This window comes from Carya illinoinensis, chromosome 15, assembly GCF_018687715.1.
Source record: "Carya illinoinensis cultivar Pawnee chromosome 15, C.illinoinensisPawnee_v1, whole genome shotgun sequence".
NCBI lineage: Eukaryota > Viridiplantae > Streptophyta > Magnoliopsida > Fagales > Juglandaceae > Carya > Carya illinoinensis.
This window is the reverse complement of record NC_056766.1, coordinates 14,552,589-14,624,677: the sequence shown is the minus strand read 5'-3', so window position 1 is coordinate 14,624,677 and position 72,089 is coordinate 14,552,589. Positions and strand designations below refer to the sequence as shown.

At 34.8% G+C, this 72,089-nt stretch overlaps 2 protein-coding genes, 1 long non-coding RNA gene and 1 other non-coding gene across 8 annotated transcripts; 1 reads left to right on the top strand and 3 right to left on the bottom strand.

Moving 5' to 3' along the window:
• Positions 1 to 297: 297 nt before the first annotated feature.
• Positions 298 to 2,335, top strand: LOC122295843. Its single transcript, XR_006238292.1, has 2 exons — positions 298 to 672; positions 1,753 to 2,335. It is a non-coding gene; the product is annotated as an uncharacterized LOC122295843 (long non-coding RNA).
• Positions 2,336 to 10,348: 8,013 nt separating this feature from the next.
• On the bottom strand, positions 10,349 to 12,414 carry LOC122295554. Of its 2 annotated transcripts, XM_043104626.1 has the most exons (6): positions 11,972 to 12,414; positions 11,609 to 11,686; positions 11,322 to 11,421; positions 11,073 to 11,206; positions 10,684 to 10,931; positions 10,349 to 10,567 (listed from the first exon to the last, which is right to left on the bottom strand). In XM_043104626.1, exons 1-5 carry the CDS (start codon positions 12,332 to 12,334, stop codon positions 10,692 to 10,694), a joined length of 915 nt encoding a protein of 304 aa, XP_042960560.1. In that variant the 5' UTR covers positions 12,335 to 12,414; the 3' UTR covers positions 10,349 to 10,567; positions 10,684 to 10,691. The 2 variants fall into 2 exon arrangements, with proteins under 2 accessions (XP_042960560.1, XP_042960559.1); XM_043104625.1 differs by having other exon boundaries at positions 10,349 to 10,931.
• Positions 12,415 to 21,165: 8,751 nt separating this feature from the next.
• LOC122297638 lies at positions 21,166 to 25,851 on the bottom strand. 4 transcript variants are annotated; one of them, XM_043107750.1, is made up of 6 exons: positions 25,693 to 25,851; positions 25,507 to 25,567; positions 24,914 to 25,294; positions 23,151 to 23,491; positions 22,843 to 23,073; positions 21,166 to 21,675 (listed from the first exon to the last, which is right to left on the bottom strand). In XM_043107750.1, exons 1-5 carry the CDS (start codon positions 25,771 to 25,773, stop codon positions 22,855 to 22,857), a joined length of 1,083 nt encoding a protein of 360 aa, XP_042963684.1. In that variant the 5' UTR covers positions 25,774 to 25,851; the 3' UTR covers positions 21,166 to 21,675; positions 22,843 to 22,854. The 4 variants fall into 4 exon arrangements, with proteins under 4 accessions (XP_042963684.1, XP_042963685.1, XP_042963683.1 ...); XM_043107751.1 differs by having other exon boundaries at positions 21,166 to 21,666; XM_043107749.1 differs by lacking the exon at positions 21,166 to 21,675 and having other exon boundaries at positions 22,631 to 23,073.
• A 17,939-nt stretch (positions 25,852 to 43,790) lies between these two features.
• Positions 43,791 to 43,896, bottom strand: LOC122298015. Its single transcript, XR_006239073.1, has one exon. It is a non-coding gene; the product is annotated as a small nucleolar RNA R71 (small nucleolar RNA).
• Between the last annotated feature and the right edge of the window lie 28,193 nt (positions 43,897 to 72,089).

Genomic DNA, 72,089 nt, shown 5'->3' with positions numbered 1-72,089 from the left:
TTTAATCTGAACTCATCAACTTAAAGAATCTAAGTCTCGTTTTGTAAAATTATATTTGATCAAAACCTCTATAAATAGACACTTTCCAGATAAAGATTAAGTGGGCTAAAGATTAAAAAGTCTGCAATTTTTCTTTGCAAAATAATATGAATAATTTTGAAATCAAAACATAATAGAAAAATCAAAATTAAAATACATTTAGAGAATTTTCTTTTTTAAACATAAAAAAGGTCTCAACATTTTTGTCCAATATATCTAGTAAGGGTCTCTAAGGGTACTCCAATGGGTGTTGTAAAATACACTTACCTTCAAAATATAAAGAAGTTAGTGCAAAAGTGACATCTAATGGATCCTTCATTTCATCTTTATTTTAAACTTTACTGCAATAACTCCGTTACATATGGTGGAAACTATTAATTAGTAAACATTTTAAATTAATTTATTTCTCCTCAGTTGTTGATTTTCTCCATTTCTTCCAAAGTTCTTATTTTCATTTCAGGCCCTCTCTTTCATACCCACGATTTCCTTTGTGTTTGGCGCCAAAGAAAGAGCTATGGCAGAAGCCACCATCTTCCGCCGACTTCGCTAGTGGACTCCATAGCTGACCAAGGTCGTTCTTGTGCTCAAGCTCTCCTCTCTACGGTTAAGCATTCCTGGAAACCCACAACTGAGGTAAACATTGAGATATTTTTTCTTTGCTCCTCCGATTCAGAGTAATCTATGGGTCAAATGCATTGGCTTTCCCGAAAAGCTCTCTCTCTCTCTCTCTCTCCCCTCCAAAACCCATGAAAGCATTGGCTTTATTCTTCTTAGAATGTGGGTCTAGGAGTTTGCGTGAGTATATGGTTGTGGGATTTTACAACATCTAGAGAGAGTTTGCATCTAGAGATTTTTAGAGTTTAGGGAGAGTTTGCATCTAGGGAGAGATAGTTTGCATACAAAATCCATTGTGAATATTTTAGAGTTGTGAACATTTTAATTTGGTTACATACTGTGTAGTCCATCTGGGTCTTGGCTGAATGGGTCACAAGTATTGAGCAAAACTAATTTCCCCTTATGGGTTTTTGATAAAATGCTCGTCTTTCTCATTTGGGTTTCTCCAATTTAGTTAGGCTAATTTTCTGGTTTTTCTTGAGTTTTTATATTTCTAAGATATGTATAGCATTTGATTTATTCTATTAGTTTAAAACATTGTATCTCATGATTCTCAGAACAAACAACCCAATTAGAAACTGCCCTCAAATCCAAGTTTAGTTTGGCAATCCTCATTTTTGTGACCATGTCTATTCTACAATTGGATTGAAAGTGTTCGTGAATATATCAACTATTTCCATGCCGTGTATGAATATTGTGGAATTGCCTATATTTTAACATGATTGTAGAAGTGTCATATTGTTAATGCTCACACATGCATATGTAAAGTGTTTTTTTCCTTGGAGAATGATATGCTACTGTACCCTTTTTCCCCTTTTATGATAATGGAAGTGATTGGTTCAACTTTGGCATATACTACTCCCATATATTGATTATAGAACTGGTTCCACTTTGGCATTTTTTTTCTTTTTATCTAGTGGGATGAGACTCTAAGGTGATCATGAAGAACTCTCTCTTTTTAACTTTAGTTATAAATAATTATGTTCCTAACGCAACTAAGCAGTTTTTGTAGAAAGTATTGAACTATATTTTTCCTACCAAGGAAAGATTATATCAAAAAAATATAGTAAAAGAGCCTATTTGCTCAATTTGCTGTAGGAGAGAAGAAACCATACAACATGTTTTATGGTCTTGCCCAGCAGTAAGTGACGTGTGGGCAGAGAATAAAAGTAGACTTCAGAAGTGGAAGGGCTATGGAACTAGTGGTAGAATTGGATGCCAAGAATGTGTCGTTTGAAGGAGATGCCCAAAAAGTAATTAAATAAATATATGACAAGGAAGCTCCATGTGCATGAATGGGGCAGCTAGTTGAAGACATAATATACAAAGTATCTCGTAGACTAAACTGGACAATCGGATTTATCTCTCGAGAAGGAAACTGTGTGGCTCATGAGCTTGCAAAAAGGGCCTTGAGGATGGAAGGTGAATGCTGTTGGATTAGAGAGGGATCTGTAGATGTTTATCCTATTGCAAAAGAGAAAAGTTATAAATAATTATGTATTACCTTTGCTGCTGTGGCCTTTGTACTCTTTTATGATAGTGGAAGTGGTTGGTTCAACTTTGGCATATATTACTCCATTATTGATTAGAACTAGTTTTACTTTGGCATTTCTTTTCTTTAATTTTATCTGATGGAGACAAGACTCTAAAGTGATCATAAAGAACTCTCTTTGTTCACAAACTTTTTATTATGCAAATGAATAGAATGTATATAAAAGTAAGCATGTTTGAATGTTTCTTGCTATGCTATGGGCTGCTATGTTGGCGGGCGTGACTCCAATCGGTCTATATATATAAAAGTAAGCATATAACTCCAATCGGTTTGCATATAATTGTAGACGTGCAAGAACTCCATTATATATACTTTGAGAATATTTTTATTATATAATCTATTCTTTTTATTTTTTGAATTAATTTATATTTTGTTTTAGTTTATAAATTTAGATTAATTTAAAATAGGATGTAATTATATGACATTATATATGGGGAACTATTGCTAATATTAAAAGATTCGAGGATATAATTAGTAATTAGATAACATATTTTAATTGAATAAAAAACACTAAAACGTATAATATTTAAATGATATAAAAAAATAGATAAAATGATGAATGACATATTATAAAAGTCAGCATGTAAAATAGAAAAAGTAAATTTTAGTGATATATTTTAAAGGATATGATGAAGAATCTATTGGGAGTGCTCGCTCTACAACCTATTGAGCTGGCCCTAGAACCTAGTGACTACATCTGAATCGTTGGATAGTTAATTGATCATTGATGGTTTGAATGAAATTACTACAACTAAACATGACCCAAATTAAACAATTAGCATAAATAAGCCAATCTAACGATCGAGAATAATGATCTAATGGTCAGAATTATGTATAGGTTAAGAGAGACTCTTAATTTGGACCTGACGCGGTCCGGTACACATCTAATTTTTACACCTAACAATAGAATAAAATCACGCATGTTTCTTTCTTTGATATAATGGAGGTAAAGGAAAATGATAGTATGAATTTTAAATATGGCTAATAAATATATCTATTTATATATTTATTTTATTTATTTTTTAATAATTAAGAAATTGACTATTATTAAAAAAATTGGCTAATAACCCTCTACCAAGCCCATCTCTTCTAAGCTAAATCTCTAACTGTTTGTTTTCACAAACTATCTCAATTTAACTCTTTTTATCATTATAATTTTTTCAAAATTTTATATAAAATAAAATAAATAATTTAACTTTTTTAAATTTTAAAATAAAATTAAAATAAACATATTGATTTTTTTAAATTTTAAAATAAAAATAATATTAAAAAATATATTTTAATAATATTTTATTTAATTTTTAATTTAGATCTCAACTCGATGAAAACAACCGAAGCTCAAAGCTATCTCTTAGGTCAGCCCGTGGGTCGGTCTCCAAAGCATGCATAAACTCCAACAGAAATATTTATGCTGACCAAAATCTGTGAAACCAAGAAGATATATAAGAAGGAAAAGCTCGCAAGGGTTCGGCTTACCTCCAGACAAACCACATGTATACCTCCCCAATCTCTCTCTCTCTCTCTCTCTCTCTCCAAGTTTCTTTTTTATTATTTTTTATTTTTCATACATTCCCTATGATCTCTTCACAATCTACAGCTTTAACAAAAACTTGTTAACAAAAAGAAGGACATTAAGAAGAAGAAGAAGCGGAAAAACCAGAAGAGGCACTTTCTCGTTGCGACCTTCCACTCAAAGCCAACAAAGAAAATGAAGACAACAAAGCCCATGAAGACTCTTTCAACCACACCCCACGATCGCGCTCTGAGACGTTGGATTTCTTTTGAGTTCTTCGGCGACTTCAGTTCCAAGATATATGTCTAGCCAATGAAATCAAACAAATATTTTCCTCTGGCCTCCCATCAAATTTCCAAAATGTCAACCAAATTAACCAAAGAAAAGACAAACAAATAAAACTAAGTGACGAATATCAACTTGGTGAGAAAGCGATAGGGGGCTTGAGGACAAAGAGAGCGACGGAGGCGCAGAGAGAAAAAAGGGACGGTAAGGACAAAGAGAGGGAGCGATGGGCTTGAGAGAGGACAAGACTCGGGCAACGAGCTTGAGAGATTGGAAAAGATATTTTCCGCCATAATCGTCAGATTTTTGGTTTCTGGTTTGATTTCCTTAAGTGCATGGTGTAATTAAACAATAAAATATTTTCTAGTCTTCATTTATATCTTGGAGTCTATTTTGCCTTAATCTGGTGGTCTCAAACCAATTAATTTAGATTGGTCGGGTTGAAAATTTTCTTAAGAAAAGTTGTGTAATCATGCACGCACTTTGAAGTAATCTTTCTCTCAATCTTATTCCATTCATTTTCAAACAATCTTAATTCCAAAGTTTGCTAATGACATAAATGAAAAGTGTAGAATATTTTGTACTGCATGTGCGAATGAAAATAGTGAATAATAGTAATGTATGCTATCATCATGTGCCTGATCTTGATCATTAATTTTTGGATGGTTGAGGTTCAAACTCTAGAGTCTAAGGTTGTGTTTGAGTAGTGAGATAATTTTAGATATTCTGTGAATAGTAGTAAAAAAGTAATATAAAAGTAATAAAAAATTAATGATAAAATATTAAATAGTAATAAAAAGTAATGAAAAATGGGTGAAAAGTTATGATAACATAATGAATAGTAGTGAAGTATTCTTAGAGTACCCAAACTAGCCCTAAACCATGGATTGGATTGTTGGATGATAGTAAACTTGATCCAATATGACTTAACATGGTACACGTGCACCAACTAATCTAGATTGGTGGGAGCGAATATCATCTTAAGAAAACCATACAATCACACGTACACCTTGAAGCATATGATCTCTCAATCTCGTATATTCATTCATTTGAAATCATTACCTTTATTCATGATGTTAGGGAAAAACTAGAAGTAACCACCCGATGAATTTTCTTTTTGTCGAAAATAAAATATAATAGAAAATGAGACGACGAGGAGAGAAGGAAGAGAGAGAATTGAGAGCTACTTTGTTTTCCTGAATTGCTCTTGAATACATAACATATGTGTCTATTTATAAGTGAATGAGGCTAGAGAAAGAATGAAAATGCAATAAATCTATTATACCGATTGATTTACATAATAAACTAAATATAATAAAGAGTAAGTCATATTTTCGTATATACTAGAATATTATGAATATATTCTATAATAAGTATGGTAATATTCTAACACTTTTATATATAAATAACTTTTTTTATACAACGGGTGTATCATTGATGGTTTCGAATCCAAATTTTCTATTTAGAGAAGCGGATTGTATCAGGCTCTTGGCTATATATAAATAACTTCATTACAAAAGAATTATTAATATCAATATTAATGCTCAGAAGAAATAAAAAAACCAACAATACTCTGGACCATGGCGAACAAAAAAATTGTACAAATATATAATCCCAGCAAGTGCATTAATACGCACTGCATGCCATTAATTCTTCAATGCTAATTGTATTAAGTTAGTAAGCCACGTGTAGAAGCCACGTGTAGAAGAGGTTTAGTTAAGTTAGTGTTAAGTTAGTTAGTTTGTATATAAATAGACTTGAACAGATTGTAACAGAGACGTAATTCATTTTTCAATACATTTTGGAATACATTTTCTCTTCCTTGCATATTCTGATATGGTATCAGAAGATGAAAACTCTGCTTCCGCAAACCCTATTTTCTCAAATCCTAATCGTACCAGTTCCTTTGTTGAAGATTTCTCAAATCCTTATTTTCTCCATCATGGAGAAAGCCCTGGATCTGTTTTGGTTTCTCAACCTCTTAATGGTGAGAACTATTATACTTGGAGTAGGTCGATGGTAATGGCTCTCAATGCCAAGAACAAGACGGGTTTTATTGATGGAACCTTTTCTTGTCCTGCAAATCGATCTGATTCTCTTTATGTTCAATGGTTTAGATGCAACAATATGGTTCTTTCTTGGATTTTAAACTCTCTTACGCAAGAGATTGCTGCAAGTGTTATCAGTTCCTCTATTGCTGCAGAGGTCTGGAACAACTTAAAGACTAGGTTTACGCAAGGTAATGGCCCGAGTCTTTTTCAACTCAAGAAAGATCTTTCGTCCTTAATTCAAGATCAAAGTTCAGTTAGTTTGTATTACACAAAACTCAAAGCTTTATGGGATGAATTCTCCAATGTTAAGCCTATTCCCAGTTGTATTTGTCAACCAAGTTGTTCGTGTGGAGCTTTGAAGACAGTCATTGATCAACATAATAATGAATATGTTGTTCAATTTCTAATGGGCCTTAATGATTCTTTTACACACATTCGGGGTCAAATTCTCCTAATGGATCCAATTCCATCCATTGACAGAGTTCTATCTCTTACTCTTCAAGAAGAGAAACAAAGGAAAGTTGTTGGATCTTCAATCTTGTCTGAATCTGCTGCTTTGTTTAGCAAGAATGTGGCCCCTGCATCGACTTCCTCAACTAATGTCAAGAATTATCAAAAATCAAGATCACGATCAGTTTGCACTCATTGTGGTCTCATTGGACATACGGTTGATAGGTGCTATAAACTACATGGATATCCTCCAGGGTATCGACACAATGCAAAGCCAAGAACACCTTATGTTAATCAAGTTTCAGCATCTTCGAATGGCTTTGATGAAGCATCTAATGGTCCAAACTCCACTCCTCCATTCCCCTTTACTCAAGAACAATGTAATCAACTTCTCTCATTTCTTCAAAACTCCTCACAACAACCAACAGCAATGAATGCTGTAGCAAATCCATTGAGTCTATCAGGTATAGTTAACTCACCTGATAATGTTCTCAAAAAGTCAAATTCTTGGATAGTTGATAGTGGTGCTACTGATCATATGGTCAGTTCCCTTTCGCATTTTACTACAACTATCTCTGTTGCAAATACTTCAGTAAAATTGCCTAATGGTGTCTGTGTTCCAGTAACACACATTGGAACAGTCAAATTATCAGAATCATTGATTCTTGATAATGTTTTGTATGTACCTTCCTTTTCTTTTAACCTCATATCAGTCAAAAAGCTTACTGAAAATTCATGTTGTTTTGTTTTTCTTGCTGATTTCTGTTTCATACAGGACCAACACTCTTGGAAGACGATTGGAGTGGCTAAACAAGTGGCTGGGTTATATTTGTTTCAAACATCTGATATACATTCTGCTGCTAATTCTAGTAAAATTTCTGTTGTCAATTCTACTGTAAACAACTCTTCTTTTGATCTATGGCATTTTAGGTTGGGCCATCCTTCCTTAAAAAGGATCCAAATAATTCACAAATTGTTTCCTGATGTCACTACTTCTTCCACTTTTGACTGTAATACTTGTCCATTGGCAAAACATAAAAGATTGCCATTTAATACGAGTGATTCTATCAGTAATAAAATTTTCGATTTAATTCATGTTGACATTTGGGGTCCCTTTGCTGTTGAATCTATCACTGGTTTCAGATATTTCCTTTCAATTGTTGATGATTGCTCACGATGTACTTGGGTATATCTAATGAAAAATAAATCTGACACTCAATTCCTTCTTCAGTCATTCTTTAATCTCATTGAGACTCAATTTGGTATTCATATCAAAGTTATTAGAACTGATAGGGGAAATGAGTTTCATATGTCAGATTTCTATGCTTCTAAAGGGGTAATTCATCAACAAACTTGTAGAGCTACACCTCAACAAAATGGTGTAGTTGAGCGTAAACATCAACATTTACTCAATGTGGCACGATCCCTCAGATTTCATGCCAATTTACCTCTCAATTTCTGGAGTGAGTGCATTTTAACAGCAGCTCATTTGATCAATAGAACTCCATCACCTTTGTTGTCAAATAAAACACCATATGAAATTCTATTTTCTAAGCCACCAAATTACTCAAATCTTAGAGTATTTGGTTGTCTATGTTTTGCATCAACTCTATCTCATAATCGCTCAAAGTTTGCACCTAGAGCTCACCCTTGTGTGTTCATTGGATATCCATATGGAACAAAAGGGTATAAACTCTATGATTTAGAAACCAATGTTATCTTTTTGTCCAGAGATGTTATATTTCGAGAATCTGTTTTTCCATTCAAAACAGGTTATGATCTTCCTACAAAATCAATTGTTCTACCTATACCACAAACAGATAATGCAACTTTTGATTATCCTCAAACTCAGACTACTTCTCATTCAATTCCAGAAAATTCTGAGTCAGTTTCTGTTTCAATTCCAGTTTCTTCACCATCAAATCCTGAGATAATTCCCTCAACTAGAAAGTCTACTAGAATACATAAGCAGCCATCTTATCTTGCAGATTATCATTGCAGCTTAGCCAAAACTGCAGAAGCCACTTCATCATCTAACTCGAGTGAAGGTTCATCCTCAGGTATTCCATATCCACTTTCTTCTTTTATATCATATTCCAATCTGTCTACCTCACATAGAGCTTTCACACTTGCTATATCCTCACATAAAGAACCCAATTCATTTAGAGAAGCCATTAAACACAATCAGTGGTGTGATGCCATGGCTGCTGAAATCAAAGCTTTAGAAGATAATAAAACTTGGACACTTACTCATTTACCTCCTAACAAACATGCTATTGGATGTAAATGGGTTTATAAGGTGAAATACAACTCTAATGGATCTGTTGAAAGGTATAAAGCTCGATTAGTTGCTAAGGGCTATACACAGCAAGAGGGATTGGATTACATGGAGACTTTTTCACCAGTTGCAAAACTGGTTACTGTCAGGGTACTCTTAGCTATAGCCGCATCTAAAAACTGGTCATTGCACCAATTAGATGTCAACAATGCATTTTTGCATGGAGACTTAGAAGAAGAAGTTTATATGTCTCTTCCTCAAGGTTTTTATTGTAATCAAAATAGTGCTGCAGCCAAGGGGGAGTTCATGCCCACTGTCAAGTCAGACTATGCTAACCAGCTTGTATGCAAACTCAACAAATCTTTATATGGCCTAAAACAGGCATCAAGGCAGTGGTTTTCTAAGTTTTCCACTGCTCTGTTGAAACATGGTTTTATCCAATCCTCAGCTGATCCAACTTTGTTTACAACACAGAAAAACAGTTCATTCATTGCTCTGTTGGTGTATGTCGATGATATCATCATCGCCAGCAATGATGATTCAGCAGTAAGTGACTTAAAGATTTTTCTTCATTCTCAATTCAAGCTCAAAGATCTTGGAGCTTTGAAGTACTTTCTTGGTCTTGAAATTGCAAGATCAGCAAAAGGGATAGCTGTTTCACAGAGGAAGTATGCTTTAGAAATACTATCAGATTCAGGGTACCTAGCATCTAAACCTGCCTCATTTCCGATGGATCAAAATCTTAGACTCTCAAAAATAGAAGGAACACCTCTTGAAGATCCACTCTGTTACAGAAGATTAGTGGGTAGACTTGTTTATCTGACAATAACGAGACCAGATTTGTCATTTGCAGTTCAAATCTTAAGCCAGTATGTAGCAGCACCTACTGATGTTCATTTGGCAGCAGCTCATCGAGTGTTGAGATACATCAAACACAATCCTGGCCAAGGAATATTTTTCTCTTCATCAAGTGACTTGCAACTCAAGGTTTTTTGTGATGCAGACTGGGCTGCTTGTAGAGACACCAGGAAGTCAATCACCGGTTTTTGTATTTTCCTTGGACAATCACTTGTTTCATGGAAATCCAAGAAGCAGAACACGGTGTCTAGATCCACAGCAGAGGCTGAATATCGTGCGATGGCAACTACTACATGTGAAATAACGTGGCTGCAACACTTGCTCAAAGATCTGTCTATTTTCCAAACCAAACCAGCTTTGCTTTTTTGTGATAATGAGGCTGCTGTCCACATATCTGCCAACCCTGTTTTTCATGAACGAACTAAACATATTGACATAGATTGTCACATTGTTCGGGAAAAACTCTTGGCAGGAACCATGAAGACTTTGCATGTTTCATCCATTCATCAATTAGCAGATATACTAACTAAGCCTCTCGGTTTTAATTCTTTTTCTAGTATTCTTTCCAAGATGGGTGTCATTGACATTTACACTCCATCTTGAGGGGGAGTATTAAGTTAGTAAGCCACGTGTAGAAGCCACGTGTAGAAGAGGTTTAGTTAAGTTAGTGTTAAGTTAGTTAGTTTGTATATAAATAGACTTGAACAGATTGTAACAGAGACGTAATTCATTTTTCAATACATTTTGGAATACATTTTCTCTTCCTTGCATATTCTGATAAATTGATCGAAACTAATTAAATTTCTATATATAGAGAGAGCTTAGAGGCTCTTCTTCTTCTTCTTCTTCTTCTTCTTCTTCTACTTCTACTTCTTCTTCTTCCTCCATCCTCTGTGCGTATTCCAACGTCTCTTAACATAACTGATCTGAACCATCCATATGTATTTATAAATATATATATACATTTCATGATAATGAAAGAATATTATGTGATTAACCATAAATATCGCCTGAGGCCTGTGATTAACCATGCATTGGCTACCTATATATCTATCTTCCTTGCATAGTACTAGTAATACTTCCGACAGTAGATGAGAGTCTTGAGAGAAGGAAGATACTAGCTGAGGAAATTAGCACAGCCCCTGCAAAACAGGCAAGATCCACCCCAGTAACCATAGGTACGTTCTTAAACTTCTCCAACACTCCCACTTGAAGTATCATCATCACAGCATGGCCGATTTTCGACTTGGCTTGTGAAACTGATTGCTTCTCAACCCACGCTGGAAGCGTCTGCATGAAGGAATAAGATACAGAAATCACATATATGCATGGAAGTTCAGTATAATTTGATATCACTGACACATTGAAAAGAACGTATTTATGTTCTTTGAAAGTATGTGAATATATATGGTAAAGAGTCTGAAAGGTTACCTTCATATAGAAGAGCCCGAATAAGTTTGATCCGGAAAGCCGTGGCCCTTCTTTTGTCATTGTCTTTTTCCCAACAAAAATGACATACAAACCCATCCCGAACATGAGCATGGCGGTTCCTATGAGGAACATGTCTGCAAGAATGATAAACATATATATGTAGTTGATCAGCAATAGAACCACAACAAACAAGAGAGAGAGAGAGAGAGAGAGAGAGAGAGAGAGAGAGAGAGAGAGAGAGAGAGAGACCTATGGCTTCAATAAGTAGCTGCATCACATGTCCTTGATCCGCCTTATGTGACAACGAATGGAAATACTGTAAATATGATTCTACGATGGTAAAGCAACCCTGCAAGGCAACGTAGAATGTCTTTGTCATTATAAAGCTGGAAAGAATATTGTTAGAATCCCATGCATGGTACTGTTTGTGCTTGAGTTAAGGATTAGAACGTAAAAGATAATTATAAAAGAAACAAAATAAGATGTCATTGTCTTGGGCTTTCGCCAGAAAGTTAATGAGCAAAGTAGTTTCTTACCTCAAGGAAACACAAAACCGAACCGAGTAAGGATCCCGCAACAGCAAGTAATGTAAAGAATCGGCAATCAACTATTGCCTGCACATTGATCATATAGAAAAAATGAAAAAGAAAAACATTATAAACTGTCCCATCGATTAATCTGATCGAGGTTATCCTAGGAAACTCAATTATCATGTTGGCCAATGTTCGTAATTATGTAGCTATAAACTGTATGTGATGATTATCTCTGGGGTACCCACAATGAAGCTAATTGACATTTCATCATGAACAGGTAAACCCCATAAATGAACAAGATAAACCAGCCATGAACAAGATATACAGGTGCTTAGATGCTCAAAAAGGAAGAGATTATTGGCCTACCTTTTCAAGAAACATTTGGATGTACATTTTCCGCCGCTTCTGCTTCACGGCCGTCCTCACTAGAATCACCACAGCATGGCTAACATTTGCCACAATTAGAGAATCAAAATCCAATATTCCCCAACTCATTCCCGGTGCAGAGGTTACTATTCTCTCCGGAGCAGCCACAGAAGCGGCCTTCGAAGCCACGGCCACCGATTTCCTCTCGCCATTCGCAGAAACTATCTTCTCTCCATTAAAGCCCTCCTTGCTTAAGCACCTCACCGTCTTCCCGGACAAAGAAAAAGACGACGAAGAAGAAGAAGAAGCAGCAAGACCAAGATTTAAAGGCCTAGAACTACGTAATAATCTTGTGGTTGCCATTTTTCTATGAATCTGTAGTACTGTAAGTTTGGAGTTTCTAAAAGGTTTTAGGTTGTTTGGTTTAAAATTCTGGTCTGGTTTGCTAGTGGGGGTTATTTATAAGCACAGAAGAAGATTCGAAGCATATTAGGTTGGATTTGTCGGTACATGGCGAAACAGGTGGGCTTTTTCCCTTTTCTTGGAAAGGAGGGTTTGGAATTTTTTGCCTACCGTTTTGAACGAACCAAAACTCATTTCTCTCACGAGGCCTCGGCGTCCGCATGCAGCAATCGAACGTGTGGTTCCTGTTGAGTTCTAAGTCGAACACGCGTTGCTTGGTCTGGATGTTTTTGGGTGAGGGTTGTTCTCCACCGTACGTCGGCTTGAAAGAAAATAGTCATTGGAAATCTTGGAATCTAACCGTCTGAATTCATGCATGTTTCTGTTGTTTCCTTCTGACGGACGAGGTGGCCAGAATGAACAATCCCTTAAGAGTTGAAAACCTTAAGGGTTTTGGACTTACTTCCTGACCTACAGCTCATGTCTGCATGTAGAATCCCAACTAGCAGAGTACTATTAAGCAGCCCAACGTCTGAAACATGTGTTACGTGGCAAGAGCTAGCACCACATGAAGAAGTGCAGATCAATCGGTCAAAATTCAAATAAGATAGCTATTTTAATCTCAACCACTAATGTATTTAGAATTTGCAAAGCAATTTCACGGTAATAATATTCGAAGGAGAGAGAGGCAGCATTAGATGCACGCCTTGCATGTTTTTTTTTGTTTTTTTTTTTTTTGTTTTTTGTACATTGCGCCTTGCATGCTGATTTATGTGCATGCATGACACACTTTGACAGTTTCAATTAAGAGGATGCCCCAACATATTCCCTCATGTACGAATAGTAAGTGGTCAAGTTTTTTTTTGTGTTGCTTGATTGTTTGAGGAGCCCAATTTGCAACGAAGTTTGACTAGATCCAGAGCTTGGTAGGCAGAGAGATCATGACAAAAACAGGCCGAGAACACTTTTTTGTAGGGTTCTTCTGATCTTTAGTGCCCAAATTCCTTGAGACAGACCAAGAAGGAGATCGAGAACTTTAATATGAAGCTGAAACCAAAAATTCAAAGTATCACATGCATGATTAGAGAATTTGTTCTCCATCTTATTTATTTATTTTTTTAGTAGTTTTCTTTTGAAGTCATTTAAGAGATGTCACATGAGTTGGGGCGTCTAAAAATAATAAATTCAAGATGAAGACTAGCATTATCTAACATATTATGAAAAGAAATGATACTTGTAATCGTGAGTGTGCAAATGTCGTACGATTATTTAAAAAAAAGTGAATAAATACAGAACTAACATGAAAATAAATTAATTTTTTAATAGTAGACCATACTCTTTTTCAAAGTGACTGCATAGCATTTACACACTCCACGACTGTATGTAGCATTACTCATTATAAAATGTTTTAGCAACCATTTTCTTAACACAGTGCCATCTCTCTTTTGATAAAATCCAAATTCTGGAGTGGAAAATAAACAAAAACAAGCTAGCAACCCTCTCATTTCTCTTTCTTATGATCACAAGTCTCGTTTTACATACCAAACCTTGATGGGGTGTTTTTAAAAATACCAAGTGATTTCTAAAGTGAATACAATGTTTTAAAACCCTCGAATATTTTAAATGTTCTGGAAATATTTAAACGGAATATTTCCTGTGTTATTAGACCAAACCTAATTTTAAGTAAGATAATTATAATATTTTTGAAGAGGTTCAAAAATATTATAATTGTAGAAAATCATTTAGATTAAATGATTTTAGTTATTTAAAAATATTATGAGATTCAAATTATGTTAAAACTCTAATTAATTAAATAGTTTTATCCTCTTAAAAGATAATTAGTAAAACTTCATCATTTATTTAATAATGAAAGAATATTATTTTATAAACTAAAGTTGAGTTTAAATTAGTATTAATGTGTTTATATCTTTAAATATCTATTTTTAAGTTAGTTAACTTTATGTTTAATTCATCACCGTTGGATTAGATTGAGAACCCTAGGATGTAGGGCCAGGATCAAATACTCAAGCCCTAGCCCTTTTTCCTCACTTTTCTCCCTTTTCCTCTCTCTCCTCCCTTTCCCTCAGCTCATGCGGGTAGCAGCCCTCCCCATTCCTGATTCCCTCATTCAGCTCAACCCAGCTCCATCGCTAGCCACCCTTGGCCACCGCCACCACCAGTGACTCCCCTTCACTCCAGAGATCACCCAACCACTAAACCCATCCCCTTATGGCAGTCCTCTCCCACTCCTTCACATAGGGCAACGCACGGGTTCTTCACCCTTGTGCTACCATCACTGCCACCTAGGTCACCACATCACCACCGACAGCCTTCCTCTTCACCGGTGAACCCCCTCCATGGAACCCAGCCTCCCTCTTCCCCTTCATCGCATGCACGCACACAACCTGAAATGGGTTTACCCACACGGGTTCTCCTCCTTGTGCTACCTTACACGACCAACCATGCCACCACACCACTAGTAGCAGCTTCTCCTTCCTTCGTCAACCACTTCCATGAAACCCAGCCATCCGTAGCTTCTCCCTAAACCCACGCACACAACCCTTCTCTCACACGGGTCTTCCATGACCCACAGCCTAGATCTGCCACTAGTCCCACCGGAAGCTCCCCTAGTTACCGTCTAGCCGCCATGGCCTCCCATGAGCTCCCCCTCCATTTCCATGTCTTGAGACTCACGGACCAACCCTTGAAACCCACGGTTCAGCCGTGCTCCACCACCCTAGCCACCATGAGCCTCCCTTGGCCTTCCCTAGCCCAACCCTAAACCCAAGCCACCACTTTATATAGTGGACATCCACCATATACGTTGGATAACCATGGTATGCGATTTAGCCGCCACATATGACCCTTTCGACGCCATTGCCCGTGACGAGTAGCGAGCAAAGCACGAGTAAATCTCAACGATGGTATAACTCTCTCTCCCTTGTTATTTATGTTAGATGTTAGTTGGTTGGTTGTGGACTATGCTATAGATAATTGTGGAGTTCGCTGTATAGTGAAGTGTTGGGCATAATTGTATAGTGTATTGTGTAGTGTTGTGGACTGTGCTGTGAAATGTGGGTGTGAAGTATGTGATATAGTAGTGATGTGGCATAGTATTGTGAAGGAAGTACACGTGGGGTGTGCTCCATGTCGTGCAACGACGCATCGTGTGGTGTGCATCGCAGTAGTATGTGGTGTAGCGTAATGTGAAGGGAGTACACGTAGCGTGTACTCCATATCGTGTAGCGATGCACAATCTGGTGTACGTTGTAGTGGTGTTGTGGCATAGAGTGGATTAGAGGGAGTACATGTGGAGTCTACTCCATGTAATGAAATCGTGATGCACTGGATGGCATGCCATGAAAGTTGGATGGCATAGTTGAGGAGCGTAGGGCGTGGGGTGTAGTGTTGGCAATTATAGAACAGTATCTCAAAATAGTCGTGATGTTACCCTGCCATAGTTGTGGGCTTCACGGTGTAGCTTGGGATTAGTCTTAAGCTACGTGACGCGATGAAGGTGTAGTGTGAATGAAGTCTTGTCGTGTTAAGTATTGAAATGAACTTGTAAAGGGCTAGGAAGTAGGAAAAGTCCTACCGACCAGTTTTGAGTAGAAGTTGGTATTGGAGTATGGAGTTTGTCTATACAAGCAAGTGATCAACGAATTGTATGTTGATCTTATGTGATAAAAGGGGGTAGGGTACGTGTGTATCTGGTTAGACACATGTACCAGACAGATTTACTATATGTAATGGGTAATCTGTCCTAAGCATGAATACACGATATTTAAGTCTCAGAGTTGGCTTAAAGTCATGTGGCATGCATGGATGAGAATGAGGATAAAGTGTGGGATGCGTGACCTAGTCAGTCTGAGTCATGCATTTGATTGTCAGTAATAAAAGAGTAAGATGAAGGTCTTAGTGTCTTAACGTTAAGGTGAATCATGGAGGTTCACTTTAGTGGATAAGCACTCAAGGTAAGACCTTGAGTTTGGATGAAGTAGTGACCGTAAGTAGAGCCCAAAGGTTTTAGCATAGTAAGGGACACATAAGAGCATGAGATAGAAGGAGAGTATTTCCAAGTAAAACGTAGTTCTATTTCTAGTTTAGTTACTTATGTATTAGATAGAGAATGACACTAAGGTTGTGTATGCATGTAGGTTGTCATCTGACATGCACATGAATAGACTGCATGAAATGAGTATGGCATGGAGTTCAGGTAAGTATTATATTCATACCCTTCTAGAGTTTTCTAAGGATATAAAAATGAAAATGAAATGCTTTTCCTTTATGATGTTTTACGAAATGACATGGACAATGTTTTACGAAGGTATGCTAAGTATAATGTTTAAAGGTATATGTACGTAATAACCATTCTTGGCAGCCCCTTTTAATGCACCCCAAGTATCTAAGTGGACACATGTGATGGATGACTATAAGTAGTATCTATTGTATTTATTTTCATGAAAAGAAATGTTAAGGCTTATGTCTTATGCTTTAAGTGATACTTTAAACAACGCAAAAACAATGTTTTGAAATGTCCCCATGAATTGATGTTTTAAGTGATGCCATGAACTGATGTGACACGAAGAAAGTGTTTTTAAAGGTCCGTATGAGCTGATGTTTTAAATGATGTCATGAACTGATGTATTAAGTGATGCCATGAAAGATGATATTTAATGATGCTTTAATGATGCCATGGATTGATGTTTTAAACGATGCTTATGTTTATGATTTCAAAGGCTGCTTTTAAATGTTGTGGTTTAAGAAATGCTTTTAAACAATGTTTATGAAATGAATGGACTGAAAAGAATGAATAAAAAGAAAAGGATTGAAGGGACTGAAAGGATCGAGTGAATGAAAGTTTTAATATATGAAAATACGTAACGACCATATGAATGAATGAACGGGTACTAAATGAATGGGCAAATTATAATGTCGGGTAAGTAGTACAGGTAATGCACCCAATGCTATCCCCTGATTGAAAGGGATTCCCAACCCATGGCCACGAGTGCACTTCAGGTCTAAAGGAAGACCGCTAACCCTCATACACGGCGCATAACAGTGTATACCAGCTAAAGGAAAGTGATAAAAAAGAATGTATGTATGCTCATACTCTTTAAGAAATGAAGATATGAGGCATGAAAAATGTTTTACGAAAGAAAATATACATTTTATGAAAGAAAATCATTTTCAAGAAAAACTCCACCTCAAAATGTTTTAAATGAAGAAATGTTTTATGTATAGTATGTATGGAGTGATGAATGCATGACTAAAAACCTATGTTTGTATATGTTGGCTTATAAAATAATGCTTACGAGTTATCGACTCATTTTAGTTTTTATGTGTACTCTCATAGGGACAAGATGAGCAGAATGCGTTAGGACAGACACGGCCCAAGGGGAAGAGCACGGAAGCCTAGACACAATGTTTTGTATGAAAGACTTTTAATTTTAAAATTTAATTTTTTTCGCTGTAACTCTTTTTAAATTAATAAACATGTTTTATTTTAAACATAGAGTCTTTCGTATCTTGGGTTGGAAATGAAACAAACAATAATTCTCGTCTCTTTCTTAAAATCATTTTCTAAAAGTTCCACCACAAAGATGGACGTTACATTATGTTAAATAATTCTATTATGAAGATGAAGCATTATGCTTTTTGTAACTTGAGTCTCATCCATACTAAAAATACTGTACAAAAAAATGATGAGCTTTCTCAGAGGAAAATGTTCTGGCTGAGCTATGCCCAGTAACATACAATATTAAAATTAAAATTAGAGGGGACAAAATCCAAGATTTTCTTTTGTATATGTTTCCCTCTTAATTCCTTTCATCTTTTTCAACGTGGATGCTTGATTTCATGAGTTGAAACCAAAACCATAAGTACTAGAGAGTGAAGATTTTGGCAACTTATCCGACTTTGGTTTGGATAGTGAGTTGAGATGAGATGAGAGTTGAATAAAATATTATTTTTTAATATTATTTTTCTTTTGAGATTTAAAAAAGTTGAATTGTTTATTATATTTTGTGTAGAAGTTTGGCAAAGTTTTAATAACATTTCAATAAAATGAGTTGAGTTGAGAGATTTTTTAATCCAAATAAGGGTTTCAATTCTTAGAAGCTCTCGCATCCGAAACTGGTGAATGTATCATACGTTGCTTGGTGCATTTGGTGGTACTGACTTGGGCTTTGAAGGCAAGAAGAAGATCAAAGATCTCACAGGTTTTGAGACTTTCTACTCAAGTAGCCATCCATGTCGAAGAAAAGAGCCAGCCCAGCTCGGATTTCTTGTGTTTATATATGCAAAGAGGGAAAGGTGGAAGCATCTCTTGCACCCATGGGTGATATGGAGAACAATATATGGAGTTCTTCTCATGACTTGCTTGACCTTGTTAAATTGTTTCGGTTTTGTTAGAGGATGGGAATTTGTCCGATGAAAATGGTCTTCGAGTGTAGAGCATACTTTATATTAGTGTATTGGGTGTCAAAAATTCAAGCTTGCAAATAAATTTTTTCTATTGTAAAGTGGGTGATACGAGGGAGGCAGGGAGATTGTTCGAGCAAATGCCTGATAAAGAGTTATATTCTTGGAATTATAAGATGCTGGTTGGTTTTGCAAAAAGAGGGGAGGAGAAGAAGTGATGATAAATAGTCGTTGTTGGAAAAGATACAGCACTTAAAGCTAAGTTAAAGAGAGATTTATTTATTTATTGATAGGTAGGTTAAAAAGAGATATTACCAACTTTCATTCAAGATGTAACCCCAAAACCAAATAATGGTTACAAATAAGGGTATAATCTTTGACCGATGTTTTAAATTTTGATTCGGTGATCATTTTGGTTTAAATACTGGAATGAAATATTTCGATACCAGTGTGTTCCAGTATTCCGTTTCAGAATTAACTATATTATATATATATATATATATATATATATATATATATAAACTAACAACTAATAGAATAAATACATGTATACATTAGTGTGTATCATGTATGTGTATGTATATATGGAAGAATTGACGATTTATAAAATGAATATATATTGAAAAAATCACAAACTTGAGTTGAGATACAAAATACAAAGGAAAAAAAAAAAAAACAAAAGAATAGAGAAATTATTAAAAATAATGACATTTAAAAAAAAAAGAATGAGGGGACATATTTAAAGTTACAAAAAAAATTAAAATGATATAAATACATTTTATATTCTAGAATTAATTAAATACCATCTAGATTTAAAATTTATAAAAATGTCATCCAACAATAAGAAAATTACAAAACTTCCATTAAAATAGTGAATAGAATAGAGCCCGGAATGTCAATTTCGGCCATTCTAGCATAAATTTGATCAAAATGACCAAAACAAACTATGATGGGTTGAAATTTGGAGCAAAATAGAATGATAAAGTATAGTATTAGATACTACACCAGAATGGAAAATTCAGGCCGAAACAGCTTGAACGGAACGGAATTTAAAACTATGATCTTGACTCCATCTTAAAAAATAAGTTATTTCACACCATGAGAGGGGGGTCTCATGGCGATTAAATTTGATATGAAAAAGGCTTATATGATAGGATGGAATGACCCTTTGTCCATAATGTTTTAAAAAAGTTTGGGTTTAGAGAGACTTGGATCCACAAGCAATGCATCTCCACTCTTCCTTGTTCCATTCATCTCAATGGTAGCCCCTTGGACCTCATTAAACCATCAAGAGGGCTACAACAAGGAAGCCTCAATCTCAGTTCCTATTCATTTTGGAATACGAGATTTTCTTCACACTTCTATTAAGGGCAGAGTAGAACGGGCAGTCGGCACCTCAAAGGAATTAAAGTCAGCCGCTCAGCCTCTCCCATCTCCCACTTACTATCTTGGGTAAGGCTACCCAAAACGAGGCTCAAACAGTTATGAAGTGTCTTACCACGTACGACAATTGGTCTAGACAGAAAATCAATACCAGCAAGCCCAGTGTTTATTTAAGCAATAAAACCAGGCCTCATGTCTCTTAGACCATTGCTGCCTTTCGGATGACGAGACATTATCCAGTTGCCAGTTGGAAGGCAAAGGCACTAACACAAGTGAGGAGAATTCTTATTAGACTAGTGAGAAATGATTTTTACAAGTTTTAAATAGATAAACTCTATATAGTTTCTTTGTAAAAGAGTAGACCCCATCTTAAAAAATAAAGAGTGAGAAAAAATCTATTCATTTTTTGTAGGACTCACTTTTTTACAAAGGCCAGTGCATGACTTATCTATTTAAAATTTATACCTAATATTCCTCTATATTAGTAGCGCCTGCCCTGCCCTCCCATCGTAGTGCATGTCTACTTTTCTACCACCCAAAAATATATGTTTGACCCTAGATGGTTTATTCCTAATTTTTTTGTGGGGATTTTCAAAGAAAATTAACTTCACTCCAAAGCCCTGGGAATGAATTCGACATCTAAAGGACAATGGGGGTACTATGATTGAGAAGAGTGTATAACGTCAAAAGGGCTCTAATCGCAGAGTTGGGACTTGGGATGGAAGACATGAAACAGTCCGAACCTCCTATGGTCAAAATCTTGAAGAATTAACACGTCAAGACTAATACATTCCCAGAAACTAGGAGAGATCCCTCAACCTCGTGGATTTGGAAAAGCATTGTAGCTTGTAGTGACCTGATAAAAAAATAAAAAGAAAAGACATGCTTCAGCGCTTCATATGGGAACTTTGTAAGAGCCTAGGAGGTCCCTTGGGTACCTGGACTGGATAATTTCAAATCCCAAAATTATATATACAAATCTCAAATGTACAAATCTCACGCAAATCGAACAAATCCTTTATAAAAAAAAGTTAGATCTTATTATAGAAGTGTAAAAAACTCACATTTCTTAATTGGGCCCACATTTTTATAAAAAGCTGTATAATACTTATATACATTTTAGGCTTGTACCAAGTATTACTCGCCCAGCTCTAGATCATTTGGTGTAGGATCAAAATGTAAAAGTAGCTGACTTCATTTTGTCCCATCCAAAGCGATGGAACGAATCTAAGATCCGTCACACCTCTGATAATTCAACAGACAAAATCCTCAGAATTCAAATTCTACTGGTTACCGATCAAGATGAACTAGAATGAGCCCTTAACAAAAGAGAAAAGTTCTCCATCATGACCGCTCACAGGGTCGACCATGCATGTCGTCTGCAAACCCATAGCACCATTGACACACTAGCTAGGGAGGGAGGGGACCACGTTCTGGGCATCTAACATGTATGAGAGGCTAAGTACTCCTCTGGGAAATCGCTTCTGCTGCTCTCCCTACCAGGTTTTCAATGGCAAGATTCATTCCCATGGATGAAGAAGATGTTTATTAAATGAACATGTTTGTGAACAAGAAATTATGGTCAATTATTAAACGATACAACTTGTATAAAACTTCACTTGACTTGGTTAATATTCTCAAACAAGCTTGTATAAAACTTGACTCTGACACGTAAGCTTGCACGTATATATTATAATATAAAAAATATATTTTACAAATATAGATATGCATATAGTAGATCAGATATGGAGTAAACAATATATATTAAGAATCTATACATTAACATGTGTGTGTGTCATCATATTGTTATTTATTATTTTTTAAATTGAGAAAATAAAAAGCTTAAAATTATTCTTGAATCAAGCCAAGCACTCGACTAGATCATTAGAACTCAAGCTTCGAGCCAAATTTGAGATGAATTTTCAATAAATCAAACTGAGCTCAAGCTGGATTTTAAAGAGAGATTTTTATACAAGCCGTGTTTTGAAATATTCGAGATGAGTTTGGACAGCCTCAACTAACCCGAACTTGGCTTGTTTACAACCCTGGTTACAGGCCTCTTGAAAACAAACTTATATAAAAACACATATATCATTTACCTAAAGAAAATTAAATAATCCAACCATTTTGATCAAACAATATCACTTTGGTTATAGAGAATTCAACAGTACTGCATACTCCATTTTTTTTTTTAAAAGTAAATTTGAACCAAGCACTCTAGACACAGAACACTAAATTTTAACAAGTTTGAAAAGTGAGAAAAATGGTCAAATCCCCTGTTTTTTAAGTGTCAAGGAAGAAGTTTATGAAGTTTCACAAAATTCGTAGCAGGTTTTAAAATTCCTGATATACGAATAGAAACCGCCTAGTAGCATGTATTCTTCTATTCATTACGTGTTCAGGTCACCTACCAAACTTCAAAAGGTTAAATGCTATAAACACGCCAACAGATAATCACCATCAATGGTGGTCACTAAGTAAGTGTTATTTCACAGTCTTGAGGAGAACAAACATGCATCGGGCATACTTACCTAATTTAGATCTACAACAGGACTGCTGAAGGAAAAAAAAACCTAAAAACTTGCCTAAGACTCCAAATGTGAGATTGCACAGACCTCGAATATGAGCACAAAAACCGCATTGCTAAAAAAAAATATACTGACCTCATACACACATTAGTACTTCTCTGCTACAGGTCTAGAAGGAAAAAGCCTTAAAAGAAATGTCAGCAAGGACCAGAGGCAGACAATGCCGAGAACTTGGAAAGTCGATATCATGGAAAACAGGGCACCACTCCTTTCTAGCAATTCTGGCGAAGAGGGACGCCCCTTCAATGTGAGCAGCAACTTTTCAATGAAATGAGCAGCTTTTGTCAACTGATAGAGTCTATAGACCTGCAAAACTAATTCAACTCATCAAAACCACGACTTTGGCTACATAATGAAACTTTTACTTAATAGAAGCCATATACCTCAAAAATTATAGGAACCAAAGGCCAACAAGATGATCCACTCATATCCACAAACTTCTCAAATGCAAGTTGTACTAGACAGCCGAATAGAAAAGGAACCACTGCAATCAGGCTTGGCAGGCCAATTATCGGCCAGTTGACAGCGACAGCTAAGATAGGGGCAATGACCTTGATGCCCATTGTGAAGAAAGCACTTGTTAAGTATCCTCTAAGACCTGTGATGAGACCCCACCTCTTTGGACTAAATTGCAAATATGGCCTTTGAACACGGTCAGTTACAAGCAGAAATATTGAAATACCAATGTAAAACAGGACCTCGAATAATAAAGAAGTCACAAGTTCTGCATAAAAATTACATGGAAACAATTAGATGAATTTTATCCAATCTTTTTCATAGAAACCACGCATCCATGCATACTTTTTATCGAAGAGAGATTAAAACAATTTTTTAATCTAGCTTAACATTGGATTTAAAAATAGAAGCATGTTTGTGTTGTGCATACAAAGAATATTCTTTATAGCAAAAGACCCAACTTTGGTAAAAAAGAAGAACCTATTTCACAAGGCAAGGTAAATCAATAACATCATTTGGGAGAACTGTGTGGTCCCATTAATTATACCATCAAATAAGATTATAAATTGATATCCTCATTGATCCAATAATGAGTTTCAACATTAATTATCCTTTTCTTTTGATCAGTATACAAGAATTTTTGCTGAAGATATAGGTAGGCATAGCCTAGGTACACGGGACATATATAAGAGCACAATGATGGAGAAGTTTCAACATTAATCATCATCAAGAAGACAAAAGGAGCTTTAGACAAAAAGGAGTAAGTAAATTTCCTGATCAATCGAAGTTATTTTTCCTTTATATTATTTTTGGTTGTGGTCGGGAGGTAAATCACAAAAAGGAAGTGGGGGGCAGCTGGACATCCAAAATTTCTTTACACCAAAACAATTTCCCAACAGTAATCAACTCCTAGCCCATTGCAGTAAATTATCACTTAACCAGGCAGTGGAAAGGTTTCTTGCAACACACCCACATTCACAGTCTGATAATTTTATTTTCTTGGTCAATCATTTTCAAAAAACTGTTTAAGGTTGCTTAAATCCAGTTACCACCACTCCATAACTAAAATTTTACAAGCATTGCATAATAAGTAGAAAATATGCACTCATAAAAAGGACAGCCTCTTTAAGGATGAAAAATCCTCATTATATGCACTACCCATCATATTAAATTCATGCCCAAAACATATTAGACTAAAGGCCTTAGTCTCTAATCTTTTCATCTAAGCACCGCCAAAGATGTCTACAAGGCCTTCTCTTCACCATCGCATCCACTCATAACATGCTATCTCCTTGCCTTAGAAGATGTGAGTTAAGAAGTTACTTGATAATTTGATGTTCAGCAGCAGTCACTAATTATATATCGTAAAAGAATAAAAGTTACTCGGTATCACATTTAACTTGAAAATAATCAATTATTGAAATCTGAAACATAACACAAAACATAACTTCTACAAGCAGTGAAAACATATTAAAAGTTAGCCGAGAAAAGCAAACAAGCATACATCACTAAGCCATTAATCACGCATCATACAAAAGCAACTTACGACAAAGGTTTATTTATGTAATTTTCTCTACAATTGATTTCCTAACATGATAGTGTTGTCCATGACCCACCCACACAAGCACAGTCACTCACAAGTTCAAAGGTAGACAACACTCATAGAAAGCACTCATTTGAATACAAATACCTACGAACAGCACGTCCCCCAGGAAATACTCAATTGCCTCAGAAAAGAAGAACTGCGGAAGAATCAATGACGAAATCAATGCGACGGGGGCTAACGCCCAAAGAAACGAGCTCTTCTCCTCGTTAAAAGGGGCGGACTGCAATTTGCCTTCCTCTACAGACTGGTGAGTCAACCCATAAAATGAAATCGAACCCGATTTACCCCGAAAAGGCTCCGCCCCATTAATTCCACTGGCAGCAAGGCCAGAATCAGAATTTTCCCTGCCCGAAAATTGCAACTTCTCGTCTGGGTTATATTTTGTAGCACATACAATAACTCTTCTTTCTGAGCCCAGCACCGAAGATTTCTTAAACACCCTCTTCAAACCAAGCATCAAATGTGCTGGGACACGGGAAGAAAAGAGTTTTACAAGTTTGGACAAAAACGGCAGAGGTCCATTCAGCACAGCCTATTAGTTGAAGAGGTAAACATTTGAAGATAACGAAAAAGAAAACAACAAGATAAAACCAAAAACAAACAAAACTTATATCTTTAGCCGTGGTTTTCCGAGCAACCAAACCGCAGGTAAATATATACTTGAGAAAAAAACTTACATTTCGACGTAATACGAACTGGAACCTTTCCATCCCTCAATCCACCTTGATTTGCTGAAACCTAAAAGGAGTGAACAAAGAGAAATAATAAAAAATGATGTAAAGTAAGAGAGTATAGAGTGAGAGTAATTTAGGAGTGAAAATCCAGGAGAAATCATTGCCAAGAGAAACACTATAGGTACTAACAGATTGATGAGAAAGCAATCGGTATGTGGAAAACCCCAACTTCGGGGTGGGAAGCCCACGACAAACTGATTGCAGTTCCATTTTCGAGGGTTTAGGGTTTTAGCAGATTTCGCCCCCGTTTTATCCAATATGCCGGCTAAAACCCCGTCTAGATGAAGTCTTTTCTTTTCATTTTTTTCTCCACTATTTTAAAATGTAATAATAATAAAAATAATAAAATAATAATTAAAAAAATTAAATTAAATAAAAAAAAGGGACTTCAGCCCTGGTTGGAAACTGGGTTTTAATAATAATAATAATAATAATAATAAAATCTACTGATTTTTATTTATTTATTTTTGAATGGCCAAAAGTATTTTCAAACTTTAAAAACAGAAATTGTTCTTGTATAATTTACACATATAAAGGAAGCAAATATTTTGAAATGCTTGGGATCCCGATAATGGTCCCGACTATTTATTCCAATATATATATATATATATATATATATTTTACTTAGAATTAAGTAAGTATTTTTTTTTATAGATGTTGTGAATTTTATTTTATTTAAAAAAATAGTTAAGACTATTGATAAGTGTAATTTTTATATAATTTTTATTACCCTTTTACTTATTAAAATTGTTAGTTTTGCTTATTTCTTTTGATTTGATTTAATTTTATTTTAGTTCTCTTTATTTGAAGGATTGATGGGAGAAGAGATGGTTGTGGAGGGTGATCAAATTTGAACTTGGTGTTGCGTGGAAGGATAGCTCCCAGGATTTTTTTTTACCATAATAACTGATAGATTCTCCTTAATTTTTAATGTTGATCAAGTCAGAGTATTTTTTAAGCATGTGTGATATTCTCATTTTACGTATATTTTATTAAGTGATTTTATTTAAATTATTATAATTAGTGCTTTTTTTGTTTTAATTTAAAGGTAATTTTTGCAGTATTATTTTATAATTTTTAAGTTGTAAAATTATTTTAATATGCTTTCTTGTTATTTATTATTGTTTTGTATTTAAATTATTCTTTAATTTAAATTAGTTTACTTTTGGGCTTTAAAATTTATTGTGTTTTTGAATTTTATTATTTTATTTTTATTTAATCACTGTGTTTAAATTATTTTATTTAACTTATTATTTTTGAAAATAATCTTCGTTGGATCAGTTTCGTGACCCAAGTTGCGAGGATTGGACCTTACTGCTTTCCTTCCCTTGTTCTTTTTCTCTTCTTTTCTTCTTTCATTCTTCTTCTTTTTTATTTCCTTTATTTTTTCCTTCCTTCCCCTGCTTCTCCTCTCGCACGACGTTCTCTTCTCCCCTTTCCCATCGTTTTCTTTCCTCTCCTCTAGCCCACCGCTATGTGCCATCATGCTTCTCACTGCCCCTACCATTTAATCCCCCTCCGGATGGTGAACACCCTCACCAATTTTCAGACCATCTAGTGTCATCGTTAACCAACTTGAACTCCTCCAAGTCGTACAGCTTTTGAGCCATTTTGTTGCCATCGTTCCACCTCCGGCTACCATTTCTTTACCACTTCATTACCGACCTCTTGCCGACCTAATCCACCCATTACCAGCTCCAATCCGTCGCCGGAGCAATCACTACAAGCTAAAATCCGATTTGGCATTTTTGGCCTTCCACCGCCGTTTTCACTGCTACCCATGAACAACTATCACTTCCTTTAACTTTACCAACACCTTTAAGCCATTTCCTATCAATTCTAAGTCTTAGCTTGTTACCATTCAAAAGAGGGTATTTTATGACCCATGGCTACAGTGTATTTTGCACTATTACGTCACTTTTCCACCACCTTTTGCAGCTCATTGATCTTCTAAAAATTATTTTATAGCGCTGTAAGTATTTTTCAAACTTTTTTTAAGATTTAAATGTATTTTCGCTTTAACAATAATTTGTGATTGATTGATTGTGTCAGACTAAATCTGAGGAGTCGGGGTTCAGATGAATTTGAGGATGAAGTTATTTATGTTTGGATGATGTTGGGTTTATTGGATAATTTGTCTTGTCATTTGCATTACATGGTGCATGTATGTGTATGTTAAAAATGAAAAATGTGTTTTTATGTAATTGCATGCATATTCATGTGCATATTTGGAAACTGGATTTTTATACGAGAAATGATTTTAAATGTGTTTGAAATGAACTAATTGAATGGTTTGATAGAGAGTCACTATAGGGATGGTGATAAGTAGGGACAGTGGTAGAGTCCTGCTTGTAATTTCTGCCAAAGGTGCACACGTAGGGATGGTCGTAGAGTCCCGCATGTGATTCCAGCCTACAGTACTTTGATGGTTGATTATTGAGAAATTTTCTAGGAAAATGGCAAGACTTGGATATGTGAGTCATTTATGGGAAAATGACGGTTGTTTTAATGGATTGGATTTTTGGACCAAAATGAGATTTTGGCGTGCGTTGGAAAAATGATTATTTTCGAGAAATAATGATTTTCAGGACATATGCATATGGCATTATGTTCATGCATTTGGTTATTGTATAAATGTATTTTTATCTTGAGATTTGTTTGGTTTATTACTTACCTGCGGTACCGTCTTTGGTATCGTAGATTTTGATGAAGATGAGGAGAAGGCTGAACCTGAGGAGGCGACTCCGCCAAAGGCTTGATTTGGTGCTCTTGGTTACTTATTGGAAATTATTTCCCTGTTTTTAATTTATGTAATTTGGTTTTATGATGTTGCTATAAACTTGTATTATTTTGATAAGCTTGTTTTGAGCGAGTTTGTATTTAAGTAAAATTCTAGTACTTAGTTGAAAAACTTTTTACTACCCGTTGTGTTGTTTTTGTTGTACACGTATTGCATGTCCACACACTTGGCACTTGGCAATAGGATGCGTGACTTGTGTTGTCATCATCCCAAAATTTCGATTTTCATTTGTTCGTACGTGAGAGTTGGGGGTGTCACAGCATGCACTCCACATTGGCAGTTTGATTTGGTATATAAAGAAACACATGCAGTTTGACTTGGTAAAAGGCTAGGAGTTCACACGAGGCCCTTCTTTTGATTTTATGGATTTTGCATGCAACAAAGGCCAGTCTCTTCTTGGTTTTTATAGAATGAAACATGCAGCGGATTTTATTAGATCCGTTTTGAAGCGAGATAAATGTAGTGGATTTCTTTTGATTTTATGAAGGACGCATGACCCGGGACCAAAAAGACACAGTAACTTTCATCTTCTCATTTTGAATGGCTAGAGAGTTTTTGGAGGCAACACCAAAAGAGCAAGATGCGAGACCCAAGATGCAAGCTAGGGCAACACGTTTAATGCGGAACGGCACGGATGCACAAAACGGATGAAGCAATGGTTTTATCTTTTCGTTTGCAAGCTAGGTTGTTGATGCACACTAGACACTGGAAGGATCTGACACATATAAGAGAAGGGGGTAGAAGTTTGGTTTGTGCGGGACTGTATTGACGTAGAAAGGGACGCAACAGGAGATTAGAGAAAAAAACACGTTGCTTGGATTTGGACACACGAACGAAATTTTCTTTCCGAGGATGCTGCGACTTGGAGAACGACATTGCAGACTGCAATGAGTATTTTTTAGTGTTGATTTTCTTCCATTCTTCTTAGAAAAATTATAGTGAATTTATTTATGTTAAATTTAATTTTTACCATGAACTAACTTTCTTTATTCTAGAAAAGTGATGTAATTTCATTTCAAACTACGCTTCTTTTCTTTGCTAATTTGAAGTAATTCTCTTTCATGTTTGTCTGATTTATTCTGAACTTATTTCTTCTAATTGACTAACCATTAATTAGATGATTTTGATATTGTGATTTTCTAACGAAAGAGGGAATTATAAGATAGATCTTGGATATTTCGGCATAGGTAAATATAGAGATTGAAAGACTTGTATGAACTTATGTAGTATTAAAATCTTTTGTTTTAATACTTTCTTGCTTTATTAATTTGCATACTCTTGTATAAAATGATGAATAAAAATATTTCCAATTGACTATCGAAAGAGGCTTTTGAATGAGTTGGAGATTTGCTAACAAATTGAAAGAATTAAATTTAATTAGTCAGATGAGTAAAACATAGTAAGAGATTAGGTAAATTGATTTCCTAGAAGTTTTCTTTCTCATTAATTTGATTTTCAAACAGCAACTTTCTTTTCCTTTAAATATTTTATTTGAACTGATTTTATTTCAATTTGTAATTACAAATAATTTTAATGATTTTTTTAAATAAAGTCGAGATTAGTATAATTTTAATACTTGTCAAAAGTAAGTTACCAATTCCTGAGGATGATACTCTTCTCATCACTTTACTATAAAACTACGATATTGTATACTTACAGTTTTGCACTAATAAAATTTTTAGCACCGTTGCCGGGGATTGATTTATTCTTATTTTTGTCAATATCGATACAAAACAATCTTGGTTTTAATTTAGAATTTTATTTTAATTTACTTTTTATTTTTATTTTTGTTCTACAAGTGTGTTTTTTATGTTGGATGCGTCATGTTAGATATCGTGACATTACTCATTTTGATATGGAGATTGAAAGAACTCTTAGATCACAAAAAAAAAAAATACTAGTTATGGCTGACAGACAACATGATGCATAGCCATAAACCTTGAGGGATTATATACGGCCAGTTATGAAAGACAAATACTCGAGTATAAGACGTCAAACCATTAATGCCAACAATTTTGAACTCAAACCAGCCTTAATCAACATGGTGCAACAAGTCCAATTCAATGGATTGCTACTTGATGATCTCAATATTCATTTGGTAATATTTTTGGAGATTTGTGACACTGTAAAGATTAATGGTGTTATTGAATACATCATTAGATTGTGATTGTTTCCTTATTCTTTGGGACAAGGCAGGAGGTTGGATACAATCTCTACAACTAGGAAGCATTATTAGTTGGCAAGACATGGCTAAAAAATTTCTTGCTAAATTCTTTCCACCTGCAAAAATAGCCCAACTCAAGAGTGAGATTGGTCAATTCAAGTAAAATGATTTCGAGTCACTCTATGAAATATGGGAAATGTATTAAGATTTGATTCAACGTTACCCTCAACATAGATTACCAGACTCGTTTCAAGTTCAGATGTTCTATAATAGGTTAAATGGACAAACTTAGACCATAATTGATGCTGCTTCTAGTAGAACTTTAATGTCAAAGACAACTGAAAGTGCTACCTATCTTTTGAAAGAAATTGGCTCAAACAACTCTCAATAGCCAACTAAAAGAACTATAGCTAAGAAAGTTGTTGGGATTCATGAATTGGAGCCATTGTCAACCATTTCAGTTCAAGTTGTTTCTCTATCCCATCAGATTTTAGCTTTGACAAACCAAAGGATACCATAAAGTGTAGAATATGTTGCAACTACAAATATGATAGTTTCGATTAATGAAGCGATTCAAAAACAAGTTCAATACATCAACAATCAGAACTATAATTATCAATTTGATAGTCAACCAAGCGAGAAGAAGATGTCACTTGAGGATGTCATGATTTCCTTTATTGAGGAGATAAAAGCAAGGTTTAAAAAGAATGATTTAGGGTTGGATAATATTGAGACTCATTGTAACGATATGGGAGTCACTATAAAGAATCTTAAAATACAAATTGGGCAACTGGCTACGACCATCAATATCCAACAAAGAGGAACTTTTTCTAACAACACAGAAGTGAATTCAAATGAACAATGCATGGCCATCACACTTAGGCGTGGAAGAGAAATTGAGAGGTCATTATCAAAGGAAACCAAGTCCACTCTCATAGCTACAAACAATGGTCAAAGTAAGAATAAAGTAAAAGAAAAGGAGATTGTGGATGATACATTAATGGTTCGGTTTGGTAGTAGAGAATTTTGAGATGAAAAGTTTGAAGATGAAATATTAAAATATTATATTTTAATATTATTATTATTTTGAGATTTGAAAAAGTTTAGAAAAAATTAAATTATTTATTATATTTTATATGAGAATTTGATAAAGTTGTAATGATGATATAAGAATTTTGAATTTGAGATGAGAATTTCCAACTACCAAACCGAACATGCCTCTAATAATTTCATTTCTTGACAATCCTCATATTCTCTCTAGTTCATTTCTTTATCCTCAACGTTTTCAAAAATAAAAATTAGATAAGCAATTTTCTAAGTTTTTGGATATTTTTAAGAAAATTCACATAAATATTCCTTTTGTAGATACTTTGGAACAAATATCAAATTATGTCAAATTCCTGAATGACATTATTTCCAAGAAAATGAGGTTGGAGGAGTTCAAAATAGTGAAGTTTTATGAAGAATGCAATGCTATTCTTCAAAAGAAATTACCTCAAAAATTAAAAGATTTAGGGAGTTTTACTTTACCTTACATAATTGGAAATTCATTTTTTTAATAAAGTTTTATGTGATCTCGGTGCTAGCATTAAGCTTATGCCACTTTCTGTTTGTAGGAAATTAGGACTTGGAGAGATGAAACAAACAACCATTTCTTTGCAACTAGTAGACCGATCCATCAAGTATCCACGTGAAATCATAGAAGACGTATTAGTAAATGTGGATACATTTATTTTTCTTGCTGATTTTGTGATGCTAGATATGGACAAAGACCAAGAAGTCCTACTAATTCTTGGCCGACCATTCTTGGCTATAGGAAGGGCTTTAATTGATGTTCAAAATGGTGAATTAACATTGAGAGTAAATAAGGAAGACGCTATGTTCAACATCTACCAAGTCATGAGATTTCCAGAAGATCCAAGCACTTGCTGTCGAGTAGATGCCATTAAGCAATGTGTAGAAGAAGCATTTCAAGAAGATGTACCAGCAAATCACCTAGAACGATATATCACCACTTCATCTCAATCTTATAATTTTAATAACTTTGTTTTTTGTGAATATGATTTACCTTTTGTTAGTGAAAATTTTTTCCACTATGTATTTGCCTTGGAAGCCTTGCAACAGGTTACATCACTTAACAATGAAGTGGGGAGGCTAGAGCTGATGGTAGCAAAGTCGGATTCTATAATTCCTAAAAGAAAGATATAGCAAACTACAACACTGGAGTTGAAGTAATTATCTGAGCATCTTTGCTATGCACTCTTGGGTGATAGTTACACATTTCCATTGATTGTTGCTACAACACTCACACTCGAAGAAGAGGAAAAGCCGCTGCATGTGTTACAGGAGAATAGAACAGTCTTGGGATGGTCTATTTCCAACAAAAAAAGTATAAGTCTCTCCATTTGCATGCAAAAGATTGTAATAGATGAACTTTACAAATCGTCGATCAAGCACAAAAGAAAATTAAATCCAATAATGAATGAAGTCTTGAGAGTTGAAATTTTGAAACTCCTCAATGCTGAAATTATCTATACTATTTCAGATAGCTCATGGGCAAGTCCAGTGCGGGTTGTATAAAAAAAATGGTAGAATAACAGTGGTGAAAAGTGACAATAATGAGTTTATTCCTGCAAGAAAAGTTACGAGTTGGCGTGTATGCATGCATTACTACAAGTTGAACAAAGCAACAAGGAATAATTATTTTCCACTTCCCTCCATTGATCAAATATTTAGATCGATTGGCTGGGTATTCCTACTATTGCTTCTAAGATGGTTATTCATGGTATAACTAGATTGCCATAACCCTCAAAGATTAGGAGAATACTACATTCACATGCCCCTATGAAATATTTACTTTAAGGAGGATGCCCTTCGGATTGTTCAATGCCTCAACGATATTTCAACATTACATGATGGCTGTCTTTTCTAGTTTGGCAGAAGATATAATGGAAATTTTCATAAAGGACTTTTTAGTCTTTGGTACATCTTTTGATCATTGTTTATATAATTTAGCTCTTCTTTTGCAGAGATGTGAAGACAAAAATCTAGTCCTAAACTAGGAGAAGTTCCATTTCATGATTTAAGAAGAGATCGTGCTTGGCCATAAAGTGTCATCTAAAGGAATTGAGGTTGATCGAGCTAAAATTACAACTATAGAAAAACTAACACCTCCAAAGAATGTGAAGGGAATCAGAAGCTTTTTGGGACATGCGGGATTTTATAGAAGATTTTTAAAGGATTTTTCTAAACTCTCTAAACCTCTATGTAATCTTCTTGAAAAAAATTCTGCATTTGACTTTGATTATGTTTGTTTGCGGGCTTATAATGCAATTAAGAAGAAACTAATTTTAGCACCAGCTATGATTGTACCTAATAGGAGTCAAACTTTTGAAGTCATGTGTATTGCAAGTGATTTTGCAATTGGAGTAGTATTAGGACAAAGGCGAGACAAACTGTTCAGGGTCATCCATTATGCAAGCTGGACATTGAATGAAACTCAATTAAATTATACAACAACTAAGAAGGAGATGCTTGCTATTATGTTTGCTTGTGATAAATTTCGATCTTACCTCATTGGTACAAAGGTGATAGTGTTCATTGATCATGCAACAATTCATTACTTGTTTGGCAAGAAGGATACTAAGCCTAGGTTGATTCATTGGATCCTACTTCTCCAAGAATTTGATTTGCAGGCTTAAGATAAGAAATGAGCTTCTTTAGTTTCTCGGTTGGAGCAAGAGGAAGTAAGAACAAATTCAATGATCCAAGAAGTATTCGTTGATGAGCAATTGCTTGCATGTGAGATCAAGCTTTCTTGGTATGCGGATATTGTAAACTACTTAGCTTGTAAAGTACTGTTGTAATAGCCTGCTAAAAATTCAATGGTGGAATTTCTATAGACTTTAGGAATCTCGTGAAAACCTCATAAGTTTTCACGAATCGACTAATCGCATAGGTTTTAGTCTGTCAACATAGTCAGTGTTATCACTCACTATGATGAAAGAATTGCGATTTTAATTATTTGAGATAGTTAGAAATGTTGGAATATGTTACAGTCTGCGCCACTAGACTCAGTTGATTATTTAGGATTTAATGGCACAATAACACATTTTTATCATTTTGGACGAAATGGCTTATCGAAATTATGATTTATTTTTAGGGGCACTTCGGGGTTGAGTTTTGGTAAATGATTTTCACTGTAGGTTAATATGAATATTTAAAATTTTTCAGTACTAAGTTTATTGTGCATTTTTGTGGAGTGAATAGTAACCTTGATAAGCGTACTAAGTGTAGTGTTCTCAAAATCACAATGTGGAATGTCCAAATTAGGTTAGAGAAATTTTATTTGGACACTTGACAATATTTTAGCTACACATAGTGAATAGTATTAGACATTTGGCACATAGAGGAACCATTAGATGGATTTATGAAGGAAATCAAGGTGTAAGATCATGCCACCTAAGTAAGACCTTTTTCATCTGATCAACCAAATTGAGCCAGATCAAAGAGGATTTCAATCCTAGTAAAACTCTAAATGGTTGGAATCCAATTAAAATCCCAAAAGATTGGTTGAAACTGAAACCCTAAACGGTTTCCCCAAACCCTAAATTAGCCTTCAAACCCTTTTTGATCTAATTTCTAGCACTGTGCTTAATCACTTGATTAAGTTACTTCTATATGCAATTAATTTCTCAAATCCTTGTTATGACATCATTATCCAACCTTTTAAACCTTGAAAATTTGATTGGATAAAAAAAAAAAATTAGATTTGGGCTTGATAGCATCTAAAACCCTAACCAAACTCTTTTTAAACCCCAAATTGAAGCCCATTTGGTTGAGGCCCACCAAAGCCCACGAATTTGGCCACCTTGGCAAAACTTCTTGAAGAAGTTTCCTCTCCCACTTGGCAAACCATTCACTGCCCTTGGCTGCACCCAATAGTGCATTGATGAGATGGAAAAACCCACCCCATCAACCTCCATACCTCATAGCTTCTGCAGGCTGTCCTTTGCCCCTCACTATTCTCCACTTTATGTCACATAGCCACCTCCAATCAAAGTCATTCAGGTCCATATCTTCCCCCTACAAAAGCCTTGAGTCGTGCAATACACACTTCCTTCCCTTTCATTACTTCTTCACCCTTTTCTTAGAGAGAAACCCAAAAGAGCTCTCTCGGGCAGATTTCTAGGTCTTTTTGCGTGGCAATTTTTGACCCCTTGTAAGTATTTTCACACGATGAATCCTTCATAAAAGTTATTCTTCTTTGAGTCTAGTTTCCATAAATATATTATTCGTATCATTTTAGGTCATTTGGTTGGTCGAAAGTATTTTTAACCATAGAAAGGTCATTCTAGGCGTGAAACTGGAGAGTATGTTATATTTTGGAGTTTTTGACCAAGCTAATGAGCATATCTTGGTCCGAAAATTTTATGGAGTGTTGTTAGCATGTATTTAAGAGTTTTCATTGAGGTTTTGTTGTATGAATAAAGCTTCTAATGATAGACTTTTGAAGATCTAGAAACTTGAAAACTAGAAGTGGCAAAACATTTTTTATTTGGAGGAAGTATGAATATTTTGAGGTTTGATTTTACTCTAAAAGTTTTGATATTTTTATATGATGATCCTAAGTCTCTTATTTTTATGTTAGGATATTATTTTGAAGATATTTAGTATTAGTTTAAAAAATATGATCTTTTTATGCAAGAGGATTTTGGTTAGGCCTAAGATTTGATGTTCTTGCATTAGATCCATGCTCTATTGATTTTTATCCATGATGGTTGGATATTCTTTAGGACACATTTTGAAACCATGTGATGCTTTATTTTGCAGATCTCACCTTATTAAGCCATTGATCAAGAGATTTATCAAAACTAGTTGAGGAAAAAGTTTCTGTTTTTTGACTAAGTGTAAAACCAAAAACTCCAAGTTTTATTTTGTGATTTTTTGTGACTTTAGTTTGATGGTTTAAAGCATTTTTGATTTGATAATGATGTTATGAATATGTTGGAAGTAAGATTTGATTTTTTTGGAATTCTTAGAGATGTTTTGATTAAGGGTCAATGCTTGTGATTCAAGTGTTTGGATCTTTTTTCAAAAAGTTTGGTGTTGATTATTAGCTTTTTCTAAATGGATGTTTGAATTGTGGTTTTAAACTTAGGATAGGAAGATTCTTGTTGTGAAATTTTGGTTTAAGCAAGAGTTTTGAAGTTGGAAGGAATTGCAATAAAAATCAAGAGAAATGGCCTATGGATGTTTCGGCCATAATGTGTTTTTCATAGTTGTGATTTGTTTTAAATTTTTCTGATTTGATATCTGAGTTTAGGACAAAATTTACATGAGGAATGTAAATTTTGAAAACTTTTGGAGTTAGGATGTGAAATTCTTAAGTTAGGGATAAAATGGTCATTTTCCCACATGTAGTGGGTAAAATGGTCATTTTACTCTAATTTAGCTTGTTCTCATATTTCTAATTTTTAGTAATTAAATTTCTAACTTTTAAAATACCATCTTACAGTTTTTCGTGTTTTGCATTTTATTCTCGTATAACATGACGATTGAGGTAAGTTAACTTCTAACTTACTATCAGTTTACTGTGTATGTATGATGGGTAAGGAAACTACAATTTATGTATGTATTTTATCATATATGCCATGTCATGCCACGTCATTACATGTTTATCTGTTACGCATGATTTATTCTGTCATGAATATTTATCTGTTACACAATCTATTCTGTCATATATTGCTATATGTTATAACAAGTTAAGTATGTCATATGTTACATGTATGTCATATCATGTAATATTCACTGTTGCAAATATGTCATGTTAAATATGATATCTGTTACATGTTCGGTCATGTTATGAAATGTTTCCATCTTAAGTAAGTCATGTCTTTCGAGTTACGTTTAAGTCAGTTATGTCTAATATACTCGCGATGTAATCATTATGATTGTCTGAGCATTTCCACTTGTAATTCACACGAGGTAATTTTGGTGAAATCATTTTGATTGTCAGAATGTTGTTCAAGTTCAGTTATGCAGATACTCCTAACGTAATCATTCTGATTGCTAGGGTACGTGTTTTAAAATACTCGGATGGAATCATTCTGATTGTCAGAGTATTATTAGGTACTCCTAGTGTAATTATTCTGATTGTTAGGATACGTGTTTTAAAATACTCGTGATAGAATCATTCTGATTGTCAGAGTATTACTAGGTACTCCTGGTGTAATCATTTTGATTGCTAGGGTACGTGTTTTAGAATACTCGTGATGTAATCATTCTAATTGTCAGAGTATTACTAGGTACTCGTGGTGTAATCATTCTGATTGCTAGGGTACGTGTTTTAAAATACTCATGATGGAATCATTCTGATTGTCTGAGTATCTCTGATGGAATATGTTGGGCAGAATCATTCTGATTGTTCAATATTTCTGACGAAATGATTGGCGGAATCATTTTTTATTGTCAGAATTCAAGTCCAAGTTCATGTTAAGTAGAGAAGCAAGATTCCAAGTTTATGTTAAGTCAAGTTTCATATCAAGTGCATGTTAAGTCAAATTTCGGATCAAGTTCATGTTATGTTATGTTCACGTTCACGTTAAGTTTCAAGTTCATGTTCATATCATGCTATGTTCACGTTTATGTTATGTCCAAATTCACGTTCATGTCATGTTATGTTCACGTACATATTATGTTCAAGTTCAAGTTCATGTTATGTTATGTTCACGTACATGTTATGTTCAAGTTAACGTTCATGTTATATTATGTTCACGTTCACATTATGTCTCAAGTTCACGATTATGTCATGTTATACTCAGGTTTATGTTAAGTTCAAGTTTATGTTTATGTTACGTATGTTCACGTTCACGCTATGTTTCAAGTCCATTCACTACCTTTGGAATGAGCCTTTGTTGTTTAAAAGATACCTTGATCAAATCATCCGAAGATATGTTCCAGAAGAAGAGATGCAAGCCATTCTCCATCATTGTCATTCTTCATCATATGGAAGACACTTTGGAGCAACATGAACAGCAGCTATGGTACTTCAAAGTGATTTCTTTTGACCTTCTATTTTTCGTGACAGTTATACTTTGGTGAAATTTTGTGAACAGTGCCAACATATGGAAAACATTTCGAGGCATAAGGAGCTACCATTGAAAAATATTTTAGAGGTTGATTTATTTAATGTTTGGGGAATAGATTTTATTGTCATTTTTCTCGTTCTTTTGGCTTTGTTTATATCTTATTAACAGTTAATTATGTGTCAAAATAGGTGGAAGTAATTGCTGCAACAACAAATGATGCAAAGGTAGTGCTAAAATTTCTACATAAGAATATATTCAAGAGGTTTGGCACTCCACAAGCTATTATTAGCGACGAAGGGACCCACTTTTACAACAAGTTATTTGACAACCTTCTTTCTAAATATGGTGTGAGCACAAGATAGCACTTGGCTACCATTCTCAAACTAATAGCTAAGCTGAAATTTCAAATTGGAAAATCAAGAATGTCCTTGAGAAGATGGTCAACACTAATAGGAAGGATTGAGCAAAGAAGCTTGATGATGCTTTGTGGGCATACCGTACAACTTTTAAAAACCTATCGGGATGTCTCTCTACTGATTAGTGTTTAGAAATGTGTGTCATCTCCCTGTTGAGTTGGAGCATAAAGCTTATTGGGTTGTAAGGAAATTTAATTTTGATTTGAAGGCAGCAGAGAAAAAGTGACTTCTTCAATGAAATGAGATGAATGAGTTCCGGAACGATACTTATGAAAATGCAAAGATCTACCAAGAATGGACAAAGAAGTGGCATGACAAACAAATTCTTAGGCATGAGTTTGCACCAGGACAACATGTTTTACTCTTCAATTCATGACTCAAACTCTTCCTTGGAAAGTTAAAATCAAGATGGACATGTCCTTATATAATTGACAAAGTTTACTCTTTCGAAGCAATAGACTTGATGGAAAAGATAAGGAATATATTTACAGTTAACGATCAAAGATTGAAACACTATTATAGAGAACAAGTGGAGAGGAACTGTACATTTATTTCTCTTGGAGACCCTAATTGATGAAGGTTGAAAAGTCTAGTTGTAGATTTTAAAACAAGCACTTATGGGAGACAGCCCATAGAACTTTCTTTTATTTTTTATTTTTATTTTTATTCTTTAAATAATTAAATTTTGATGCATGTTTATTTAGTAAGAATAAAGAGCTGAAAATTACAAACTACAGCTGATTCACCATAAAACCAAGGAAGTTCCTTTCATTTCTTCAATCTTTCTCACTTTTGAATTACAATGAGGGCATTGTTTAGTTTAAGTCTGCGGGTGTGAACTCCTATTATCATTTGGTTTATTTGATTTTATTTTTTATTTGTTATTTATTTATTTATTTATTTATTATTATTATTATTATTATTATTATTATTATTATTATTATTATTATTATTATTATTTTACTTGTAATTTTATAAGTCTTTGAGTTTTTGGATTTTCTTACCAAGCATGTATTTGAGTATAATTGAATTCTCTATGACTTTGAAATTTGTGATTAAGGATGAGACTAAGAAATATTTTCAAAAATTCCTTTTATGTCGACAAAGTTTTGTGGGTATTTTGATTTAAATCTTTGTCCTTGAACATAATTGAGCACATAGTCATTTTTTTTTCTTTATTACATTTTGTTTATGAAGAGAATGAGTTGAATTAATTGGGTCAGGGAAGTTCAATCTTGCTTTGCTCTAAAATCTATTAATGGATCCTTGACGCGAAATCCTAGTTGATACCAAATATTAGATAAATGATCTAGACATTTTTTGTCATAACCAAAAAAGCTTTCCCAGCTATCCTAGTTATCATGCCATTATTGAATGGTGTATTTTCATAGTTAATCCCATTTAACCTTATTTTACATAAGCCTTTATTTGTACTTTTAACGACATAAACCATTCCCCTTCTAAACTTGAAAAATCATAAATTTATCTTTTACAGTATGAGAAAATACTTTGGTGGAAATTTACATTTAAAGAGAGGTTAGTTCAAAGGAAATTATCCACATTATGTTTGCTCTGTTTGATCAAAGTGTGTGAAAAAAAATAAAAGAAAGTTAATGTCAGAAACTAAAAAAATAAAAGGGTTGAAGTGGTTGAAAATTTGAAAAGGCTTTGAGAACTGAAGTGGCTGTGTGACGCCCCTAGATTTCGTTTGGGATCGGATGGACATTTGAAGCATCGGCACATGCAGCACAAAGTTACCTACCTCCGTTCATGACATATAAGATGCAATGTTTCTAACATGCATTTAACATTTTGTAATATTCACACCATATAATTTTTTTTAGCAATACTATGCACCAAATTTATAATATCTCAAATAGTTAAATTGTAATCCAAGCATACTTGACAAAAATAAACATCCACAATTTCAAACGTGTCTCATAAGACTATAATTTCAAAAACATGGGAGGCCAGACTCTATATTTACATTACCAAAATACACTATCGAAGTAGTTCGTTGAGTAACTTGTGTAACTCGACTAACAAGGCCAAAATACTATCTGAAAACTAACTATGGAAACTGTAAACTCCGCGTCATGTCTGCTAAGTCTAGTCAACCTCCTTCAGTCTACCAAAGTCTGCTCCCTACTTCGATCCTGACACATCACCTACCATTCGGGGGGAATGATAGTTGGGACTACCACGGTGAGATTTGATTACAAATCTCAGTAAGCTAACAGGAAACTCCCACATAGGCTAATGCTGCATGCATGACAGTAAAAGCATGAATACATAATTAAAGTCGTAAGTAAGTATAGTATAACTTGACATATAGCATGACATAACTGATATAACCTGAACTGAACTTGACTTGACATGACATGAACTTGAACTTATAACATAACATGGACTAGCAACATAACAAGAACGTGAATTTCAAATATAACATGGACTTGAAACATAGCATGAACGTAAATATATGTAACATAAACATGAACTTGAACTTAACATAAACCTGAGCATAACATGACATAATTGTGAACTTGAGACATAATGTGAACATGAACATAATATAACATGAACGTCAACTTGAACATAACATGTACGTGAACATAACATAATATGTACGTGAACATAACATAACATGAACGTGAGCTTGAACATAACATAAACGTAAACATAACATGATATGAACATGAACTTGAAACTTAACGTGAACATGAACATAACATAACATGAACGTGAGCTTGAGCATAACATGATATGAACATGAACTTGAAACTTAACGTAAACATGAACATAACATGTACGTGAACTTGAGACATAGCATGGACGTGAACTTGAAGCTTGATATGAACGTAAACTTGAATGTAATGTAATGTGAAACATGACTTGAACATGAAATACAATGAATTTGGAATCTTGTTCAATAGACTTAATTAATAAAGTGACCATATGGGTGCTACACGGGTCCCCTTAAGCCGTGTGTCCCTGCTAATTATCGCATCACAACACAGGTATTTACACCAGCTGTGAGTGCATTAATACATACTCCACAGTTGTTGTGGCCCCACGTATTCTACATGTCACAATTGTTGTGTCTCACATAGTGTATGCTTTATAGTTGTTGTGGCCCCATGTTTCATGCTCCACAGTTGGACGTACCTTTGGACGAGATAACACTTTTGGGATAGAAAAACACAACTAGAAGGATTCAAATCATCTGTTTTGGTGAGGGAATTCCATATATTGCACGTACGTTCGAATCATACACGAGCACAGACGGGAGAAAAGCATTAAAACATTTCCTTGAGTTTTTGAAGAAGAGTTGTGGCTGCGAGGAGTATTTTTCAACGTTTATTTTCTTCTAATATTCTCAGAACAATTATGGTGAAGTCATTTATGTTGAATTCCCTTTCTATCATGAGCTAAATTTTATTTATTCTAGGAAAACAATGTAACCTAGTTCCGAACTATGCTTGATCGTCTATGTTAATTTAAGGCAATTCTCTATTTGTTTATCTGATTTATTCTGAGTTTATTACTTCTAATTAACTGGCTATTGATTAGATGATATTTAATCTTGTGATTTGCTATCGAAAGAGGGAATCACAGGGTAGATCTTGAATATTTCAGCATAGGTAAGTATAGAGATCGAAAAACTTGTATGAACCTATGTAGTAATTAAATCATTGGTCTTATTGCTTTCTTGATTATTTAATTTGCATATTCTTGTGCGAATTGATAAACAAGAATAATTTCTAATTGACTATCGAAAAAGGCTTTTGGATCAATTAGATATTTGCTAATAGACAAAAAGAATTAAATTAAATTAGTTGGATGAGTAAAGCATAGTGAAGAATTAGGTGAAATCGATTTCCTAGAAGTTTTCTTTCCCATTAATTTGATCTTCGAACATCAGTTTTATTTCCTTTGCGTATTTCTCTTTGAGTCGATTTTAGTTTAAATTGCAACTACAAAAATCTTAGTGATTCCTCTAGATAAAATCGAGATTACTATAATTTTGGTATTTGGCAAAAGTAAGGTACCAATCCCTGAGGACGATACTCTTCTTATCACTTTATTATAAAACTACGATACTGTGCACTTGCAGTTTTGCACCGGTCAAGTTTTTGGCGCCGTTGCCGGGGATTGGTTTATTCTTATTCTTTTTGTCAATATTGATACTAAGTAATCTTGGTTTTAATTTATAATTTTATTTTAAGCTGTTCTTATCTTTTATTGTTCTACAGGTGTGTTTTTTTTATGTTGGATGCGCCGTGCTAGATCTCGTGATATTATTCCTTTTGATTTGGAGATTGAAAGAACTCTTAGATCACGAAGAAAAAATAAGATACTAGCCATAGCTGAAGAAGAAAATGAGGCACTGCCACGCACCTTGAAGGACTATGTACGTCCAATTGTGAATGGAAATTACTCGAGTATAAGGCGCTAGACTATCAATGCCAACAAATTTGAGCTCAAACCAGCTTTGATTAGCATGGTACAACAGGCTCAATTCAGCGGATCACCACTTGATGATCCCAATATTCATTTGGCAATGTTCCTGGAGATTTGCGACACTGTAAAGATCAATGGTGTTATTGAAGACACTATTAGACTAAGATTGTTTCCTTTTTCTTTGAGGGACAAGGCTAGAGGTTGGCTACAATCTCTACAATTGGGAAGCATCACTAGTTGGCAAGGCATGGCTGAGAAGTTTCTTGATAAATTCTTTCCTCCTACAAAAACAACCCAAATCAGGAGTGAGATTGGTCAATTCAAGCAAAATGATTTTGAGTCACTCTATGAAGCGTGGGAAAGGTATAAAGACTTGGTTCGACGTTGCCCACAATATGGATTTCCAGATTGGTTACAAGTTCAGATGTTCTATAATGGGTTAAATGGGCAAACTCGAACAATAGTTGATGCTGCTTCTGGTGGAACTTTGATTTCAAAGATAGCTGAGGGTGCTACTGCCCTTTTGGAAGAAATGGCCTCAAACAACTATCAATGGCCAACTGAGAGGACTTTGGCTAAGAAAGTTGCTGGAATTCATGACTTGGAGCCGATAGCAGCCCTTTCAGCTCAAGTTGCTACTCTATCTCATCAGATTTCGGCCTTGACAACACAAAGGATACCACAAAATACCGAATATGTTGCATCTACAAGTATGATAGTTCCAAATAATGAAGCGAGTCAAAAACAAGTTCAATACATCAACAATCGGAACTACAACTATCGTGGTAATCATATGCCAAATTACTATCATCCAGGACTTCGAAATCATGAGAATTTTTCATATGGAAATATAAAGAACGAGTTGCAATCTCAACCTCCTCCAGGATTTGATAGCCAACCAAGCGAGAAGAAGATGTCTCTTGAGGATGCCATGGTTTCCTTTATTCAGGAGACCAATGCAAGATTTAAAAAGATTGATTCACAGTTGGATAATATTGAGACTCATTGTAGCAATATGGGAGCTACTATGAAGAATCTTGAAGTGCAAATAGGGCAACTAGCCACTACCATTAATTCCCAACAAAGAGGAGCTTTTCCTATCAACACTGAAGTGAATCCAAAAGAACAATGCAAGGCCATCACACTTAGGAGTGGAAAGATATTGAGAGGTCACCATTAAAGGAGAGCAAGTCCACCCCTACCGCTGCAAACAATGGCCAAAGCAAAGATCAAGTAGAAGAAGAGGAAATTGTCAATGATACACTAAGAGAGACAGACTTACCTCCAGATATTTCATTTCTTGACAATCTTCTTATTCTTACTCCTCCACTTCCTTATCCTCAGCATTTTCAAAAGCAAAAATTAGATAAGCAATTTTCTAAGTTTTTGGATATTTTTAAGAAAATTCACATAAATATTCCTTTTGCAGATGCCTTGGAACAAATGCTATGTCAAATTTCTGAAGGACATCATTTCTAAAAAGAGAAGGTTGGAGGAGTTTGAAACAGTGAAACTTTCTGAAGAATGTAGTGCCATTCTTCAAAAGAAATTGCCTCAAAAATTAAAAAATCCAGAGAGTTTCACTTTGTCTTGCACTATTGGAAATTTATTTTTTGATAAAGTTTTATGTGATCTTGGTGCTAGCATTAATTTTATGCCACTTTCTGTTTGCAGGAAATTAGGACTTGGAGAGATAAAGCAAACAACAATTTCTTTGCAACTTGCGGATCAGTCCATCAAGTATCCACGTGGAATCATAGAAGACGTATTGGTAAAGGTGGATAAATTTATCTTCCCTGCTGATTTTGTGGTGTTAGACATGGAAGAAGATGAAGAAATCCCTCTAATTCTTGGCCGACCATTCTTGGCTACGGGAAGAGCTTTGATTGATGTTCAAAAGGGTAAATTAACATTGAGAGTTAATAAAGAAGAAGTTATGTTCAATATCTACCAAGTCATGAAATTTCTAGAAGATCCAAGTACTTGCTTCTGGGTTGATGTCATTAAGCAATGTGTAGAATAGGCCTTTCAAGAAGATATGCCATCCGATCACCTAGAACGATCATTGCAGCAGGTTACATCACTTAATAATGAAGTGGGGAAGCTAGAACCGGTGGTATCAAAGATTGATTCTAGGAAAGCGGAAGAAAAGATTCAACAAAATACAACTCCGGAGTTGAAGCAATTACCTGAGCATCTTCGCTATGCATTCTTGTGTGATAGTAATACATTTCCAGTGATTGTTGCTATATCACTCACACTCGAAGAAGAGGAAAAGTTGCTGCGTGTATTGTGGGAGCATAGAACAATCTTGCGATGGACTATTTCTGATATAAAAGGAATAAGTCCCTCCATTTGCATGCACAAGATTTTAATGGAGGAGTTTTACAAACCAACGATCGAGCACCAAAGAAGATTAAATCCAGCAATGAAAGAAGTCGTGAGAGCTGAAATTTAAAACTCCTTAATGCTAGAATCATTTATGCTATTTCAGACAGCTCATAGGTAAGTCCAGTGCAAGTTGTACCAAAGAAGGGCGGAATGACGGTGGTGAAAAATGACAATAATGAGTTCATTCTTACAATAACGGTCACGGGATGGCGTGTATGCATGGATTACCGCAAGTTGAATAAAGCAACAAGGAATGATCATTTTTGTCTTCCATTCATTGATCAAATGTTGGATCGATTGGCTGGGTACTCCTACTATTGCTTTTTATATGGTTATTCGGGATATAATCAAATTGCCATATCTCATAAAGATAAAGAGAAAGCTACATTCACATGTCCTTATGGAACATTTGCTTTTAGGAGGATGCCCTTTGAATTGTGCAACGCCCTTGTGACATTTCAACATTGCATGATGGCTATCTTTTTTGATATGGTGGAAGATATAATGGAAGTTTTCATGGATGACTTTTCAGTTTTTGATACATCTTTTGATCATTGTTTGCATAACTTAGCTCTTGTTTTGCAGAGATGTGAAGATAAAAATCTAGTCCTGAACTGGGAGAAGTGTCATTTCATGGTTCAAGAAGGGATTGTGCTTGGCCATAGAGTTTCATCTAAAGGAATTGAGGTGGATCGAGCCAAAATTGCAACCATAGAGAAACTACCACCTCTAAAGAATGTGAAGGGAATCACAAGTTTTCTGGGACATGTGGAATTTTATAGAAGATTTATCAAGGATTTTTCTAAACTCTCTAAACCTTTATGTAATCTTCTTGAGAAAAATTCTGCATTTGACTTTGATGTTGTTTGTTTGCAAGCCTTTAATGCAATCAAGGAGAAACTAATTTCAGCACCAATTGTGATTGTGCCTAATTGGAGTCAGCCTTTGAAATTATGTGCGATGCAAGTGACTATGCAATTGGAGTAGTGTTGGGACAAAGGCGAGACAAACTGTTTAGAGCCATCTATTATGCAAGCTGGACATTGAATGAAACTCAATTAAATTATATGACAACTGAGAAGGAAATGCTTGCTGTGGTGTTTGCTTGTGACAAATTTCGATCTTACCTCATTGGTACAAAAGTAATAGTGTTTACTGATCATGCAACACTTCGTTATTTGTTTGGCAAGAATGATGCTAAGCTGAGGCTAATTCGTTGGATCCTCCTTCTTCAAGAATTTGATTTGGAGATTCGAGATAAGAAAGGAAGTGAAAATTTAGTGGCTGACCATCTCTCTCGTTTAGAGCAAGAGGAAGAAAGACCAGATTCAGTGGTCTAAGAGGCATTCCCTGATGAGCAATTGTTTGCATGTGAGATCAAGCTTCCGTGATATGCTGATATTGTTAACTATCTAGCTTGCAAAGTTTTACCACCTGTTCTTACTTACCATCAACGCAATAAATTTTTGCATGATATAAATTATTATCTTTGGGATGAGCCTTTGTTGTTCAAAAGATGCCCAGATCAAATCATTTGAAGATGTGTGCCGAAAGAAGAGATGCAAGACATCCTCCATCATTGCCATTCCTCATTATATGGAGGACACTTTGGAGCCACCCGTACAGCAGCTAAGGTACTTCAAAGTGGGTTCTTTTGGCCTTCTATTTTTCATGATAGTTACACTTTGGTGAAAACTTGTGACCGGTGCCAACTTATGGGGAATATTTCAAGGCATCATGAGTCACCACTGAAAGGTATTTTAGAAGTTGAGTTGTTTGATGTTTGGGGAATAGATTTTATGGGGCCTTTTCCTCCTTCTCTTGGTTTTGCTTATATCTTATTAGCAGTTGACTATGTGTCAAAATGGGAGGAAGCAATTGTTACAACAACAAATGATGCAAATGTAGTGCTCAAATTTCTGCACAAGAATATATTCACAAGATTTGGCACTCCACGAGCTATTATTAGTGATGAAAGGACTCACTTTTGCAACAAGTTGTTTGATAATCTTATTTCTAAATATGGTGTAAAGCACAAAATAGCACTTGCTTACCATCCTCAAACTAATGGTCAAGCTGAAATTTCAAATAGAGAAATCAAGAACATCCTTGAAAAGACGGTCAAAACCAATAGAAAGGATTGGACGAAGAAGCTTGATGATGCTTTGTGGGCATACCATACAGCCTTTAAAATACCTATCGGGATGTCTCCATACTGATTAGTGTTTGAAAAGGCATGTCATCTTCCTGTGGAGTTGGAGCATAGAGCTTATTGGGCTATAAAAAAGTTTAACTTTGATTTGAAGGCAGCAGGTGAAAAGCGACTTCTTCAATTGAATGAGATGGAAAAGTTCCGGAATGATGCATATAAAAATGCAAAGATCTATAAAGAAAGGACGAAGAAGTGGCATGACAAACAAATTCTTAGGCGAGAGTTTGCACCAGGGCAACAAGTTTTACTCTTCAATTCACAACTCAAACTCTTCCCAGGAAAGTTAAAATTAAGATGGACAAGTCCTTATACAATTCATGAAGTTTTCTCTTTTGGAGCAGTAGATTTAAAGGACAAGACAGGGAATATTTTCAGAGTTAATGGTCAGAGATTGAAGCACTACTATGGAGAACAAATGGAGAGGAACTATGCATTTATTCCTCTTGGGGATCCTAATTGATGAAAATTGAAAAGTCTGGCTGTAGACTTTAAAACAAGCGCTTATGGGAGGCAACCCATAGATCTATCTTTCATTATTTCATTTAGTTTATTATCTTTAGTTTTATTAATTTGGTTTTTGATGCAGGTTTATTTAGCATGAATAAAGAGTTGAAAAATTTTAAACTACGGAAGATTTATCATGAAACCAGAGAAATTCCTTTTATTTCATCAATCCTTTTTACTTTTGCATTACAATGAGGACATTGTTTAGTTTAAGTTTGGGGGTGTAAACTCCTATAGTCATTTGATCCTCTTGTTTTCTAAGTCTTGGGTTGTTGATGGGTTGTCTGATTCTCTTACCAAGCATGCATTGGAGTAAGATTTAATTCTCTATGACTTTGAAATTTGTGATTGAAGATGGTTTTGAGAAAAATTTTCAAAAATTTCTTTTATGTCAAGTGGAGTTTTGTGGGTACTTTGATTTAAATCTTTGACCTTGAACATAATTGAGCACATAGTCATTTTTCTCTTATTCCATTTTGCTTATGAAGAGAAGAAGTTGAATTAATTGAAAGAGGGAAGTTCGATTTTGCTTTGCTCTAGAATCCGTTGATGGGTCCTTGAGGCGAAATCCTAGTTGAGACCAAATATTAGAGAAATGATCTAGGCATTTCTTTGGCATAACCAAAAAGCTTTCCCAGCCGTCCTAAATATCATGCCATCATTACATGGTGTGTTTCCATAGTCAACCTCCTTGAGCCTTCATAAGCCTTTATTTATTCTTTAAACTACATAAACCATGCCCGCTCTAAGCCTGAAAAACAATGAATCTACCTTTGATATTTTGAGAAAATACTTTGGTGGAGAGTTACATTTAAAAGAGAAAATTTGTTTAATGATAAACTGTATTATGTTTGCTCTGTTTGATCGAAGAAGAAGAAGAAGAAGAAGAAGAAAGATAGTAAAAAAAAATAAAGTGAAAAAAAAAAACAAAAGAAAAAGAAGTCACTAAACGGAGTATGTATCACCTCAGATTTTATGAAAGGAATTGTTGGTATTGCTTCAGTGATTACAGCAACAATAATGCCACAAGTATGAGCATATTGCCAAGAAAGAGCTATGATTTGAATCATGTGGGTATCTCTTTTAGTGTTCTTTTCACTAAGTATTTTCCCAGGTTGTTTTGATTTCCCATATCCAGTTCTTTCTTAACCCTCACCCTGTGGCCTATCATTACCACCTTATTAAAGACCTTTTGATCTCTGATTTTTGGTGTTGACTACATTAGTGGAGATGATTTCTGAAAACTGGACTTATGGGGTTAAGTTTTGAGAGAATTCTTCTGATTTTAGTTGTTCTACTTTTATCTGAATTTGCAGGTGGTTTGAGGTTAAATTGGCTATATCACACACACACTCAAGGTCTTAGCTTTAGGTTGAAGTAAACGCCTAACTCTTGCTTGACAAATTGCAAAATTTTTTATTGATTTTCTTGCTATCTTTGATGTTAAAAGAGTAAGATACTAGTGATGAAATCTAATTTCATAAAAGCTTGGTGAGTGATGATACTTATCTTTGGGGTCGAGTTGATATTGCCTAAAGTATCAATTGCTTTTCTCTTTGTTTGAGGACAAACAAAGTTATAAGCAAAATTTCATATTACAGATTTACAAGATCGCTCGAGTGGAGGCTTTTGGCCGCTCGAGCGAATTCAGGCAGATTCAAACACTCGACTGCCGTTTGATAGTAAGCTCGAGCGGGTTGCGGAAAAATAAAGACCGCTCGAGCGGAGGCTTTTGGCTGCTCGAGCGAAGTCAAACAGAGTTGAATGCTCGATGTGCGCTCAATAGGCCGCTCGAGCGAATTTAGGCAGAGTCAAACGCTCGATGCTCGCTCAACACATCACTCGAGCGAATACCATATTTTTCCAGATCTAAGGTTTTCCGCCGTCAGAGCATATAAAAGGGATTTTTCACCATTTAGCCGTACCTTTGGACGGGATAACACTTTTGGGACAAAAAAACACAACTAGAAGGATTCAAATCATCTGTTTTGGTGAGGGAATTCCATATATTGCACGTACGTTGGAATCATATACGAGCACAGACGGGAGAAAAGCATTGAAACATTTCCATGAGTTTTTGAAGATGAGTTGTGGCTGCGAGGAGTATTTTTCAACGTTTATTTTCTTCTAATATTCTCAAAATAATTATGGTGAATTCATTTATGTTGAATTCCTTTTCTAGCATGAGCTAAATTTTATTTATTCTAGGAAAACGATGTAACCTAGTTCCGAACTATACTTGATCGTCTATGCTAATTTAAGGCAATTCTCTATTTGTTTATCTGATTTATTCTGAGTTTATTACTTCTAATTAACTAGCCATTGATTAGATGATGTTTACTCTTGTGATTTGCTATCGAAATAGGGAATCACAGGGTAGATCTTGAATATTTCAGCATAGGTAAGTATAGAGATCGAAAGACTTGTATGAACCTATGTAGTAATTAAATCATTGGTCTTATTGCTTTCTTGATTATTTAATTTGCATATTCTTGTGCGAATTGATAAACAAGAATAATTTCCAATTGACTATCGAAAGAGGCTTTTGGATAAATTAGAGATTTGCTAATAGACAAAAAGAATTAAATTAAATTAGTTGGATGAGTAAAGCATAGTGAAGAATTAGGTGAAATCGATTTCCTAGAAGTTTTCTTTCCCATTAATTTGATCTTCGAACGTCAGTTTTATTTCCTTTGCGTATTTCTCTTTGAATCGATTTTAGTTTAAATTGCAACTACAAAAATCTTAGTGATTCCTCTAGATAAAATCGAGATTAGTATAATTTTGATATTTGGCAAAAGTAAGGTACCAGTCCCTGAGGACGATACTCTTCTTATCACTTTATTATAAAACTACGATACTGTGCACTCGCAGTTTTTCACCGGTCACATAGCATGGCATATATGATAACATATATACATAAATTATAGTTCCCTTACCCATCATACATACACAGTAAACTTATTGTAAGTTAGAAGCTAACTTACCTCGTTTGTCGCATTCAATGAAAAAAAAATGTGGAACATGAGGAACTGTAATAGGATATTCTAAAAGTTAGAAATTTAATTACTAACAATTAAAAATGTGTAAAAGATAAAACTTGGAGTAAAATGACCATTTTACCCTCTACATGTGGAAAATGACCATTTTACCCTTAACTTAAGGATTTCACATCTTAACTCCAAAAAATTTTCAAAATTTACATTCCTCATGTATATTTTGTTCCAAACTCAAATATCAACTTATAAAAATTTAAAATAAATCACAACTATGGAAAACACACTATAGCCGAAACATCCATAGGCCATTTCTCTTGATTGTTGTTGCAATTTCTTCCAACTTCAAAACTCATGCTTAGACCAAAATTTTGCAACAAACATCTTCCAATCCTAGTTTAAAACCATACTTAAACCATCCATTTAGAAAAAACTAATAATCAACACCAAACTTTTTGTAAAAATATCCAAACCCTTGAATCAAGCTTTGACCTTAAATCAAAACATCTCTAAGAATTCCAAAAAATAAAATCTTACTTCTAACATATTCATAACATCATCCTAAGATCAAAAATGCTTTAATTCTTCAAACTAAATTCACCAAAATCACAAAATAACACTTGAAGTTTTTGGTTTTAAACTTAGTCCAAAAACAGAAACTTTTTTCTCAACTGGTTTTGATCAATCTCTTGATCTATGGCTTACAAAGATGAAATCTTCAAACTAAAACATCACATGATTTAAAAATGTGTCTTAAATAAGATCCAACCATCAAACTTAAAATCACATGGCTAAAACTCAATAAAACATGGATCTAACCCAAAAACATCAAATCTTAGGCCTAACAGAAATCCTCTTGCATAGAAAAATCATATCTTTAAACTTAATACTAAATATATTCGAAGTAACATTTAATATGAAAATAAGAGACTTAGGATCATCATATAAAAATATCAAAGCATTTAGAGTAAGATCAAACCACGAAATATTCAAACTTTCTCCAAATAAAAACTATTTTTCCACTTCTAGTTTTCAAGTTTCTAGATCTAAGAAAATCTATCATCAAAAACTTTATTTATGCAACAAAACCTCAATGAAAACTCATAAACATATGCCAAAAACACTCCATAAAAATGTTTGGCCCAAGATATGTCCATTAGCTTGGTCAAAGCCTCCAAAATATAACATACTTTCCAGTTTCACGCCTAGAATGACCTTTCCACTGTTAAAAATACTTTTGACCAACTAAATAACCATGTAATGATAAGAATAATATATTTACGAAAAATATACACAAAGAGGAACAAATTTTATGAAGGATTCATCATGTCAAAATACTTACAAAGGATCAAATATCTTTACGCAAAAAGACCCAGAAATATACGCGAAAGAGCTCTTTTGAGTTTCTCTCTAAGAACGGGGTGAAAAAGTGATTAAAGGGAAAGAAGTGTGTCTTGCATGACTCTAGAATTCTATAGGGGGAAGATATGGGCTTGAATGGCCCTTGATTGGAGGTGGCTATGTGACATAAAGTGGAGAGTAGTGAGGGGAGAGGATTGCCTGCAAAAGCTGTGAGGTAAGGAGGTTGATGAGGTGAGTTTCTTCCTCACATCAATGCACTATTGGGTGCAGCCAAGGGAAATGGATGGTCTATCATGTGGGGGAAGAAAATTCTTCAAGAAGTTTTACCAAGGTGGCCAAATTCATGGGTCTTGGTGGGCCTCAACCAAGTGGACTTTAATTTGGGGTTTAAAGGAGGTTTGGTTAGGGTTTGAGATGCTATCAAGCCCAAATCCAATTTTTCTTGGCCCAATAAAATTTTCAAGGTTTAAAAGGTTGAATAATAATGTCATAAAAATAATTTGAGAAATTAATAGCATGTGGAAGTGATTTAATCAAGTGATTAAACACAATACTACAAATTGGATAAAAAAGGGTTTGAAGGCCAACTTTAAGGTTTGGGGAAACCAATTTTGGTTTCAGTTTCAACCAAAATTTTGGGGTTTCAATTGGATTCCAACCATTTAGGGTTTCACTGGGGTTGAAACCCTCTTTGATCTGGCTTAATTTGGTTGAACAGATGAAAAAAAAAAGTTTTACTTAGGTGACATGATCTTACACCTTGATTTCCTTCACAAATCTATCTAATGGTTTCTCCTTGTGCCAAGTGTCTAATACTATTCACTATGTATGGTTAAGATCTTGCCAAGTATCCAAATAAAACTTCTCTAACCTAATTTGGACATTTCACAGTGTAATTTTGAAAACACTGCACTTAAGACACTTATTGAGGTTACTATTCACTCCAAAAAATGCATAATAAACTTAATACCTAAAAATTCTAAATATTCATATTAACCTATAGTGAAAATCATTTATCAAAAATTAACTCTGAAGTGCCCTTAAAATTAAATTCACAGTTTCGAACAGCTGTTTTGTATGAAATTATGAAAATGAGTTATTGCGTCATAAAATCCTAAATATTCAACTGATTCTAGTGGCATAGACCATAACGTATTCTGACATTTCTAAATACTTCAAACAATTAAGATTACATTTCTTGCAGCATAGCGAGTGATAACACTGGCTATGTTGACAGGCTAAAACCTTTGCGATTAGTCGATTCGTGAAAACTTATGGAATTTTCATAAGATTCCTATAGTCTATAGAAATTTCACCATTAAATTTCTAGTGGGCTATTACAAGCTGAACAAAAAAGGTGAGAGGCTAAAAAAAGGGGGCAAAAAGAGAAGTATTTTTGCATGGTGTGTCTTTCGTTTAAAGATGATTTTAACATGGCAGCAAGAGAGAGAGAGAGAGAGAGAGAGAGAGAGAGAGAGAGAGAGAGAGAGAGAGAGAGAGAGAGAGAGAGAGAGAGAGAGAGAGAGAGAGAGAGACTCAATAAGTGGAGTGTGGATCATTTCAAATTTTGTTAAAGGTTTAGTTGGTATTGCTTCATTGATTACAACAGCAATAAGGTCATCAGTATGAGCATATTGTCAAGAAAGAGTTATGGTTTGAATTCTGTGGATATCCCTTTTATTGTTCTTTCTACCAAATATTTTCCTAGTTTGCTTTGATTTTTCATATCCATTTCTTTCTTAGCCTTCACCCTTTGCTTTGTCATTACAACCTGATTAAAGACCTTTTAATCTCTGATTTTGGTGTTTGACTATATTAGTAGAGAGGATTTCTGAAAATTAGACTTATGGGGTTAAGTTTTGAAAGAATTCTTTTGATTTTAGTTATTCTACTTTTATCTGAGTTTGCGGGTGATTTGAAATTAAATTGACTATATCACACACACACACACACACACACACACACACACACACTCATGGTTCTAGCTTTAGGTTGAAGTAACCTCTTAACTCTTACTTGACAAATTGATAAAATTTTGATTGATTTTCCTGCTATATCTTTGATGTTAAAAGAGTAAGATACTAACAATGAAATCTAAATTCAAATCATGGCTTGGTGAGTGGTCTTTTATAGCGGTTTTTTATTTTATTTTGTTTCTGTTTAAGGACAAACAAAGTTTTAAGCTTGGGAGAACTTGATAAGTGTAATTATTATATAATTTTTATTACTCTTTTACTTATTAAAATTGTTAGTTTTCGTTATTTCTTTTTATTTGATTTGCTTTTATTTTAGTTTTCTTTATTTGATTGTGTTTGAAGGATTGATGGAAGAAGAGAAGGTTGGATGGAATGGTAGTCGACAGTGATCAATTTGAACTTGGTGTTGCGTACGTGGAAGGATAGGTCCCAGGATTTTTTTTACCATAATAACTGATAGATTCTCCTGAACTTTTAATGTTGATCAAGTCAGAGTATTTTCGAAGCATGCACTCCACATTGGCGGTTTGACTTGGTACATAAAGACACATATGCAATTTGACTTGGAAAAAGGCTAGGAGTTCACGCGGGGCCCTTTTTTTGATTTTATGGATTTTGCATGCAACACAGGCCAATCTCTTCTTGGTTTTTACAATATGAAACATGCACCAGATTTTATTAGATCAGTTTTGAAGCAACATAAACGCAGGAGATTTCTTTTGATTTTATGAAGGATGCATGACGCGAGACCAAAAAGACACAGTAGCTTTTATCTTCTCATTTTGAATAGCTTGAGAGTTTTTGGAGGCAACACCGAAAGAGCAAGATGCGAGACCCAAGACGCAAGCCAGAGCATCACGTCTAATGCGGAACGGCACGAATGCATGAAACGAATCAAGTAGCAGTTTTAACTTTTCGTTTGCAAGCGGGTTGTTGATGCACATTCGACATTGGAAGGATCTGACACGTAGTAGAGAAGGGGGTAGAAGTTTGGTTTATGCGGGATTCTATTGACATAGAAGGGGACACAGCAGGAGATTGGAGAAAAAAACACGTTGCTTGGATTTGGACGCATGGATGAAATTTTCTTTCCTTTTGTTTGAAGACACTGCAACTTGGAGGACGATACTACGGACTGCAATGAGTACTTTTTAGTGTTGGTTTTCTTCTATTATTCTCTGAAAAATTATGGTGAATTCGTTTATGTTGAATTTAATTTTAGCATGAACTAAGTTTTCTTTATTCTAGGAAAGAAATGTAATCTAGTTTCAAACTATGCTGCTCTTCTATACTAATTTGAAATAATTTTCTTTCATGTTTGTCTTATTTATTGTGAGCTTATTGCTTCTAATTGACTGACCATTAATTATATGATTTTGATCTTATGATTTACTATTGAAAAAGGAAATTATAGGATAGATCTTGGATATTTCAGCATAGGTAAATATAGAGATTCAAAGACTTGTATTAACCTATGCACTATCAAAATCGTTGGTCTCAATGCTTTCTTATTTTATTAATTTGCATACTCTTGTATAAAATGATGAATAAAAATATTTCCAATTGACTATCGAAAGAGGCTTTTGGATGAGTTGAAAATTTGCTAACAAATAGAAAGAATTAAAATTCAATTAGTTATATGAGTAAATCATAGTGAGAGATTAGGTAAATCGATTTCCTAGAAGTTTTCTGTGACGCCCCAAAATCCCACATACAGACACGTGGAAATCGAGACGTCGGGATGATGACAACACGAGTCACCACCCTATCGCCAAGTGCCAAGTGTGTGTACATGCAACAAGTGTGCAAGAGAAAACACGCAGTGGATAAACAGAGTCATATAACTAAGTACCAAAATTTTTCCTTTGTTTAATAGAAACCAGTTCAAAACATACATAATAAAATATTACAAGCCACAAATATTGTTTCAACACCAAACTACAAGGCATGACACTCCAAATCAATACTCCGGCGGAGCCACCTCCTCGGGCTCAGCTTCCTCCTCCTCCTCGACCTCTGCATCAAAATCTACGATACCAAAATCGTGCCGCAGGTAAGTAAGATCCAAATGCCACTAGATAAAAACATATTAAACTCAAACAATATGCATGAAAGAATGCAAATACACATAACCCATAAAACCACATTTTTCCACGCACACCAAAGTCTCATTCTGCCCAAAACGTAACCTTTAAAACCAGTCCTTGCCATTATCCCAGATAATGGCCTAAATCAAGAAACCACCATTTTCCCAGAAAATGGATCACAAAGCCTCAATCATAACCTCGTCATTTTCCCAGAAAATGGCCCGTATCCAATAACCAAAACTTGTTCCAATTATTGCATGCACCATGATCTCCCCTAGGGATCATCTGCACACCCTGACTCCTGTCCCACACCATAGGTAACGACTACGCGTGTGACACCTAAATGAGCGATGCCCATGGTACTCGCGCCCAGCGCATACCTGGACCAGGCCATCCTCTAGTCCCCGCCACTCTAGGGACCACAGAGTCGACACGACAGCGTTACCGTATCGTGCGATCCGATCGTTGCCCAGCGACAACTCAGGGGATGTCACTCAGTATTATTCACTCCCGAGTGAGCAGAGGAGCTCCACCGAGATAATACCCCATCTCGGCTTGGGGTCGTGATACACACGCACTCGAAAATCTATTTACGCAAATAAAACAGGATTTTCTCAATTTAAATAAAATGCACATGAATGCATTATGCAATGCATGGCTCAAGATGCAAAACATCTAACCAATCACAATAACAACAATAACAAACAACTCCGTCCTCAAACCATTCGACCCCCGAACTCCTCGGACTCAGTCCAGAATCAACCAACCAGTCAAATAAATAATTATAAGAGCAATAATATATTTAAATCTAAAATAGAGTTTGGAAAATACTTATAGCGCTATAAGGTATTTTTCAAAGGATCACGACGTTGCAAACGGCGAAGAAAAAACAACGTAATAGTGTATTTTACATTGTGGCCATGGGTTGTAAATTACCTACTTTCAAACGGGGACAAACCAAGACTTGGAATTGATAGGGAATGACCTAGAGATGTTTATGAAGCTAATGGAAGTGAGTTTTGGCTGTGGGTGGCGGTAGAAGTGAAAAAAGGGGCAGATCGGAGTTGAGCTTGTGGGAGCTGCTTCGGCAACGGATCGGGGCCAGAAATGGGTGGGTTAGGACGGCAAGAAGTAGGGAATGAAGTGGTGAAGAGGTGGTGGCTGGAGGTGGAGCGACGGCGCCGGAAATGGCCAAAAATGCTGCAGCTTAGATGGGCTCTAGGTGGTTAACAGCGGCACGGATGGAGCTGAAACTTGGTGGGGTGGGTCACCGGCTGGTGGGGGATTTTTTTGGGTGGGTGGTGCCGGCCACGTTGCCGGCGAGCGGCGGGTTTGGGCTGGAGAGCTGGACAGCGACTGAGAGAGGGAGATAAGAGCGTGCTGCGCGCGGGAGGAGAAGGAAAAAGAAGAAGAAGAAAAGAAAGAAAGAAGAAAAGAAGAAAAGGAAAAAGGGAAAAAGAAAAGAGAAAAGAAAATATGGAGAAAGAAAATGAGGTCCAGTCCTCACTTTCGGAGTCCAAAAACTTATCCAACGAAAACAATTTTAAAAATCATAAACGACTAAAATAAATTAAACACCACATCAAACTAAAATAAAACCAATTAAAATAAAATAATTTAAAATAAAAGAACCAATATATTAATTAAATTAAAATACTCTTTCAGTGAAAATATACGTAAAAATGGGGTATCGCATTTTCTTTCTTATTAATTTGATTTTTGAACAACGGCTTTCTTTTCCTTTAAATATTTTCTTTGAATTGATTTTATTTCAAATTGCAATTACAAACAATTTTAGTGACATTTCTAAATAAATTCAAGATTAGTATAATTTCGATACTTATCTAAAGTAAGTTACCAATCTTTGAGAACGATACTCTTCTCATCATTTTATTATAAAACTACGATAATATGGACTTGCATTTTTGTACCGATTAAGGATTTTAAAAATACTTGAAAAAAGTTAAAAAAAGATTACACTTGTCGGGACTCAAATTTGGGTCCTAAGTAGGTGGCTGTAGAGCGACTGAAAATATAAATACATTGTTGCCCATTTTGTCACTTGTTCATTGGCGCCATCACCTTTTTATTTCTTTTGCAAATGGAAAAAAGAAACGATTTCATCAATTTTGTACTCACTCAATGTAATGCAAAAAAATAATCTACAAAAAGAGTGAGACATGTAACATTAAAAACATTGTTAACTTCGGAAAGTATTAACTAGCAATATATTTTAAGGGTTTAAGGGCTATTTTTGCATCTCTAGTGAGAATAGTCGAGCAATAAATTAAGAGAAGTGCTACGTGTTATCTTTTTGGTCATCATCCTTTTAAATTCTTCTAATACTGTAAATGGTATGGCAATTAACATTTATAAATTATAAATTATTATACTTTGTTAATCTGACCTCTCTTGTTTCTATGTGTTACGATTGGATGAATGAAATGAAGCTTCTGGATTAATGAAGCCTCATGACCAGCACGTGACTCGTAAGCTACTTCAAACCGAGGCCAAGTTTGAGCCGTAGGATCAGTACACGTGGAGCCATCTGTCATGACATATATATGTATCGTTTCAACCGTATGTTTTAACCTAATTCATTTTTGTATCTTGTATTTGGCCGATTGAGAGAGGGGGGTTCGAGAGAGAGAGCAGAGAGGGGGAAACTAGGGCTTTATTTTGGGGAGAAAATCTTCGATTTTCTTGAGTGAAGATGAGTGCTCTGTAATAATAGTGAGTTTCTGAGGCTTCTCTGTGATGGACAATGATATCAATAAAGCTCTGAGGCCCATTCCTGCCGTGGACGTAGACCATTAGGGTCGAACCACGTAAATCGGTTGTGTTGTTCTCTCTTGCATTATCTTTGCTTTATTTCTCTATTTTCTTGATGATTAATATTGCTGTTATTTGATTCTTTGGTTATTATCTGGATCTGTTTGGATATTAGGTTTTAATCACAATCTGTTGGTTCTGTTCTGGTTATATCAATATTTACATTCAATGTCATTACATGTTATACACTTTGTATATATATGCTGTGAAGATTATTCTGAACATATCCGTATAGAGTCTTGCATTTGGTTTTGAATCTATAGTATAAACAGAGTGTTGTACAAAGGAAAGACTCGGGCATATATCTAACAAGTGGTATCTAGAGCCTAGGTCGATGGGGACCATGAGATTTGACATTGAAAAGTTTACGGGGGATAATGATTTTGGGTTATGGAGAATAAAGATGAGGGCACTCCTAGTCCAGCATGGACTTCAGGATGCCCTCTTGGGTGAAAAAAGGAGAGGTTCCTCTTTGAAAGAGGAAGACAAGGAGACTGTCAAAGATGACATTCTCCAAAAAGCACACAGTGCCCTAATCCTCTCTCTCAGGGATAAAGTCCTGAGAGAGGTGGCTAGTGAGGACACTGCTGCAGGAATTTGGTTGAAACTAGAGAATTTGTACATGAAAAAATCTCTAGCAAATAGGCTGCACAAGAAAACCAAACTCTATACCTTTAAGATGACCCCAGGAACACAAATAGGACAGCATCTAGATGAGTTTAACAAAATCATTCTAGACCTAGCTAATATTGATATTAAGGTGGAGGATGAGGATCAAGCAATCCTCTTGATGAGTTCTCTGGACTCATCGTATCAGAACCTTAAAGAAACCCTAATGTATGGTAGAGACTCATTAACACTAGATGAAGTACAATCTGTACTTCATACTAGGGAATTACAAACTAAAGGAGAAGCAAAACAAGATCATGGGGAAGGGCTATCTGTTAGGGGTAGAACAGAAAAGAGAGAAAGAAAAGGCAAGGGTGAAGCTAAGAAATCTAGGTCTAAATCAAAAGGAAAACATTTTAAATGCTTTCATTGTCACAAGGAAGGGCATTTCAAAAGGAACTGTCCTGATAGGAAAAATAACCTAGGAAATAAGACCAAGGAGGCAGGGGATGCCTCTATGGTATTAGATGGCTATGAGAGTGCTGAGGTACTCACTATGAGTGAAGTTGACTCTAAAACAGAGTGGATAATGGACTCTGGCTGCTCTTTTCATATGTGTCCTGTTAGAGATTGGTTTGAAACATTCTCTGAGTTAAAGGGGGGGCATGTAATCCTAGGAAACAATAAGTCCTGCAAAATCATGGGTATAGGGTCAGTTAGACTGAAGTTACATGATGGTACTGAAAGAATTTTGAAGGAGGTCAGGTTTATACCTGAATTGAAGAGAAATTTAATTTCTCTTGGTACGCTTGATTTATCAGGCTGCACCTTCAAGTCTGTTCAGCAGGAGTACTTAGGGTCACTAAAGGTTCCTTACTTATTATGAAAGGGGTTATTAAAAATGGGTTGTATACCTTGCTTGGGAAAACTGTAGTTGGGGAGGCTTCTTCAGTACAGAACACTGTAGAGAATAAATCTGTCTTGTGGCATAGGAGGCTTGGACATGTAAGCCAAAGGGAAATTTTAGAGTTACAGAAACAAGGGTTACTGAATGAACAAAACCTAGGAAATTTGCCTTTCTGTGAAAATTGCATCTATGGAAAGGCAAAGAGGGTTAGTTTCAGGTCAGCAACCCACAACACTAAGCAAACCCTAGACTATGTCCACTCTGACTTATGGGGACCTGCTAGAGTAAATTCACATAGTGGAGGGAGCTATTTTCTATCCTTAGTAGATGATTACTCTAGGAAGGTCTGGATTTATATTTTGAAGAACAAGAGTGACACTTTTGAAAAGTTCAAGGAGTGGAAATCCCTAGTTGAAAACCAAGTAGGTAGGAAACTAAAAACTCTAAGGACTGATAATGGTTTAGAATTTCTTTCAAATGAGTTTAACCTATTTTGTCAAAAAGAAGGAATCCTTAGGCATAAGACTGTGAGGGAAACTCCACAACAAAATGGCTTGGCTGAGAGAATGAACAGAACCATCCTAGAAAGGGTTAGGTGTCTACTGTCTAATTCAGGATTGCCCAAAACCTTTTGGACAGAAGCTGCCACTACAGCAGTACACCTCATAAATAGATGTCCATCCTCTACCATAGGATTTAAAACCCCACAGGAGTTATGGTCTGGAAGACCTCCTAAATATGACTACTTAAGAGTTTTTGGATGTGTAACTTATGCACACTCAAAAACTGATAAACTGGAACCTAGGGCACTTAAGTGCATTTTTATAGGATATCCTGAAGGGTTAAAGGGATACAAACTTTGGGTAGATGGACCTGGTAGACATAAGTGTATTGTTAAACGAGATGTGACTTTTAATGAGTCACGCATGGCTCGGGTACAAGAAACACAGTCAAACAATAATACTGACAAACAAATAGAAGGATCTCAGGTTGAGGTGGAGCAGGATGACACCCAACCTGAACCTATAAATGGTGATGACAGTGACTCTGAGGATCAAACCTCAAAGGACACAGGTCAAGGTGGAGCCAGATCTTGGAATCTGGCAAGAGACAGACAGAGGAGGGTAATTAAACCTCCTCAAAGGTTTGGACAGGCTGATCTTATAGCTTTTGCCTTGACAGTGGCTGATGATGTTGTTTACCAAGAACCTAGGTCTTATAAAGAGGCTATATCTAGTAAAGACTCATCTAAATGGCTCTTAGCCATGCATGAGGAGATGGAGTCACTAAATAAGAACCAAACTTGGGTTCTGGTGCCTAAACCTAAAGGAGTCAGACTCATTGGGTCCAAGTAGATCTTTAAAAGAAAAGATGGTATACCAGGGATAGAAAGGACCAGGTACAAGGCTAGGCTTATAGCAAAAGGATTTACACAGAGGGAGGGAATCGACTTTAATGAAATTTTCTCACCTGTGGTGAAACATAGCTCAATCAGGCTACTGCTAGCCTATACAGCTTTTGAAAACTTGCATTTAGAACAATTAGATGTTAAAACAGCTTTTCTACATGGTGAAATTGAAGAAGAACTTTATATGCAACCTCCTGAAGGCTTTACTGATAAAATAAATAATAATCTTATGTGCCTTCTTAAAAAATCTTTATATGGTCTTAAACAATCTCCTGGACAATGTTATAAGAGATTTGACACACACATGATTAGTAATAAGTTTAATAGGAGTTGCTATGACAGCTGTGTATATTACAAGGAAGAAAAAGGAATAATGATATATCTTTTACTTTATGTAGATGATATGCTTATAGCTTGTAAAGACCTTGATCTAATTGATGAAGTTAAATGCATGTTGAAATCTGAGTTTGAAATGAAAGAACTGGGCCCTGCTAAGAAAATATTAGGAATGGAAATAGTAAGGGACAGAAATGCAAAGGTTTTATTTCTGTCCCAGAAAACTTATATTTCTAAAGTCCTAAAGAGATTTGGTATGAATCTTTTGAAATCTGTTAACACACCTTTAGGTCAACATTTCAAACTTTCTGTAGATCAGGCTGCTAAAACAGATTCTGATATTGATTTTATGAAACAAATCCCCTATGCTAGCATGGTGGGGAGCATAATGTATGCAATGGTCTGTTCTAAACCTGATCTAACTTATGCAGTAAGTATAGTTAGTAGGTTTATGGGGAATCCAAGGAAACCCCATTGGCAGGCTATCAAATGGGTACTAAGGTACCTAGTTGGCACTACTAATCTAGGACTTAGTTATGGAAAGGGTGTTGAGAAAGGATGTGAGCTAATTGGTTATGTAGACTCTGATTTTGCAGGAAATGTAGACATTAGAAAATCCTTAACTGGGTATGTGTTTACTGCTTTTGGAGGGGCTATTAGCTGGTAGTCACACTTACAATTTGTTGTGGCCTTGTCCACAACAGAGGCTGAGTATATAGCATTGACTGAAGCAATAAAAGAGGCCATTTGGCTAAAGGGCATTGCAAATGAGTTAAGTATTTTTAATGCAATATTTCTGTGCACTGTGACAATCAGAGTGCACTTCACTTAGCTAAAAACCAAGTTTACCATGAAAGGTCTAAGCATATTGATATAAGGCTTCATTTTGTCCGAGATGTTATAGAGTCTAAGGTTGTAGGTGTGGAAAAGGTCTCAACTGAGGATAATCCCTCTGATATGATGACCAAGTCACTCCCAAGGTTTAAGTTCAGACACTGTCTGAACTTAATTAATATGGAGTCTAGAGTTTACCCCACTAGGGGGTAAGTTGCAGGAATAGGCCAATGATGAGGATTGATAATTTGGCAAATAAATGTTTTGCCAAGGTGGAGATTTGTAAATGGTATGGCAATTAACATTTATAAATTATAAATTATTATACTTTGTTAATCTGACCTCTCTTGTTTCTATGTGTTACGATTGGATAAATGAAATGAAGCTTTTGGATTAATGAAGCCTCATGACCAGCACGTGACTTGTAAGCTACTTCAAACCGAGGCCAAGTTTGAGCCGTAGGATCAGTACACGTGGAGCCATCTGTCATGACATATATATGTATCGTTTCAGCCGTATGTTTTAACCTAATTCATTTTTGTATCTTGTATTCGGCCGATTGAGAGAGGGGGGTTCGAGAGAGAGAGCAGAGAGGGGGAAACTAGGGTTTCATTTTGGGGAGAAAATCTTCGATTTTCTTGAGTGAAGATGAGTGCTCTGTAATAATAGTGAGTTTCTGAGGCTTCTCTGTGATGAACAATGATATCAATAAAGCTCTGAGGTCCATTCCTGCCGTGGACGTAGACCATTAGGGTCGAACCACGTAAATCGGTTGTGTTGTTCTCTCTTGCATTATCTTTGCTTTATTTCTCTATTTTCTTGATGATTAATATTGCTGTTATTTGATTCTTTGGTTATTATCTGGATTTGTTTGGATATTAGGGTTTAATCACAATCTGTTGGTTCTGTTCTGGTTATATCAATATTTACATTCAATGTCATTACATGTTATACACTTTGTATATATATATGCTATGAAGATTATTTTGAACATATCCGTATAGAGTCTTGCATTTGGTTTTGAATCTATAGTATAAACAGAGTGTTGTACAAAGGAAAGACTCGGGCATATATCTAACAAATACGATAATAAATTATTGAAAAATTATTTCTTATTTATTATTTATCTTCTAATTATTGAATGAAGAAAAGGGTTGCTTTACAACTATCGCATGGGCTCTCGTTAGTGCATTTCAAGTGCTTTTTTTTTTTTTTTTGGTTTCTTCACATGCATTTTTTTAATGCTTTTAAATATATTTTTAAAAAAAATCACAACATCATTAAAAAATAATTCTTTAATTACAAAGTTTAAAAAAATAAAAAACCAAAAAAAAAAAATCCCAATGGGATGCCTAGCATTTTCCATAAGAAAATGGTGAGTAATTGTTAATTAAGAGGACGGTAGGTAGAGTTTTTCATAAATTAAACAGTTTAAGTTGATTTAAGGCATCCTTAATTGGGTTGAAAGGGCTTATATTAAGCTCAAGGTCAGTAGAACCCACCATAAATAAGTGAAAAGGAAAGTACTAACAAAAGCCCTTATTCATGTTGTAACCTTTTTTATTTTATAAGAAAAAAACAATCTAGAAAGGAATAAATAGAGTCGATGGTGGTTTCAATATAAAATTTGGATCCAGCAAGTGTTCCGGAATAAAATAGATGAATTTTGAAAAATAATGCTAGATATAATTTTAGAGCAAACAATCATCGTGTAGTTATTTTGAAAAAAAAAAAATAGGGCCCACTATACAATAGTTGATTTTTCTATGTGGATTCTAAGTATGCCTAATTTTTTTTTAAATGATTGCGTAAAGTTTGCACAGTCTAAAATTGTTAAAGCATTTTTCAATTTTGCCAACTATCTATCTAATAAGTGATCTTAGAGCATTATTATTGGTTTAGATATTGGATTAGGCAATTTTTGGGCTAAAGATGTCACTTTTTGTATGTTAACTTATATACTCAAAATCAAACCCACCTTGGATTAGTTATCATTCTCTTCAAAACAATAAAATATTATATTTTTAATCTATTTTTTAATGCATATATTAAATCTATCAAATTAGCTTCATTTTCATTATTTTAAAAAACAACAACCTATAAATCAAAGTACATAAAAATAAATACAAAACATCAAAATAAAGTAAATTAAATTAAATTGACATTCTCCTCAAATTACATTAAGAAAACAATGTCAAAAAGAAGAAATGTCTTTTCATAAACAAACAACCAACACATGCAAACATATATTAAACATAAAATCCACTTGGAGAGAGAAATAATATAAAACCCAATTGATAATTAAATTATACACCAATGCTTAATCCAATGTCAGAATTTTAATTGGCGCATTAGCTAAATTTTAGATAAAGTTGGTATTTGCCTAATCCAATGTGAATGCTTCACTAGCTAAAATTTTGCCAACCTTATTTAGCTTTAGCCCACATGGTGATCGAAAGGGCACAAGGAACACCTACAGAATGGCTAATAAGGCAAAAGCAAGTGGTTTAACATAAAATGGATTAATTTTACAAAATAACGCTACATAAAATCCTAAAGCATGTAAATATCGTATCATCATTTTGAAAAAAGTAGAGTTTATTATGAAATAGTTAGTTTTTCTATGTGGGTTCTAAGTGTATGCTCCACTTTTTTTTCTTTTTTTCTTTTTTAAATTTACTACAGGAGGCCTATACAACTTAAAACTGTGCAAATTATTTTTCAATTTTGCCAACCTTTATCCAGTCAACAATTTGAGTTAGCTAAGATTTGCCAAACTTATTTAGCTAGCCCATGTGTGGCCAAAAGGCAACACCAGCAAAATGATGAATAAGACAAAATGATCATTATGAGAAAATAGTTAAGTGAACCAACATAAAATGAATAACTATATTTGAAAGTTTTTACACTATACACCATTCATATAAAATAGATAAAGAAACCCAACACATGCCTTATAGGTTGATTGTGTGATAACTTCATATGAGCCCCTTCTAGCAATAGGGTCTAAATAGGAGCAAGAATTAGTGTTTGCAGACCGTATTCATGTCGTGTCAAATTATGAGTATTAGACTGTAACACTCGTCCTTTTGATGGGACTTTAAGAAATAGTTTTAGAAAAAGAAATGGAAATTACTAAACTTTTCAAAAAAGTTTCATTTCCTCCCTAGGATATAAAAGATTTTTTGTTTCAAATTAAACCTAACTTTATAAATTAAAGGAGAGTGTGCAGTGGTACTCATTATGTTGAAACTAAGATTTCAATACTCAAAGAGAACAACTTACCTAGTTATTTTTGGACCGAAGTGGTAAGTACTGCATGTTATGTTATAAATAGAATTATGCAAAGGTCTAAATTAAATAAAACCCCCTATGAGCTTTGGAATGAGAAAAAGCCAAACATTAGTTACTTTCATGTATTTGGATGCAAATGTTTTATTTTAAATGACATGGATAATTTAGGTAAGTTTGATGCAAAATTTGATGAATGTATCTTTCTTGGATATTCTACTGATAGTAAAGCTTCTAGAGTATTCAATAAAAAGACTTTGATTGTACAAGAATCTGTGCATGTAGTATTTGATGAATCTAATTCTCTACTCTCCAAGAAATCTATTAATGAAGAAACATGATGTATAAATAATACGAAAAGTCTCAATCTCAACAAAGAGAACATAATAAAGGAAGTGCAACATGGAGACATCAGAAAAGATCATCAAAATTTAATACAAGATACAACCAAACAGTGGAAATTTATGAAAGATCATCCAATGGAACAAATTCTGGGAGAACCTTCACAAGGAGTAAGCACTCGATCATCTCTTAGAAGTATTTGCAATCATATTACTTTTCTAGCTCAGATTGAATCCAAAAATATTGATGAAGCACTTTTTGATGAATCTTGGATTCTATCTATGCAAGAAGAGTTAATTTGAAAGAAATGATGTTTGGACACTTATTTCTAGACCCAAAAATCATACTATTATTGGAACAAAATGAGTTTTTATAAACAAGAAAAATGAGTCCAGAATTATTATTAGAAATAAGGCTCGACTTGTAGTCCAAGATTTCAATCAAAAAGAAGGAATCATTTATAATGAGACATATGCACCAGTCACAAGATTAGAAGTTATTCAAATGCTACTTGCATATGCTTGTTATAAATATTTTAAACTTTTTCAAATGCATGTTAACAGTGCTTTCTTAAATGGTTTTATAAATGAAGAGGTATATGTTGAGCAACCTCCAGGTTTTGAAAATCATATTTTTCAAATCATGTTTTCAAACTTACAAAAGCACTATATGGACTCAAACAAGATCCTAGAGCTTGGTACGAGAAACTCAGTAGTTTCTTGATTGAAAAAGGCTTTTCAATAGGAAAAATTGACACAACTCTTTTCATTAAATATGAAAATGATGATATTCTTTTAATTCAGACTTATGTTGATGAAATAATATTAGGTGCTATTAATGAAAATATGTGCCAAGTTTTTGCTAAGACTATGCAGGAAGAATTTGAAATGAGTATGATGGGAGAACTTACATTTTTTCTCGGATTGCAAATTAAGCAAGCAAAAAGTGGGGCATTCATCAATCAATCAAAATATATTAAGGAATTACTGAAAAAGTTTGGGATAGAAGGTGCTAAGGAAATTGGAACACTAATGAGCCCATTAACTAAACTTGATAAAGATGAAACCGGTAAGCCAGTTGACTCGAAGGTATATCAAGGTATGATTGATAGCTTATTATATTTGACAGCCAGTAGACCAGATATTATATTAAGTGTGTGCTTATGAGTTATAGATATGAGAATAAGATTTGATGCGGATTGGATGAACCTTAAGATTGATTTTATAGGGTATTAGATGGGTGAAAATGATCATTTTTCTTAAACTCAACCCTTAATCTTGTTTGTCAACAACATCAGGTGATTGTTCAAATCTCCAGCCATACTTTTCGGGTCACGGGAGGCTCCATTTTTTCAACTATTTACATTTTTTCTTACTAACACACCGTTTTTTTCTTCTTCAGTCTATTTACTTGCTGCGAATCCTTTTTAATGATGCCAAAAGGGAGAAACGTTTTAGACTAGAACATTAACATTGTTTAAATTGCTCAACTTGTTATATATGCTTAAAATTATATTTATACTTTTACTTGAAAAACTAACGCACATTCTCGGGAGAAGTTTAAGTATTAATACAGGCTTCAGGTTCTATCAAGTATTTGTCATCATCAAAAAGGGAGAGATTGTTGAATCCAAGATTTCAAGTTTCGTATAATTATAAATTTACACATGAATTTTGATTATAACAAATGAATTCAAAGAATAAAGGAGTTTCAAACTCAAGTTGTCCACACAATGAAGTCAAGCATATCAAGAAACCAAGCATGAATAAGAAGGGAATAATTTCACATTAAAATCATAGAGTAGTGTTGTATTAAGACTCAAAATTAATATTTTGTCATAAAGCATTAAAATTAATATTTTAAGATTAAGACTCAAAATTAATATTTTATCATAAAGCATTAAAATACATTTTTCACATGTGCATAATATTTTGAAAATTAAATTTGAAAATTTTGAAAGATGATTGATTGTCATCTTTCACATGTGAATGTTTTATTTGAATATTTTCAAAAGTGATTGATACTTTTTTTTACTTATCCAAAAGGTAGATATTTTTGTTTGAAAAATTTGAAAAGCATAGTGTGCTCCTTTTGTCATATGCAAAAAGTAAAAATATTAGGTTTGAATTTTTTGAAAAGTAAAGTGTGCTCTTTTTGTCATATGCTAACAGTAAAAGATTAGGTTTGAAATTTTTGAAAAATGAATTATGTTGTCTTTGATAATTGAAAATGAAGAACCTTTTATTTGAATTTTTTGAAAAAGTAAATGATGTTGTCTTTGACATATGAATCTTTTTAAATTTGAATATCAAGTCCCATATGCCTATAAATAGATCATTTGAGAGTTTCACATTTACAACACTAAAAGCATACAACATTCATTTAAAACTTTCATTATATCTTCTCTAACCATTGAGCCTTAACCCTTTTTCATTTTGAGAGATATAGTTATGTTGTATTGTTCTTATTTCACTCATTGAGGAGTGTTTTCTGATAACCTACCCACTATCAGCTCTTGTATCAGTAAAAGGGTGTGTATAACCATTTTGCTTGTAGAAAGTGTTCTACATAGAAAATAGTTGAATCACCACGTGTAAGGTGATTGCAAGTGTAAAGGGTGTTCTATACGGATTCTTTGTAGTAGTATTATTCAAAGGTGTAATAGGTTTCTATCTCCACTTGAATAAGGTTGAATAATGAATTTGAAGATCCACAAGAGGTAGCTTGAGGCGAGGACGTAGGCAGTGAAACCGAACCTCATTAACATACTGAGTTTGCTTCTCTCTTACCCTTACTCTTTATACTTATTGCTATTTCGTATTTTGCTTATATTTTATATTGTATATTTGATTTATAATTGTTATTTTTTTAATACAACTCAATTCACTTCCCCTCTTATGTTAGTCATCTAGGCAACACATTAGATTAAAAATACAAAGTCCTTGTATAGAACATGCTTTTATACAATACATAAAATGTGTTTAGGCTTCTATCACATTTCTCTTGGGTCATATCTGTCCTGATGTGTTGTTCTCATTTTGTTCCAGAGAGGAAGAGGGACATACATAAAAATAAAATGAGTCAAATAATCAATAAATATTACTTCATATTATAAAAATATACTAACATTGGTTTTCGTTCATATATTTATTATTCATCTACATACTTTACATAAAACATTTTATTTTTCTTTGAAAACATTACAAGGTGAGGGTTTTTCTTTAAAAAGGTTTTCCTTCCTCATAAAAAATTTCTCACACATTGTACATTCATTCATAAAGAGATAATACACTCCTTCATAAAGAGAGTCTTTGTTTTGAAGAGATGAAAAATTACTGAACTTTTCAAAACTTTTTCATTTCCTCTTCCGGAAATAAAAAATTTTATGTTTTAGATTAAAACTTGCTTTATAAATTAAAAGAGAGTTTAAAACGGTACTCATTAGATCACAAATATAAAATCCTTTTACATAATATGCTTTTATATTGTGATGACCCGTTTTTACGTGTATTTTCACTGAAGGAGTTATTTTTAATTTAATTATATATTAGTTCTTTTATTTTAAATTATTATATTTTAAATTAGTTTTAATTTATTTGATGCGGTGTTTAATTTATTTAGTCGTTTTACGGTTTTTAAAATCGTTTTAGGCGAATCAGTTTTTGGTTTCCGGAGTGAGAACCAGACCTCATTTCTTTTCCCTCATCTTTTCTTTTTCTTTTCTCTTTTTTTTTTCTTTTTCTTTTTCCTTTTCCTTCTTTTTATTTCTTTTTCTTTCTTTTCTTCTTCTTTCCTCTTCCTTCTCTCCCGCGTATGTTGAACAGCTCTCCCTCTCCTTCCCGTCGCCGCCTATTGACCAGCCCAAACCGCCGTCGCCCGGCCGCCGCATAGTACATCACCCCCACCAAAATCTTCCCCTCCAACCGATGATCACCCCCACCAATTTTCAGGGCCATCCATCTAGCCGTTAGCCACCACGCACGGCTGGAAGTCACAGCACCAGCTCACCATTTTATCTCTGTTCCCGGTTGCTTTCTCAGCCCAGAACCGCCGCTTGCCGGCGACGTGGGCGACGTCACCCACCCAGTTTTCTTCACCTCCCACCGGTGAACATCCCCACCAAGTTTCACCTCCATCCGAGCCACCGTTATCCGCCACGAGCTCCTCCAAACCACACGATTTTTGAGCTTTTTCGACATCTTCGTTCCACCTCCAGCCACCACCTCTTCACAACCTCTTCCCCTATCTCTTTCCAAACTAACCAGCCCATTTCTGGCCTCGATCCGTTGCCAGAGCAGCTCCCACGAGCTCAACTCTGTTCAGCCCCTTTTTGGCCTTCCACTGCCCCTTCCACCGATACCCACGACCAAAACTCACTTCCTTTAGCTTCATAAACATCTCAAGGCCATTCCTTATCAATTTCGTGTCTTGGTTTGTCCCCGTTTGAAAGTGGATAATTTATTACCCACGGCCACAGTGTAAAATATACTATTACATTGTTTTTCCTC

Bases quoted from the DNA above. Each gene is read 5' to 3' on its own strand.
- LOC122295554 (XM_043104625.1), bottom strand. From the start codon at position 12,334: ATGGCAACCACAAGATTATTACGTAGTTCTAGGCCTTTAAATCTTGGT. The intron at 11,687-11,971 runs GTAGGCCAATAA...ATCAATGTGCAG, and splicing joins TCCAAATGTTTCTTGAAAAG to GCAATAGTTGATTGCCGATT. The intron at 10,932-11,072 runs GTAACCTTTCAG...TCCTTCATGCAG, and splicing joins TCGGGCTCTTCTATATGAAG to ACGCTTCCAGCGTGGGTTGA.
- LOC122297638 (XM_043107750.1), bottom strand. From the start codon at position 25,773: ATGGAACTGCAATCAGTTTGTCGTGGGCTTCCCACCCCGAAGTTGGGG. The intron at 25,568-25,692 runs GTTAGTACCTAT...CACTCCTTTTAG, and splicing joins GATTGCTTTCTCATCAATCT to GTTTCAGCAAATCAAGGTGG. The intron at 23,492-24,913 runs GTATTTGTATTC...ATTTTTATGCAG, and splicing joins GGGGGACGTGCTGTTCGTAG to AACTTGTGACTTCTTTATTA.